Source organism: Athene noctua, chromosome 1 (assembly GCF_965140245.1).
Source record: "Athene noctua chromosome 1, bAthNoc1.hap1.1, whole genome shotgun sequence".
Taxonomy (NCBI): domain Eukaryota; kingdom Metazoa; phylum Chordata; class Aves; order Strigiformes; family Strigidae; genus Athene; species Athene noctua.
Genome location: NC_134037.1, coordinates 55,056,173 through 55,128,261, shown reverse-complemented (window position 1 = coordinate 55,128,261; position 72,089 = coordinate 55,056,173). Strand labels below are relative to the sequence as shown.

At 38.8% G+C, this 72,089-nt stretch overlaps 1 protein-coding gene across 2 annotated transcripts; it reads left to right on the top strand.

Moving 5' to 3' along the window:
• Window positions 1-36,997: 36,997 nt before the first annotated feature.
• HDAC2 (histone deacetylase 2) lies at window positions 36,998-61,551 on the top strand. Of its 2 annotated transcripts, XM_074896181.1 has the most exons (15): window positions 37,086-37,224; window positions 43,604-43,814; window positions 45,242-45,354; window positions 45,812-45,929; window positions 46,845-46,919; window positions 47,220-47,358; window positions 49,382-49,523; window positions 53,207-53,299; window positions 53,407-53,515; window positions 54,955-55,095; window positions 56,903-57,011; window positions 59,014-59,144; window positions 60,022-60,177; window positions 60,903-60,960; window positions 61,170-61,551. In XM_074896181.1, the coding sequence occupies exons 3-15, from the start codon at window positions 45,280-45,282 to the stop codon at window positions 61,198-61,200; spliced, it is 1,377 nt and encodes a 458-aa protein (XP_074752282.1). In that variant the 5' UTR covers window positions 37,086-37,224; window positions 43,604-43,814; window positions 45,242-45,279; the 3' UTR covers window positions 61,201-61,551. The 2 variants fall into 2 exon arrangements, with proteins under 2 accessions (XP_074752283.1, XP_074752282.1); XM_074896182.1 differs by lacking the exon at window positions 43,604-43,814 and having other exon boundaries at window positions 36,998-37,224.
• The last annotated feature ends 10,538 nt before the right edge of the window (window positions 61,552-72,089 follow it).

Here is a 72,089-nt window from a genome sequence, read left to right as displayed (position 1 = left end):
GCCTGCCAAACTGGGTTTATAATTAGGTCACTTTAAACTGTTACAAAGGCAGGTAGTCCTAATTCAGAAGAAGTAATACAGCTGTAATTCTAATAATAATAACAAGAACAACAGTAGACATAATAATGAGAATGTAAGACCTGGATTATCCAACAGAGCCAGTAGAGAGACCTCTCTGCTTATTGCTCAGAACCAGAGATGTTAGTTTTCTATTCAGAGGCCAGAGTCATAACTAAGATGAAAATCCATAAGCAACAGGACAAGCTATGGAGTGAGACAGTATAACTCACAAAACAAAAAATAAAAACCGTTAAGACTTCAGACTATGATCTTATCTTCAAACTCCACTACAGAAATGCACTGTAATGCTCTAGGATAGAGAGGAACTTTTTTTGACCCATTACCTGCTACAGAGCTTCAGATCATTCCTTGTCATACAAACTTGAATATTTTGAAAGTTAGAATTTCAGTTAGCAACATAAATACTAATAATAGTAGCTGCAATGGGGCACTGCTGTGTATCTGCTTCAAGCCACCAAATCTACCTAGATAAAATGATGGATGTCTCCTTAAAAATCTGTTCAAAAATTATAAGGCAAAGTAGCACCACAGCTCATGATTCTGGCCAAGGGCATTTCTCCTGGAAAGCTCAACAAATTGAGCATAACTTCTGTGGTGCATTTTTTTAATATGATATTTTAAATACAGTATTATTTAATAATTACATTTTTAAACACAGAAAGTTCAATGGATCCATGATACTTAATATTTTACCAACATCAATGAGCACAAATGTCTTTCCCCAACCATTTCCAGTTAACATAAAAATTGGTGAGATAATAAATAATCAGGAAGTCAGCTACTGTTACCCAATGATTGTATTTTATTGTCATTTTGACCAAAAATACATCACTAGTTTATTGAACCTGACCAAAAAAAAAAAAAAAAATTAAGATCAGTTTCTATGCAGAATTTTTCCATCATTGTCAAGACCATTTACATTATGTCTCCTTCAGTATAACTCTCCCTCCTTCCAATTTTGTTATCTGATACTGAGCAAGTCCCTTTTGTGTCATCTGCAGGATGAGTTATCAGGATGAAAGGTAGTTTTCATAGCTGTCTGGGGGTTACTATATTTCTGTTCTTTTGCAAATATCTTCAGCATATGAGGTATCTCCACTGTGCACATCAGTTACACTGACAAACATCTCCAAACATTTCCAAACATCTGGTGGCTCAACTGGCTTAGGCACAACAGCTCCACCTGGCATGCTGGATATCCCAAAACCCCAACCCAATGACTAGGACCGTTAAATCATGGCTGGGTCAAAATTGCTTGTACTGGGTTGAAATTTCTAGGCCAAAAAATAGTGCACATGCTCTAGGAGAATAGCAATTTCATCTCTTTCATGAAGAAGCCTCAGAACTTATCCCACAGAGCACATGAAAAAGGTTCCTTTGACAGCTGGGTTGACTGAAAGCTGCTGTGAATAGGACCAAATAACCAAGAGCAGTGTGAATTTCTCTATAGTTACCAGTAAGTGGAAGACAAAGCAGGACAAGAAGAGAGACTGATCTAGTCTTCATGCCCCTTTCAGTCCTTTGCTTTTCAGCTGATTCATGTAACAGGGTCTCCTGTTCATAGAAAATAAGACTTTAGATTCTCAAACATTTTATTTCAGTAAAATGAGCCAGGAAAAAGGGCATAAGATGTCATAGTCAAGGTTTTTAAAGGTAACAGTAGTTATTAACTGGTGAAATTTTGTGGTATTTTTTTAAAAAAGATCACTGAATAAAAGTTCAACAGAGACCCCTGAAGACTGAAAATTGACCAGTTTAAGGTCATAATTAAGACAAAATCCTGTGAGTATTCCAGAGATTATAGAACAGTTAGTCTAACTTCTTTTTCAGTAAAGCATTAGGTACCATTTTTTTAGAGATCAGATGGGAACACTTTAAAAAAAGGAAAATGTCTTGATTTAAGGGTAGGCAGACTTTCTGAAGAGAAGCATAATCATGTTTCATTTAGAAAGGTAATAAGAGGCAGTTGACTCCCATTAATCCTGAGTAGATCAAAAAGATACAGATAGCATAATTAAAATTTCAGCAAATGCATAATGAAGTTTCACAGTGGTTGTGAAGGCTAAGAGTTGTGAGAAAAATGGAAGAAATTTGTCTGGTATTAATATACTACAGGCTTTTGGCAACAATGATACTTCTGTGAATATCTGTACAAGTTTGCCTATTTAAAGCTAGAAAACAAACAGTTCCACAAGATTGATATTAGTGTCAGTTTCTAAATTGCAAACGAAAACATAGGAAGACTATTTTTATAGAATATATTTTAAAACTTAGAGAAAACATCAACAAAAATCTCAAAACAAGCAGCAAGTCAGCAGCTGAAGAAGCAGCTGAACAGCAAGATATTTATGAAAGTACACACAAATACAGATTTATGTTTCTAACCTTAGGCACTGAAGATAGAAATTATTGGCTTCTAAGAAACATATATGATCTGATAAAAATGAAGGCTCATCTTACTATTAACTCTCTGCCTGAAAATGCACGCACTATGGGTTGAATTTCTGTCTCTGTCTCACCCGTCCTGTATGACCTTTGGCAGGTCACTTGTGTATCAGTTTCTTCTCAACAAAGTGGGAATCATATTTCTATGCTGTGCAGAGGTTATACCAGGTAAATTCACTAACATCTGAGGCTGACTATGCACAACAATAAGGAGCAATAAATTAAACAAGTATCAGAGAAGTCAGTGGCTACAAAAATCTGTTAGTGTAACAGGAAAACAATTTCACAAATAGGATTTATAATTTTTTTCCTTGATATTTAGAGTTGATGGACTTTTACCAAACTGCAAAACATCTTCAAGCTTCAGTAGCTTAGCTTCAGCCTGATAAGTTAGCAGATGCCACTTGAGAGAAGGCACCTGTTCTGCACCCTCGTTGCATTAGGTTAGGTAATTATGTGCAAAACAAGTTAGATATACAATCGCTGAAAGTCAAACCATTACCTTTATCAACATCTTCAGCTACTCATGGAGGCAGTTAGAGTGTGTTGAACAAATTTACAGTGAACTATAACTCCTCGATAAAATTTGTGTGTGTCTACAAGTGTGTGTGCATCTGTTTCTGTGTGAATCTATAGATTTATAGATAGATTTTTTTTTCCCTCAAGAAACTGGTGGATAAAGCAGTAACAGAAAGCTCATGTTTGTGTAAATAATTTGGAGCCAGATGGTGAAATATTATGAACTGAAAGTTCATAAGGTCAAACAGACATATGGTTGAAATGCCAAAATGTCACATAGGTCAGAAAGTGTCACCACAAAAAGAAATACACAGGAGTATTTCTGCTACTTTGCAAAAGGGATAGGAGAAAGATAATGGTCCGTCACTGATACCTTCTGCTTTCTGTTCTTACAGGTCCCAAATTACAACTGGCTCTAGTCAATAGCATTGATTTAGCTAGGGGGCGTGTGACTGACTGGAACAGTTCATACCTCAGAACAGAGATAACACTTTAATTTTTTAGCTGAGAATTCACACTCCTGATAAATTTGTAGTAATCTCAACTTTCTTTCTCATCAGCTTGTTTTACCAATGTCAACCCTTCAGTCACTTGTCTATCAAACACATCTGGCTTCCCCAAGGTAGAATGCCATAAGCTACACAAGTGTCATGATCCCCTCTGCATGTTGTTCTACTTCAAGAATTTAGGAACACATCCTTGTATTCTCAGTCACAGTAGTCAGTGTTTTAGAAGAATCAGATTTGAAGAGTATCAGGGTCAAGAGAGACTCCATCAGTGCTTAAGGCTTTCTTTCCCATCAGGCTTCTTTTCCATGTGTAATTGCAAATGCAATAGAGTTTCTATAATAACTCTGCCACCACATTTGTAGTTGGGGACAATAAAGAACAAGAATATAAAGTTTTTGTGTTTGCAACTAAGCACTTGAAAATTCTTTGGGATGCCAAAGGCTTTATGGCTCCTCCCAAGCAAAGATGGTTTGGTCATTATTGTGTCATCTAAAGCAGATAACTTGAAACAAAGAAATGATCAAGGTGATATCTAAAATAACCCCACATGAGTGCAGGGAAATTTGGAAAACAAAATATAATTATTAGCAAAGGAACATGCAGAATATTAAGTATTGCTCTGATACAGCAATAACATTTTAGCAGTTGCAGTTGTGTTATCTATCCTTGTATTTTCTTTCTTAGTGATAGGATGAAGGAAAATATCTGGAGAACATTCTGCAGACCAAACTGTGGGAAATATAAGAGTAAAGGTACAAATTTCTGGATAAAATGATACCAAAGACAAATGTTGATAAAAATCAACAGTAGAACTGGCAAAAATGTTTTATTCAAAAAAAAAAAAAAAAAGGATTTGTCAGATTTACATTTAAGAAAACCCACAGCAGCAAAAAGTCCAAAAGTCCAACCAGAAGTGTTCTAGCTTGAACTATAATGTAAATAATCTCTGCAGAGAGGGTCTGGGAAGAAGTAACTAACATATACTATCAAGGAAGTTACACATATATACTGAAAAATAAGTGATTTTTTATTGAATGAATCCTGTATGAATATACAGACATCACCTACCTCAACCCCAATACCATATCCAGAACTATCAGGAAAATCAAGTTAATTTTCTGCTTATCTTTGAATGCTAACAGCTAAATCTGAAGACTGGCAGCAGTCATAACACATGGAAAAAAAGCTCAAATATTTTTAGAAGTCTTGTGCGATGTGACCAGTGTATATTTTCATGAGGAAAGTACTAATCCGCAGAAAGAATATATGTTTATACTGAAAGTAAAAGCAAAGAAATACTTACATTTTTCATATTTGCACATTTAAATCTAATTTGTACAGTATGCCTAATAAACCATACATCTGCAGAGAAAAGGAACAATTCAGCTCTGCAGCTGCCTTTTGTTTCCATTTGATTTATGTATGTTTGTTTGTAAGTGATACTAGACTCTCAATCGCTAGGTTTATTGTTTATTGATTTTTGCTGTTATTGGGCTCTACATAAATACAGGAATTCATAGTCCAGATATTTTTACTAACTGTGCAGTGACAACTGTATACAGGGACCTTTTTCATCAGTCAGTGAAATAGCAAGGAGGTAGGGCCAGATCCTAGGTATGCCCAGCACTCTGGGAATGAAGGTGCTCAAAGGTCTCAAAGGTGAGATTATCAAGCTGTAATTATACAGAACCATGGCAATGAAGCTGAAATCTTGTCCGTGTTGCATATGTACCACAGGATAAAAGCTCACAGATTTCTGAACGCGGTAGCCAGCCCTACTAGTGTGAGCACTTAGTCAGCATTAACATGCTATTTTATCTTCCAGCCTCCACCACAGTCAGGACAAGACTAGGTCTGGCTTTGCATTACAAGAACTGTAATGATGTCATCACAGAATCATTTCATGCTTTTACTTATAGAAAGTTGTAGGAAAGTTTTCCATTCTGTTATACCTGTGGAGACAAATATCCTAGGCCTATAAAATGTATTGCCATTATAACTGCTCTGAAGGGCATGGTTATCAAGATCTTTCACTAAAACTTGATATTTTTAATGGAGCTCATGTTACTGTTCCAATAACCTGCACAAAAGACATTCAGAATTTTGAGGCTGGAGAAGACTAACTTGCCATTTTTTTACAGCCTAGTAGTCAAATGAAAAGTCTCAGAGAGGTTCATGGGTGAGGAACATGAAAATGTTTAGATTACTGATAATAAAGTCTCCAAGAGTTAGATCACACAGCTACTTAAGAAGATAGTTATAGAGCAAGCTAGACAAGTAATTTAAAGACGTTCATTAAGGAATAACTGATGCCAGGAAATACTCACAAATGTGGAGGAGCACCAGGTTCAACAAGATACATCCTTTAAAGGCAACATCCTATCCTTATGTGATGTAAAGGGCAGAAGTCAGAAAAGGTCATATAGGAAAAGGTGACAAACTACCAATACAGATGAAGTACCATTTAAATACAGTTTAAGGGGATAATAAACCGTTATACATTTATACTTAATTTTATTTAGATTCTATAAATCTAAGAATAAGACTGGGGAAACAGAATGCCTCATTTAAATGAGGGTAATGATAGAGTAATAGGTGTATCAAGAATTCATTAGAAGGAAAACGACCTGTTGAGCACTGTGGCTACATCTTTATCAGTAAATGAATCCGGGTCATGTCTTAGTCTAGAGCACTGCCTCACCATGGTCTGTATTGCTAGCACTCCTCATGGCAAGGCAGTGGTTTGTGGTAACAAGCACTCTGCAGACATTTATTAATATATATGTAGACTGTAATACCAGGGTATGGAAGCATACAGAAAAGCTAGAATACACTTAAGTGAAGATGTATGTCACATATACAAATAAGGACATTCTCAGCCTTTTTTCTCAGGTGTAAGTCAAATGGATTCTCCCTCCACTTTTGCCAACTGCAACTTTGCCACTTTACATTCCCTAACAGATGACGTAGAGAGGTATCAGCCTTCTCCCACACCCCAGACACAAGAGTCTGTTTGCCATACCAAAAGGGAACACCAGAAGCTTCTTTATAATTAAAAGTAGTTCAACATAAAACAGATGGCAGAGCTAATGGAAGGAGCTGCTTTGGAGATGGAAAAACAAGAATCCTTTGGTGGAACCATCCTGTGCTGAAAAAGAAGGATAAGTAGCAATAAGTCTACCTTCATTCAACACCAGGCATATTCACAGACCTGTGTGAGCCACTTCATGCCAGCTCATGTTCAGTGAGACACAATTAAAGCCTAGAAACATGCTGCTATTTATTATTCAGTGCAAAACATCAAGCTCAGACAGCTACAGATCAGTCTGGGACTATGAAGTCTACACAAAGCCGTCTTCAAGGTTTTCATGTCAATTAACACAGTGCTATCCCTCTTCCTGTCAACACTGGCGATATCCACCACACTTGGAGCGTATGTTATCCTTTAGCTGCATGGGTACAACTAACAGCATTTGACTATCACCAAGCTCACCTTTAGAAAGGAAACAGCTGCATTCAAAGCACTTGCAGGACCTTGTCAGTGACCACTGTCACCACTGCAGCAAGCAGCTGCTGATGATCTGTTCCCCTTCAGGCAGTGGCTTCTGCTCCCGCTGAGCTTGGTTGGGAGGGAGCTACAGCATTGACCAGAGGGGAAATTATTGCTGTAGCAGGATGCAGCTTGCTCCATGATGAACTTCATGAATCCAGCAGGAGCTGGGAACTGCTACCCCAGCTATACATAGTGCCTGTGAAAGGCTGCCATTGAGCAGGTGGGTGGCTTTTGATTCGTGCATAGGCAAATAAGCATTTTGCTTTTCCTTTGCTTCTCATTTTGGGTACACTTGCCTGAGAAGCAAGATTCATTATGTTCGGTAGTCCTGTAAATTTGGCCTGTTTTGGCCCAGCAACCTTCCTCTGCCCCTTGTGATAAAGCCTTCCTCGTGACAGTGAACCACTGTGGTTTTGCCTTTATGCTCCTCAACAGGAGAATGGTGGTAAAACGCATCTTTAGACTAATGACTGACTTATCACTGCACAACTCCCTTATGTTTGTGTGTGGAAAGCAAATGAAAATGGATAAAAGTGTAATACAGCATATTCAGGCTGTTTTAAGGTAAATTAATCTTTTTGCTTGTATTCACATACGAATAGGTATATCTTAAAGAAATAGATTCCTTTTCTTCCAGATTTACTGAAGTTCATTGATGACTAAAGCCTGTCCAAAACAGTATTATAGCAACCATGTGACTAACAAAGGCCACAAAAGTATTTAAATACTTGCTGTCTCTGCAAGAGGGTGTAAAGGCAACTCAGTGGTATGATGGTTCATGGCTTTCTTATCCAAATACTAGAATTTTTTGCTATTTTGAAATACAGGATAACAAGGATGGGGATCCTTGAGGTCTCAGTTTTCAGCAAATTAGCCTGTTCCTGAGTATAAAAGGCAAATTTGATGCCCAGGCACACCTGTGAGGGTAAACTATTTCAATTTCAAAGTTAGTAAGGTTTTTTCAAATAATCTTGGATATCAATAATTTTTTAGTGGTTAACTCTTAGAGTGTAATTATAATTTCATGTTAAAATGAACCCTGAAGTAGAAAAAAAAAAAAAAAAAAAGGGGGGGGGGGCAGGAGGAAATCTCTCTCAGTAGAAGATACTGTTCCAGGAAGAAAAATTACAGCTGGGAGATTTTACCTTACTATAAGAACCTCTAAACCTGCATCTTAAAGTACTACATTCAAAAATACCAGGATTAGGATTGCACAGAGAATTTGTAGCACATTGGTATCTTTTTCTGAAAGGCTAAGACAAATAACATTCCTTAAAATATAAAAATTTAACCGATTTCTCTTTGTGTGTCATAAATTAATTATAGGGGTTTTTTTTAAATTTAATGTACTGGAAACTTTTATTCCCTGTAGAGTAGCTGGGAGCTCACCAAAAAGTAATATATTCGCTCTGGGCTGGGAGAGGCTCATAAATTCTGTGCACACAAGGAGCACGAGCTGAGAGTTCAGGAGACAGTTTGACCACCGTGCTTCCCTGAAGATGACACAGAAATCCTTGTTACAAAACTTTTACTGTGTACTAATCGAAGGGAGACAGCTGGAAAAGCAGTGTATCAGCTAGAAAATTAAGATTGTTACATATGAGTGAGAGATTTGTTCCATCAATTGGCTTATTAGCATCTCTAGAAAATATTCCTTTACTTTGTAGGTTTTTTCTTCAGTGAATTTCACCGAGTCATTTTCATTAACTGGAGCTCCCCCTCAAGGAATACAATGGGAAACTAGTTTTGCAATAAAAGACAGATTTCTCATTTTGACTAAAACAATCCTGATATCCTAACCTACAAAATCTTAGAGATTTCCTTCAGTGTATTCCCTCGCTTACACATGATATATAGTTTGCTAAGCAATTTCATGTAGAAGTGAGGCTGTTCTTAAGTAAAGAAACCTAGGCCAGAAAAGATTAGAACATTGATCTGAGTGACTTTGGGGACTTAAGTATGATTTTACTCAAACCACAATTCTTGTACCATAAAATGGCTGATACCCACACTCTGCTGTAATACAAAAAGCCTATGTTTTGACTTAGCCCTTTACTTCCCACTTCAGCAAATCTTAAATGAGACCTGCTAGATGGGTCACTGCATGCAGCTCTTAGGAGAGCACCTCTCCAACAGCCCCACTGCCAACTGTGTGCCAAGGCAGCACATGCAGACGAGATGATGGGCCAGAAAATAGCCAGTGGCAAAAAGGGAGGACACAGGAGGACAAACCGCCCACACTTTGTCAGGAAACTCTAGGCCATGGTGTCCAGATATGTTCTCTAGGTTTCGTCAAAACTGTGGAAGGAATTTTTCCCAACACATGAAGACCCTCATAAAGCTTACAGCCTTAAGTTTTGCATTTCTTCAGCCTTGACATTTTGCAGTGTAGGTAAAGAAACCCAAATCCTATCAAAACAACTATATATATCAAGCAAAACACAGCACATCATGATTATTTTTTATGTGTGGCAGTTTGGACACTCAGGCTCTTGGCTAAGAGTGGCAAATCAAGGAGACAGCAGAAGCTATACTACTCCACAACTGATAAACTTTTCCTGCCCACCCATACTTTTCTGAGAAAAAATCAACATTGCCAATCTTTTCTCAGTGCTATGGCCTCTAGGGTATGGCCTGAGAAGTCCAAATACTTCAATCTGTGCAAAGAGAGATGGAGGGAATGCTCAGCAGCAGGCATGTCTCTACTCAAAGCCACATGAAGTCATACTTCACACTTGGAAAGCAGTGCCATTGCAGTAGGAATTTTTTTTATATGTAGATTAAATCCCTCACGTAAAGGCATCCATGTCTGGCCTTAAAACAGTAGAAATAGCCTATATACAGCAACACTAAATAGATATATACTTATTTTCTAGAGAATGTTTGCTCAGGTTCTTCTTACTCTCTTCCTGTTAGCTAACTAAAATCTTTTCTTCCTCACCTACAGCTTTACTCCCATGGACATGCAACATGCAGACTTTGCAAACAATTCAGTTACACTATCATTATATTTATACCCCATCTCCTCATTACCGCTAGCCTCTGATTTGTCACAAACAATGTACAACTAAGCAAATGCAAGATTGTAAAAGCCAGGCTGCATCACAAATTTTCATTCACGCAAGAAGAAATAATTCTGTGCCCTGTGTCAGCTGGCTTTGTGGTTTGCAAAGGCTGTAGTATCACGGGCTGGTTAGAGAAGAAAGGAAGAATGCAGAAAATGCAGTTGGTTTTGCTACTGATACCCCCACCAAAGCGAGCACTTTTCATTTGTCTCTGTAATGAGAGGGAGCCTTCCTCAGCACCAGATACATTTAGAAAGAATGTGTGCATGGGGAGTCCCCACTGTGAGGTTATCCTAATGTTTTCAGGACTCTTCAGATGGCTCACTCTGAATTAGATGCATAAAGGAAGAGCTAATCCTGCTGAATCAGGAAATGAGACAATGGGGATATTCCATATTATTCCCATTACCTTTATATTATAGTCTGCAAAGGCTACAGCTCTGAATATATGTTACTTGTCTAATTCTCACTAAATTCAATGTGAGTTTGGGGTACAAGTTCAAACAAACTTCATGGGGAATGCAGAGGACCCTGGTGACCAGAAAAAGAACATTTTCTGAACATTTACAACCTTGTTCTCTAACATGCTTCTGGTGGTGTACCATTAAAATTAAGAAACACAAGGAAAAAGTTCCATTATAGAGCAACAAAGTTCATTTTAACTGCAGACCATATGTTCCAATATCACCTATCTTTCCATATTGTTAACTAAACTACTGGCATCAGCTTGATTTGTTGAATACATAGATAAATTAATCTAAGAGAGACATGGTATGCATCCCCATTATCTTCCATTCTGTGCCCCAAAAAGAACAATCATGATGTGCACTTACATTAAATTTTGTCAGTAAAATATGCTTGCTTGATATTGTAGGCATTTGCATTTTATATACTTCAGTTACCATCTGCTAATGGTAATTTAATCATTCAATAAATAACACTAAAGAGAGCAACATTAATGAAGACTGGATAATTTTTTAATATAATGAATAATTTTTGGTTTATTTCTGAGAACTGCAACTGCAGCCAGCAATAAAAAGGATAATCCATTAAAACTAGAGCACAATAATGAAAGCTGTTGTTATGGTTCTGGCATAGTGGACGACCAAAGGGGATTGTAAATTCCCAGAGTGATGACTTTCCCTACCCTTTACGAAGGAATAATGTGTGAATCATTATGCTATAGACAGATGGCACTACTCCAGAGAGTCTCTGATTGTATGCTAGCCTAGCAGACGTTCCAGGAGGCATTCGTAGCTTGGGTAAGCACAATGTCTCCAGCAGGGCAGGAGGAACCTGGGTATGACCAAACTCTTTTAAAGAGTGCAGGCTTTAGATGCCAGCTCAAGAAAGAATGTCTCTTGGGGAGGGCACTTCAGGCCTGCTGAACAGTTAAGTCAGCTTGATTAAAAAATAGGTTTAAATATAAGCATTCATTTATAGTCTTTTCTTAATAAATGTATGCTGAGATATGCTTTTAGGTATTTCTTTGCTACCCAATATTTTCATTTGATTTTTAGCTCAACACATCGAAGCATGAAAAAACTTTTGCAAAGTTTTAAATGTACATCGAATTTGATCCTGTTTCCTGAGGTAGACCCTGAATTTCTTCTTAACTGAGATTGTAAACTATTCTCTCAATGAAATGGAAGCAGGCTTAATCCCAAAATACAGTGCTCCAATGTCCCCCAGTAAAATCCAATCCATTAGAGCCTGTATCTCCATGCACATATCTTCTGTGCTGAACATAATTTGTAACTGTAGATGTGATTAATTCATATTGTAGCTCTTTATTGCATAGGCCCCCTCCATTTCTATATTCAAACAGCATATACGTAACTTTCTGGCAGATCCATATCTGAGTACACTGGTAATCAGCAGAAGCCCACAGTGAAGTACCTTGGATACTTTGGTGTGATATCAGATGAGTCCATGATTCAAAATCATCCTCAGAGTCATAACCAATACTATTTCCAAGGCACTAGCAGAGTGAAGTAAGTGGTAGTTATTCAATGCAAGGAGAGGCTGGTTTTAAAAATAAACAAACAGCTCTGTTACCATGAGACCAAAGACAGCACAGGTGAATGCAGCAGCTCTCCTTTTTCTGTGACAAATTTCATTGTGTACTCAATATAGTCTGATTTGTCAAGCTTTTTAAGACATTTGGGTCTAGTTTTCAACAGAGGTTTCTGGGAAAAACAGCAAAGATGGGAAACAGAAGGATCAAAGGACTTCAGACAGGTTATATGAGTGGAAGGATTACAGTGAAATATTCAGGAAATGTATCAGAACCACAGCAGCAGTAGTGTTGCAGCCAAGAAATAATAAGAAGGATTAATGATAAAAAAAAACACATGTCCTGTGGATCAGACCAACTGCTCATTTGCCAAGTATTTTTCCTTTGGCTATGTCAATAGGAGGTGCTACTTAGGAAGACATCATGAACATAGTGTTATCCACTACTCCCTTTGTCCACCTCCAGCATCCATAACCATCAGGGATGTTAGAGGGCACATCCCTGGCTGTTTCCTTACTATTTGTTTATGGACATACCTGCAATGGATTTGTTTAATCCTTTTTCGAATTTGCTGATATGGTCCACATCCCTCAACCTCTTCAGCAAGAAATTCCAGAACTGCATACTTCTCAATAATCACAGTTTATTGCAGGTTGGTCGGGATCTCTGGAGGTCACCTAGTCCAACATGCTGCTCATTGTAGGGTTAACTTCAATGTTAAATGAAGTTGCTCAGGCCCTTGTTCACCTGAGCTTTGGAAATCCCCAGTGATGGAGATTCTGCAGCCTCTCTGGGCAATGTATTCCTGGATTTAACCATGCTCATTGTGAAAAATATTTTCCTAACTGGAATTTCTCTTGTTTCCCTTTCCTCAGTCCAGTTTGTCAACATTCCTCTTGTATTTTTTCTATCCACTATGTAAAAACTACTTCCTTTATTTGTTTTAAAGCAATCTCCTCCTAATTTTAGAGATTGCCCCCTAGTTATAGTATTGTCATGTGGCGAGAGAGCTGCCATTAATCTTTTTTTTACATTATGAGTGAAATTTCCACAAAAGTGAGAGGATTTTACTCCTTTAATGAATGTTAAATGCAGTGAAGTGGTCTTTGTTTCCATTGAGCTGGAAATGTATATCAGCCTTCGGATTATCTATGGTCCAAGATGCACTATGTCAGTAAAATTAAATATGTAATCAGTGATTTATTCTTAATTGAATGTAAATGATTACTGCTAAATAATTTATTCAAAATCAAGTTTGCAGATTGAGCAATGTCTGCAGCTACAGTATTATGTAGTAAACACTTTGTATGAATGTCCTTCTTTTGTACAATTTCTGAACAACCTGTGGTTGTAGCAAGTACAGAATACTTAAAAATTACTTTGGATCTGGTTGGTATGTGGTACAGTACCTGATGGTCAGCTGTCCCGGCAAGAGACAGTTGAGTCTAGCTCAGCATCCTACCTATGCCAGTCACATCTGCTTTATTTTGCTTGAAATGTTTTTATATGAATGAGCTTTCACCAGGGGAAGAAATTTCCTGTTATCTTTTCTCACTCACCCTGTAACTTTTTGTCTTTTAGTCAAAGACCTACTAAGTAATTGCTTGTCAATGAAATTACTTTTTCCCATTGATTGATGCTGTCCTACTATAAACCCAGAAAATGATCTCTCATCTATTCTGGAATCTTCAGAGGTAAATAATTTCCTGCATCAAGTGCTGCACTAAATAATCTATGGTTTATGAGCTTCCAGCACCTCTGGACTCAGGCACCATTTCTTCATTATAATTTTAAAATAAAACAAAATAAAACATTTTATCATTGTCTTCAGTAAACGATGACCTGTCAGGCATGTGTTTCTGAGACACAGCAGAGAAAAGATGAAATACAGATAATAAATACAGACAATTGTAGGTAGCTGAGAGTGCAATAATAATGCAAAATGCTGTTGAAGAGAAACTTACCATTCTTTCCAGTGGCAAAGACCAAAGAAAGAAAGAAAGAGAGATGGAATTATGTGCTGCAGGAAGCGTGCTTAGATTTTGGCTCACATGTCAGACCAGAGGTGGACAAGGATAGAAGAGTAATGACAGTTATGGCCAAGAAATCTGCCTGGGTGCCTGTAGCATGAGCAGGTGCCTGAAGGCCTGGGGATACTTAGAATTACTGTGTCTGTGGTGGGTGAAGGTGGTGTGTTGAGGGAGGAGCAGCTGCAGCAATTGCAGCTCTCCAGGGGCCGTTGGTCTCTTAAGCACCAGCACAACTCCTCACTGCAGTCTGTCCTGGCAAAGTCCAAGTCCAACCCAGACTGGGCTGAACAGACATATGATGGCTGTGGTGACTTCTTAAGGCTCATTGCCATGGTGTTCCTGCTTTCACCCCCATGATCCCTGCTGTAGCTGTAGTGCTGGCTTTTCCTTGGCTTCTGGTGTTGTTCAGTACCTCACACCTAAAGCCTCCTGCTCTAGTGTATAGACCACTGACCAGTTCAGAGGGTCCTGTTGAACCTGCAGACCTCCAGCCTTGTTCTGATACCCCTTTCCTTTGCATGTCTCAGCTTGCAGTCTGGCTGTTGTGCATGTGGATTTGTCGCACTAGCGTACATGGGATGAACACACGCATCTCCATCCAGTGCACTTTGTCTCCTGTGCTAGCATCCAGGTGAATCCAGAGGGCTGCACTCCAGATATCCTGCACTTACTTCTTCTGAATTCAGGCCAGAGGCATTCTGGGGGCAAAAAGAGCTTCACAAGACAATGCCTCCCTCATCATTTGTTAGCCTATTTCCCAGTCCTTTAGCCCCCACAGAACTACTCTGGCAGTGAATGGCCTCTGCGATTTTCACTACTTTTAAACAAAAGAGATTTAAAGTTTTTTCCAGTAGCCTGAAGGGAAGAAGGCTGTTGCCCTCAACAGGCTAATTTGCTTGAACCCAGTTGAAGGGTGAAGCCAGCTATTCATACATAGGTGAAAAGGAATAGAGACAGCTCCACTCTTTCTTACAGTCCATTTTAGTGAATTTAGTTCCAATTGGAGGCGTGAAAGTAGATGACAGCAGCTACAGCCTGCTTTGTTCTGATTATTTCTGGCTTCCTTTAAAGTAATTTACTATAGAATAACCTGCGTTATAAGCTGTGGTTCTGCAATTTTACACAAAGCAAGTATAGCCTGAGCATCCTTCTTACGTTGTCCTGACAAAGAGTCCTCTCCCATGTTGAGAGAGTGTTTTGCTCTCCCTGTTCCTCCAGCACCTGATCTGTCTGCTAAAACAGCCAATGAGGTTGCCACTGGTAACAGTGTTTTATTTTGGATAAAGAATGGTATTTTTTTTCTAGGTCTAAATGTCTGGAAAGCTATTAATTGTGCCTGTTCCAGCAAGAAGTTGCAGAGATGTAACTGTAACACTTTACATCCAAATAATCCTTCATCTAAAAAAAAATCAAAAAATCGGTTTTAAATTTAGCATTAGAATTGTGCTTAGTTCTTTCAAATCCATTAGACTGGAGTATTGATAGAATGAGAAAATGCAATTTGGAGCTACACAGACAGCTTCAAGGTAACGTAAGTATTGGACAGTTTGTCGCTTTACCGTTATTTTACTAAAATCAAAGAGGCTGTGTCAGTTAAGGATGAGTCAAAGATTTGCCTCATTGCTCTATTAGAATGCCAAGCCATAAACCAAGTAGGAAAGTATTGGTGCTTGTCTGAGATAACCAAAAAGCCACGTGAAGGCTGAAGTCACCCAAAATAATCCAACAGGCTCCCTTAGACCTGTGTAGCTGAATTCAGCCACCTCAAGCAGAATCCCAATGGTGCTGGAAGGTTAATCTATGCATAAACTGTCCACACCACTTACCAGGAAGAGGGAAGGAGATATTATATTATACCTACTTCAGGGGTTCATTTGGATGGTGAACAATCCTTGGAGAGTCAAGAGTGAACAAGCAGAAATAAATGCATAACCTGAACAGCCTAAGGGACTATGTATTTGAAATTCTGAGGATAAGGTGCATACTGTTGGGTGGATCTCTTCACTCTTTGAATTAAACTCTGAGACATTTTAACAGGCGGATGCATTCCTTACATTCCCAAGAGAGACAGCAAACATTTATTCCTTATGCTCTCTTCATTGCAAACTGTACAAACAATTGCAGCAGGTCCCCACCACAGAGTCAGCTGAACCAAAATATCATAAAAAGCAATTTTTCTAGACATTCATTCAGACACCCAGGAGTTATCCTGCTGGCGAAAATAGCGATGTGTGGTATTTGGACTCTGCCAAGCTCATGCCCTGTGAAAAACAACAGGCAACAAACTGGGAGCTTGTGAACAATAAGGAGGCAAAGGCAAGAAAATACCACCCACTGCCATCCTCAAAAGCTGGGGAGGAAGTGTTGCCTTTACCATTTTTGCTGTCTGCATGTCATGGTTTAAACTCAGCCAGTAGCCAAGCACCACACAGCTGCTCACTCACCCTCCCCTGTCCAGGGCATGGGGGAGAGAATTGGGGGGTAAACGTAAAGAGACTCATAGGTTGAGATAAAAACAATTTAATACTTGAAAATAAAATAGTAATAATAGAAAATGCAAATGAGCAACGCTCAGTGTAATTACTCACCACCTGCTGACAGATGCCCAGACTGTTCCTGGCTAGCAGTCCCAGAGAAAAGATCCCAAAACTGCAATCTTGGAAGCAAGAGAGTGAGCTTCCCAGCCAACCCTCACTTATATACTGAGCATTATGTTATATGATACAGAATATTCCATTGGCTAGCTTGAGTCCATTGCACTGGCTATGCTCCTTCCCACCTTCTTGCATACCTATGCACTATCAGCACATGGAAAGTTGAAAAGTCCTTGATTTCTTAGCAACAACTAAAAACATTAGTGTATTATCAACATTATTCTCCTATCAAATCCCTTACTGAATCCAAAACATAGCACTATTGAAGAAAAATTAGCTCTAGCTGAGCCAAAACCAGGACAGCATCCACCCCTTATTCCATATAATTTATGTTATGCTCAGGTTCCATGTTTTCTAACACATTTTAATGAATCACTAGCCCTTTTACAGGTTTTTAATGTATGCATGCAAATATCATTACCTTAGTCTATGGGACATCCCTCCAAAATGTGTAGTGAGTTCACTTAGTCCATAACTATGGGCTCTATCTGTCATGACAGTCTTTCAAGGCAGGAGGGATGATGCAGAATTGGCTCGCTCAGTGGAGTGGGTGACACTGGATGCAGTAGGAGGATGGCATGTAGTTTCTGCTGCATTTGGAGATTGTAGCTGATTTATCTGGCACAGTCCATGCTCGTGGTCTGCAGGCTGAAGATGTCGAGCACAAATAAATTGCTGGGTGACTGTTGTTCAAATTAATCTTGAATTCATCTGTTGTGGTAAGGTATTTGCTGTCTTTTTCTACCTGCCAATCCACGGAAATGTGGTGTTCAGATCACAGCTAACCCTTGCAGGAGGTTAAAACCTTTGCGGGAACAAAAGCACAAACGCCAATATGGTGGCTGCTATTTGCTCGATTTATTAACTGTACAATTGTTTTATATACGCCTTTCCGTACATCGTGAGATCTCTAGTTCCCTGTTTTTTCCGTACATCGTGAGATCTTCCAAGTGCCTCTCCCTACACTCATCAAAGTTCATTTTTCATTAACCTGGGTGATTCTTAATATGATGTCATCAGTATAATATATATCATGCATAGCAATGATGACATGCAGTGACAGCAACTAGCATCACACAATTTAATTCACCCGCTATTTTAACCCAAAATAAAATCCCCTTGAGGTTCCCCATCTTTCTGCATTAACCCAGGTGAACCCAAGTCCTTGGGCAAAAGTGATCCCACAAATGGGTTTACCTATATGCGAGGCAGGAATAACTGAGACTGTCTTCCCCAGCATATTTTGATATGCACTACAGGGGCTTTAGACCAATCTACAGTACATAGAAAGTTCGATTAAGCAGGATCAGCTTGATTGGCAGATCCTCTAGTGTTTAACCAGGTGGATTTTGCTGAATCTGTAACCCAGTGTTTGAAAGTTCCACCACGCATTGCTCTCAGTGTAGTTTTTAGCAGCCATTGTACTGCTCCATTTTCCCAGAGGTTGGTACATGATAGAGGAAGTAATATACCGACTCAGTGCCATGGTCTGTGGCCCAGGTGTCTATGAGATTATTTCAGAAATAAGTCCCACTATCCAACTCAGTTATTCTAGGATCCTATGCTGCCACAAGACTTGCTTTTCAAGGCTGAAAACCGTGTTCCAGACAGTGGCATGGGGCACAGCATACGTTTCCAACTACTTGGTGGCTGCTTTCATCATTGTGAGCACATAGCGTTTGCCATGTCAGGTTTGTGGAAGTGTGATATAATCAATCTGCCAGGCCTCCCCATATCTCTATTTCAACCACTGTCCTCTATACTAAAGGGGTTTTAACTATTTGGCTTGCTTGATCACAGTGTATGTTTCACATTCATGGATAACTTGTGCAGTAGTGTCCATGGATAAAGTCCACCCCTCGATCACGAGTCCATCTATATGTTGCATTTCGTCCTTGATGACCTGAGGAGTCATAAATTTTTCCCCTCTATGTTGTCAGTCCAGATCCACTTGAGCCACATTAATCTTAGCAGCTTGATTTACCTGTTGATTGTTTTGATGTTCTTCAGTGGCCAAACTCTTGGGTGCATGAGCATTTACATGATGTACTTTCACAACCAGGTTCTCTACCTGCGCAGCAATATCTTGCCGTAATTGAGCAGCTCAGATGCATTTGCCTCTGTGTTGCTCTGTTTCCATTGCTGTGACCACCCCCACAACGCATTTGCCAACACCCATGAGTTGATATAGAGATAGAGCATTGGCCACTTTTCTCGCTCAGCAATATCTAAGGCCAGCTGGATGGCTTCTGCTTCTGGAAACTGACTCAATTCACCTTCTCCTTCAGCAGTTTCTAGGACTTGTCATGTGGGACTCCACATAGCAGCCTTCCACCATCGATGTTTTCCTACAACTTGGCAGGACTCATCAGTAAACAGGGCATAATACTTCTCATTATATGGTAGTTCATTATACAGAGGGGCCTCTTCAGTGTGCATTATCTCTTCTTCTGGTGACATTCTGAAATCTTTGCCAGTTTGGGTCCATTGCTCTGGTTATGCTCCTTCCCAGCTTCTTGTGCACCTGCACACTAGCAGGACATGGGAAGTTGAAAAGTCCTTGATTTCTTAAAAACAACTAAAAAATCAGTGTATTATCAACATTCTTCTCATATCGAATCCCATACTGAATCCAAAACAGAGCACTATTCTAGTTACTAAGAAGAAAAATTAGCCAAAGACAGGACACTGCAATTTATGCTATCAAGAGTTTTTTGTTACTGAGTAATATAAATGCAGGGTAAGCCTAGATGGGGAAAAATGTTAGGCTTAGGATTGCTGTCTCAGCCAGTGTGAATCAAATACTTGTTTCATCTTCCGAGAATAAAGTGATAGTATGTAGCGACAGGGAACCTTTTAGGGGGCAAATACAGAAATAAAGAGAGCTGCTGCATTTATTAGTGCTGCAAAAGATATAAAAAAAAGTCATCAAAAATAGTCATCATATAAAAAAAAGTCATCAACTCAGACCAAGCATTTTATGTATACCTTTCATAGAAAGAAAAGGATTCAAGTATGATCAGATTAGGTTTATTACCAAGTAATGACATATTTCTGCTATGGAATTCGCTGATTATGGATATTCAGTAATCTATCCTGTTTGTTCAAGCTTTGACTCTGACAAAACTCAATTCTCATGATGGCCAACATTTCACCTTAATGCAAGCCATGTTAATTCTATTTTCCTGGCTTTACAAATGGCAACTATGTATTGTAGCATATTCATGCATTAAGGAACAGAAAATTCCTAAGAGGCCTGGGGTTTTCTTTGTTTGTTTGACTGGGAGGTTGTGCTTGAAGAAATTCACAGCAAAGTCACAGGTAAGAAGAAATGACACGTCTCTTGGGAAGCATGCAGGTAAACTGAAATGCTACCCCAGTTTCCTTCATAGAAAGTCTGTTAAAATGTCATTTTATGTTTTGTAATTATCCCAAATGCTACTGGATAGGATGGCCTTTGAACGTCATCATCTCTGAAGTGTATTAATTTGACCTCCCACCCAGGAGGACTGATAACTGCAACTGTGCATAGCAGTTATCCCAGTGAATAGCTGGGTGATGATGGAAGAACATTGCACCTGAGTCACAGTCACACAACATCAGCTCATGAAGCTGAAAAGTACTAATCTAAGGACTACATCCAAACTCTCAGGATTAAGGAACATACTTGAATCCTTTTCATCCAAGATGTATGTAAAGCGCTTAGTCTGAGTTGAGGAATTACTGTTATATCTTTTAAAGCACTAATAAATATATATACTAGTAAATACATTGGTATCAGGGGGTGTCAAAATGCCTCAGCCTACTTTCTCCCCTCCATACAGTTCTCACAGGAAAAAAGCCTGGACACACAGACCTCTGATACCTGGGATCATGCTGCTGGCTACCATGAGGGGAGATGTGCCAGCGGTCTGTGCCATGCACCCACTTCTTAGGCAAAATGCAGTCACAGTGATCCCTCAGCTTCTGGTGTCCCTTCCTTCACTAAAAGCTTGAGCTATTTCTATTTCTTACTGAAATAACTCCAGTGAGGCTCACCTTTCGGTAAAAAATTGTGTATGGGAATAAAAAGTCCAAAGTTGACATTAAGTCAGTGAAATTTCTGCAGACGTAGTTCGATGTAAGTGGGAGTGGAAATTGGGCTATAATAATTTGAAAACATTTTGAGGGTATCATTTTCCCTAGAACTCCTTTATCAGTGTCACTTGGTGTGTTATTTATTCACCACACATTACACTGCAGTTTCCTGACCAGACTGTGACATTTTCCAACATCCTTTCAGCATTATTGTCAAAATTGTCTAAACTAAAAGCTAAAACTTTAAAATGATCAATTTTGCCAGTTTGTTTTAGTCCTATCTTTGCCTCTGGAATCTTTCCAAAATCTATAAGAGACTGAAATCCATCCAAACTGCCCTCTCTGAATTCCAAAAGAAAGGGAGAAGAAAAGTTTTTGGGAGAAAGCTTAGCAATTCAGTTAAAAGAAGTACAATCTAAAGGAGTGGTTGTATGGTCTAGGGAAAAAAATCATTAGCACAGTCTTATGGAAGACATTGACTTTAAAGTCAGAATTGACACTAAGGAGAAGAGAATAAAAAGTAATGAAATAATATTTCTTCTTCCTAATGAAACAAAGGACAGCTTTAGCATTTTTGGTTTTGAATGGCTTTCAAAATACACCACTTCGTGCCCCACTGGCATGAAACTTTTTGCTTGTGTTGTCAAGACAATTAAAAAATATCCCTTGTAATGCATGGGCCAGAAACATAATAAAGTTTCAGTGTGACTCTTCCGAAACAAAACCTGCAAAGAGATAGACTTTATGCATGAGGGACCTTTATTTAGGCTTGGTTCTGTCCACATTAAGCACTAACACTAAGCATTAACATAGGAAGCCCAAAATACAATCAATTCTTTTCCTGTGTCTCTGCTAGTAAGTTAATCAAACCCCAGACAGCTCTGTGGTGTTGAAGTCAACTGGAACAGTACAGCCCACATTCAGAACATAAAATTACCTTACCCTTCAAAACCGGATGGTTTCATCCAAACTGCCTATTGGAAATGGTCTATAACCATACTAACTTCTGCCCCATGCCCAAGGCCTATGTTTGGATGACTGATGACCAGTCTGGATCAAAACCAGCGACCACTGGCAGCTGTACAGCACAGACACTTGAGATGCAGTGTCTGGGAACACACCCTAGAACTGTTTTGTTTCCTGCTGTAGACACAGACTTTGCAGACATTGATCCTACAGCAATTTGCTTGCCATGCAGTCTTGGTGAGTTTACAACACAGCTCAGAAGATCAAAAAAGGTTCTGAAAACCAGAACCTTGAGTAAGACTTCCTTCACTGTGAGTCAAGGAAATAAGGTAGCTGGGACTGGGATAAATATCAGGTTGTATGGTGAATGAGGACTGTCTGAAGGAAACCAGCTTGATGGGAAGCCACCTACAGCCAGCTAATAAGAAACACCAAGGAGAGAGCTTTGTCTGAAATATGACCTTATGCTCAGAAGGATCTCCAAAGAAGTGCCTCTCTCTGGTTGGAACCCACAGCTTTCTCTTGAAAGCTGGTGCTGACTGTAGTTTCTCCTGAACCTTTTCTCTAAGGCATGTCTGGAACTGCTTTTCTCCATCTGTATGATAGCTTAGCAGGTAGAACGCTTACAGGGGAGCAAATTTCTAATGGCAATGGAAATGCAAGCAGCTCTTGTCCCTGATTGCTTGTCCTACAATGCTCCCTGACAGAGTTAAGCTTTGTGATTTCTTCTTTCATCCTAGAAGTGGTGAAATTAAAAACAGATTCTGCAGAAGTCGGTTATGTTTGGTGGTGAACTGTGCCACAGGGTATTAATCTCCTCGCTGGGAAGCTATAATTCACTGCATGTGGACAGGCAGAGAAGGCTCTAATGACACCAAAAATCACTGAAGAGGGTGCCTGGCTCAAATCCTGAGACATAAAACTTTTCCGATGCAAGACAGTTATACAGGTGTGTGACCAGTCCTGAAAACTGTAAAGGTAAGGGAGCACTTGGGATACTGGACACACTGAGAGTGAAGGCAGTAAAATCACATCTCTGGTGATCCTGATGGTCTCACTTGTGGTGACCTGCTTAGCAGCACTAACAGCTGCCTGTCTCCAGGTCTCATGGCCTCTCCTCCTCTGCCCTCCTCTTCCCTCCTTCTCTATCCCCTGATCTTCTCCATTACTCTGTTCTCAGGCTACCTGACCATGCTTCTCCCCCATTCCCAGGCACATGGCATGAGCCCATCTTTTGTGTCAATTCTGCTGCACACAGGATTCTTCTATGAGTGAATTCAATTCACATATCCAATACAAAATTACCTGCTGCCTTTGCAAGCTTTCTTTTCTGCTGAGTGATTTGAATCAGCTTGTGGAGGAGTCCAGTGGGAGCTGAAGACAATCAGCAGGTCCTGAGGCTGCAAGGAGAAGGTGGCAGCTGCAGCCTTTGGTAGGGGTGATCTGACTTTGGAACTGCACCTGTAGGAAGCAGAGGTTCCCTTCCTCTTCCTCAGACACTTTCCCACGTCTTCCTAGACACCAGAAGCCACCTAAATTATAGACACAGGAAGGGTCTGAAGGAGAGCGAAGCAACATTGTTCAAGTCTTTTGTTGTGGCTCTGCAGAAAAGGGACTTGGGATTTCCCGAACCTGAAAGAGCAAGTATAAGGAGGAGCCCTATGCTGTGCCTACTCCTGTCTCTGTAGTCCAACCTTCCTTTTTTAGATTTAATTGCTTGTCTTCTTGGTGTGCATACCTTGCTTTAAAGGAAATAAACAGGGAGGTATTGCTCAGTGTATAACTATGAAATAAGTGTACCTTTCCCCAGATTCTCCTTTATCATGTCTATCCTCCTGACCCCTAACAGAGTTTCTTGGGGACTTTTATAACAGAATCCTTGATATTTGGCACTTAAATAACTGTCTGTAAACACTGTGCTGGTTTTATTCCATTGGCTGCAACACAGAATTTATTCCATTGGGATTTACTGTAGTATCAATGCTACAAAACAGAGAACTTGTGGAGCCATTGAAAATTATTGCCTTGATAAATCAACAGCAGCAACAGAACTTAAATATTATTTTAAACTATGATTCACAGCTCTTAGGTCCTAATTCTATATGTTCCAAGTATGTGAAGATGAGAACAATGCTACTAATAGATATATAGAAATATTTCAAAGTCATGAAAACTAATTCAACATGGTTAACAAATATATATTAAAAATGGTTGAATCACTTCTACAAAATAAATAACAAAGCACACATAACATTTCTTGTTATGAATGACCTATAACTATTCCGTAATTGCAAGAAATGCTGTTTCTTACTTGTTTTACTGCTTGTTTCCTTTGTTACTCTCTTTGTGAAACTGGCTATATAAGCCATGTAATGCATTTTGTCCCTGATGTTTCTCACGCAGGAGAAAAGCTATTTCCTTAGATTCCTAGCTTGCTCAGCCACATTGTTGTTGGCACACACATTTTTAGCCATTTACCCAAAATTTATTAAAATAAGTTTCTCCTGCATCACATGTGTAAATATTAATAGTTAACATATGCACAGTTTAGATTTGGCAAGTAAGCTGTAAGATATATTGGCATCTTCTAAATGTTATTTCTTTGTTCTCCAGATCCTAAAGGCTTGGGAGGTGAGGAGAAATATCTGTGTTTGTTGCTATTTCCCTCAGAATAAAATCTCCAGCTAGTGTGGTTGGAGAGATGCACTCAAACATGAGAAGAGGATGTAACAGATGTAGTGGCATCTGCTTGCACTTTCAGAACCTTAACTAAAAATGTTCTGAGGAACAATTTCCTGCATCTTTCTCAGTGAGTGCCAACTTAGCTACCCATTGATAATGCTTTAAATGTCAACACTATTCTATCACTGCTTATCAGAGACAAAGAGGAATGACTGCAATATATCATCAAATTTCCCCAACCTGCAGTCCAAAAAGAACCTTAAAAAACTTAGCAACGATATTCCACCTTTGCAAGCTGAGGTTGAGCCAAGGACACATGAAGCTCAAACAGGACTGGGCTCATGAACCCCAATATTAATTTGGAGGGTGGGAGACATATTCATGAGACTATACATGTGTCATTCACATGCTTGGTCATCTAACCATATCACACTACTGTGTCTTGGGAAATACTTTTTATGAAAGGTTTTTTTACGTCATAAATAACAAATGCTATCAATTATTAACATAGCTACTTCTCACATAAGGACAAATTGTCTTAAGCAGAGCTGTGGAATCAAATATTTAGCAACTATTGTTATGGGTGGAAGAAAAAATACTGACATTTGGGGGTTTTTTATTATAACTATTTTTTAATTTTGGGCTATTTCCTACTTTCCTTCCTTTTTGCCTCCTTCTTTCTCTCTCTCTCAGAACCAGGAATCCAATAAATTTGCAACCTCAGGATTTGTATGAAATACAAACAGAAGTCCATTGTTTCTATTCTACATGTCTGTTAACAGATAAAGTACTGCCAGAAGTGTACTTCAAAGACTCTCTTCCAATAACTTCTTTCAGAGCTTTTCCTTCCTACTCCAAGGACATTATCTAAATCAAGAAACTATGTTAGACAGGGGAGTTGTGGTGGTTAACCTAGTGATGAATTAGTTCTGTAAATTTTCCCTTATGATGGCTTCAAGACTAAATACCTAACCTCTGGAAATCTATTTAGGAATATCATAAAGTGGCTCTTTTTCATTATCTTTATTATCTGTTTATTATCTGCAGAGAGATCTTGATGGTCACCAAGTCCTCACAATGGTTTCAGAAACCCCTAGATACATTCTGAAAGCGCAGTCTTCTCCAGAAAGGGATCAAATTCACTATTATACATCTCACAAGGCACTGTAATATGGTCACTGCATCTTTACACCAAGCTCCACTGAAAGCATAAGCCATTGTTCTTAAAAAACCCCACAGCTCACTTGATATTGAGCCACATGTGCAGGAAGCCTTCAGCCTGCTACTCAGACTAAAATGCTCTAACAAGAGCCTCTTTCTAGAGGAGATTTTTGTGAGGCCCTAGCTTTGCCAAGGTAGACCTGAGTTGGTTCATTCCTAAGTTTACTGATGCATACCCAGTCAGGTATACTTTAGTACTGCTCATAGAACAATAAAAAGGCTGTAAAGAGACTAAGGACAAAAATAACTGCTCAGGGTAAGGAAGCTTCCCTACTTTAGATGAAGCATTTCAAGAGATCCACAGCAGAGGGCAATTTGTGCAGTCTCTGGGCCAGCATGGGAGCAGGGAAGAAAAAAAAAATAAAAGACAGTTATAAACTCTGAGCTGGGTGGCAGAGAAAATAATTTAGAGTATCCACAAAGTAGTTATCATCCACTCTAAACTTGTGCAGCAGGGACCTTGTGTAGCCATGACCTTGACCACAGAAACCCTAAGATCACAACAGGGAGGAAGCAGTTAGATCCCTTTCCCCAGAGAGTCCAATCCTCCAAGCTATTCTCCACAAGAGTCAGCAGGCAACACTGCCTCCTGCCACCAGCTGTCCTCCACCATCTCCTCTCACTCACTTACCAGCCAGGCTCCATCACTTAGCAGTGAGTCACCACCATTTGGAAATTAACTCTTGTTGGTCATTACATAACAAGTACTACCAGGAATGTCAAAGATGGTGAACCAAGTCTTCACAGCAAGGACTTGATTATACTCTTGTTATGTCAAAGCAGCTGACCTGAGATTATGACTGGCATCTGACAGGGTGACATGGACCTTAAAATGAGCTTAAGTAGTTTTGGTGTGAGCATACTGTTCCCTCCTTTGAGGGTTTTGAAATATTTTGTTCCTTTCTCATCTTTCCCACCATCATGTGCTATGACATATATCATATTGGTGTGCTTGCTAGAAGATATTGATGCATTGAGATTGGAGTAGGTGCTGAGGAGCTGCATGAGAGGGTGGCATTGCATAGAGGGGTTACAGAGCATACATGGTAAAAGAAAAAAAGGGCTGAGGAAAGTCTTTCCAGACACACTGATGGAGCTCCTCTCTCAGAATACCCTGTACACTAAGTTACCTACCCATAAATTGTTTTATATCATCCCTTGGAGCTAGAGCAGGGACACAACCAAGGTTTTATGGCCTGTAGCCCCCTCATTTGGACACACCCCAGAAGCAATTCAGCAAAGCAGTCCAAATGTGTCAGCACTTTATTCGCTCATGATGTTATGGTATTAAGTAAAAGGAAACATAATTTGTAACGACCATATCACAACTACCCCTTTTTACTCATCAGCACAGTAAGGTAGGGATTTGAAAAAATTAATTAATTCACATGGTTCCTTGGGAAAATTCCAACACTAAATAGAATTTTCCAAATCTCCCTAAATAGAAAGAGGAAGGTTAGTGGAGTGGATAATCATCATTAAACTTACTGGATTTTCATCCTATCTTCTGACTCTGAGAAACTATAATAGTTTCTACCAGTAGTTCCCTTCTCTCTGATTTTTCAGCTGCAGACTTGGGGGGAACATCTATCGAATCTGGTTAGTACCATCCAACTGGTGACTGCATTTTCTCTTTTTCTGGAATATTACTCAGCTACTTGTCTGTACTGTTGCAAAAGTCAGCAGGGACAGAAGTACAGTGAGTTCTTCCTGTACTCCAGAATGCACACTGAACACTGAAACAGTCTTTGCCATGGCTAAAACCAGCACAATATTTAAAAAACCCCAAGACTTCCCACCAAAAAAGCTTCAATCATATATATCCACTTGCTGTGAAATATAGTCCCCTGAGAAAGTCACTTCAAAGCTTAGAGTAACAGCTTAAAATAAGGCTGGACTTGTCTTCAGATGCAATGGAAGTCAATATTTTCTTCTAAAAAAGCACTGAGAAATGTGACTTGATGTTTTTCTTCTCTTGAAAAACGTCATGTTTTGGCATAAGTCTTTACCAGTCTTTGGAAACTCCTTGAACATTAGACACTATAGAGAATTTGCCAGTTGTCCAAAACACAGCAACTGCATTGGGTGGATTCTCCTAATTTGTAAATTCACTATCTCCTCTTTTTAAGTGCTGAATCTGAAAATAATTTTTTCCTTAGCTTTTTGCTAAACAAATCTGTAGCTACTTCCTTCCCGCTCCTGGAATAGAAGGTAGGGAGATACAGCTTCATATGTTTACCCTATGGTTCAAAAACATAGTACACAACATTGTGAAGGCTGCATATCAACACCTCAGGATGTTTAATCATTGCCACTTAAAAATCTGAATTAATGGACAGTATTAAATCCTGCTCTGCTTCAGAACTCCATAAAGAATAAAGTAGTGAAGAATTAGGCCATCAGGTTATGACACAGTAACCTCAAGTTTTCATATGGTCCATGACAGATTATTAAATGCCTGAGCTGAAAGAAAGATAGGAGATTTAGTTCTGTTATTTGCTTTTCATGTCAGAACTAGAGCTTTTGGTTTCTACTATATTTTGCTTTTAAAACCTAGGTCTCTTGGGATACTGAAGATATATTTAGAACTGTTAAAACTTTTGACATAAATACAGTAGCGGAAATAAGTGCTCTCAAAATAGGCTCAGCTATTTAAGTAAACTGCAGTGAAAGTAGGTAGTTTGGGAGTCACTCAGTTGGTATAATTAGCTTAGGTGCTAAACCAGCTGTTTGCATAGGCATTTAAGCTTAAGTAAATCACAGTTGAAGAGAAGAAGAAAAAAGAGCTTGATAGAAGCTTGCTAAAGCTTAAAGAACTCATTCTCCGGCCCTGAAACAGCTTTCTCTCTCTGCATCTCTCATCAAATCAATGCATCTTTTTGATTCGCCTCATCTCTTCAGGCAGGAAGTATCATGGAAAACCTAAAATACAGAAGTAAATGCCTACCAGGAGACTTCAGGATATGTGATGCTGGGAATAGTGAGAGACCCCACTTGGAGTTGGGGATATGAAAGAATTGGGCTACATTTAGAGTTGAGGTATATGTCAAACAATTAGTCACAGCCTCTCAGCTATGATCTTGCTAAAGCAGACTGCTTCCTTGTCATTCCTTCTGGTCATTTTAGAGGGTGACCCTTCTATTATACAGTCTTATGCCATTATATTTAATATTTCTCTCTTTCTTAGCTTTCAGCCTAATGGACACTACATATCATTGTAATATCATATAAATACTCAGCTGATTTGACTATCGTATTGCTCTTCTCTTTGGAGAACAATGGTCTCCACTGTCTCCTCACTGGTGAAGCTCCCTGCAGCACTTCCTATGCACCATCTGATATTTGCCCATCTGATATTTGCCCAGAATTGCATTCTGATGGATGTGCCAAGGGACCTACTGACCTGCACAGAAACCGAGGAAAGGAGTGAGGAGATGAGGATGGTGCACAAAGGAGACACTTTTCTTGGTCCAGTTGGCCTGCTGTTGGGGTGCACAGCCAAATCTGAAAACAGGAAAGTGCTATAAGGCCAGTAAGACAGATACGGCCATGCCAGCCCTCAGGCAGGCTTCTATGTCTGTTATTTAACCCTCATATAGAATATGTCATGGGCTAAAACTAATTAAAAAGCAAACAAAACATCATGGACAATTTAATGGGGAATAAAACTGTAATTTTCTCTTTTTTTTTTTTTTCTTCTGCAAGAGCCTCAAATCTCTGCTTTAGTTTGCTCCTTGATCACTTCTGTGCCAAGAAACATGCTTCAGCCTGACTTTCAAATGTTTTGATCTTCCGGATACCACCTGCATGAATGTGATATTCCTGAAGAAAACTGCTTATCAAGTGGGGTGAGGTGAGGAAACAGGAATCTTGGCAGAGAAGTGAGCGTACAGCCAGCACATCAGCATCAGTGGCTACAGGAAAAATGATGTCAGAAAGGTGTATAAAACTTGCTTCCTTTACTGAAGTCAGTATTGCTAGTAAAAGGACAAAACATGCACAGCATATACAATGCAGTATTTTCATCTAAGTACAATGTGATACATTATTACAGACAGCTACCAATAAATTACAGGTCCTAAAATGTGAAATTAATATGATTTCTAGAATGTAATATTAAGCCACGTCAGTGGGGTAGAATGAGTATTCTGGCATTTGGGACAGATAACGATTTTCTTTTTTAGTGACCTTCCTGAAAAAATTCATAGTTGTTTAAAAACTTCTAAATGATGAACTTTTTTGACTAGATTTATGAGAAGTAACAAGAAAATATTTTTTGGGACCCATTTTGTAAATATGTTTTTGCTCACCTTTGCTTCTGTTCTTTGATGCTGAGGTTTGCTGTGCTGCAAAGAAATGTTGTGGTACATTGCACCTGTGATATATCCACACTAAGAACAGATGAGGAGAGAAGGAACATTCATGACTTTGCAATAATGAGATTGCTGATCCACAGCCTGCTGGTAGTTCCTGCCCAGTGGAAATAAAGCCAAAGAGAATTGCCAAGGATCTCATTTGCATGCTGACAACTGCACATCTCCTCAGACACATCCATTCTCAGGTCACACTTCTTGTTTTTTAACCTTGCACTGGTATGCCTAACCAAGTGGTAAGCATTCTTGTCCTCCAAGCAGTGAACTGTCTACAGACTCCAGAATTCCATCTATCTTGTCTGGTTTTATTCATTGGCAATTTATTCATTGCCAAGACTCAATCAGATAGGAAATTGAAACTGATAGGTGCCAGTTATAAGAGAAGTTTACCTTAAATTGTTTTATAATTGATACAAATAACTATGTGGATGCTGCTTTGTATCAGATTAGTCTCCAAAGATTAGAATCAGTTGAAATTGAAGCTACCCTGCCACAGTCAAATTGAGATAGTGTTTATACAGAGCCTCACTACAGTATAAATTGGTTTTAAACATGATTGAAGACAAATTGGTGCATTTTCCTTATGCAGATACCGCTTTATTTTAATAACACTTCACATGGTACACCTGATATGCAAAAACTAGCACTGACAGGGTGTTTGCGTAGATGGCTACTGGCTCACTGTTTTTGTTTGCTTGAGATATCAAGGCTTAATCAAGGAATTGGGAAGGAGAGTGAATCATGGAAGGACCAGAATACCTTATCAGCTGTGACCTGAATCAGAGTTGCTCAGCCTCTGAGACAGAGAATAAATAAGGAAGTTAATTATACGTTAAAGCAGTTCAGGACTTGCTCTTCAGGAGCTGCTGGAGAACAGTGGTACTCTGCACACTGCTCATCTGTGTCCTGATATGTTCCTCCTCTGGGGATTTTCTACCAGCAGACTTTTTCCCACTGTCAGGGTAAAAGTTTCCTACTACTTACTGAAACAAAAACTTGACTGTGTTTGTCCATACCAATTTCTGTAAATTAGACTGCTGCTAAGAACAGAAACATTTAACCCTAGCAATTTGTAAGCATACAGAGCTCTTAAAACACAATTTATAGGTTGAGGAGACGTGTCTGCCACATTACACAAGTTTACCTTCCACCCAACTTCAATACTTAGCTCAGAAGTAGATAAGATAAAGCAAAGTACACCAGACACCTCTAAGTCACAAGTACTGTGCTTGATAGAGGGAGGTCTGTGGCTCTGCGAAATATACTGTGATGCATGGTTATTTTTTTCACTATATTTTTTGAATGTCGTAACTCTTTGTCAGATTTCTTTTAAAAAGTTGTCTATCTTTCTTTTCTCAGACTTTACCAGATACAGAGAATATCATTCAGTCATCTCACCGGACGCTAGCATAATTTGAACTGGTCTCTCTTTGCAAACAATGAACACTGGAAGACTGTATATTCTGGGCACTCAGCAGTCACCAAGAAACAGTATTTTAATTGCAAAAGCTAGTGAAAGCCATCTAATTTCTTACAAAGGTGAATATAAATCATTTTCTTTAGATCTGTCAAAGTTTTCAATACAAATAGGAAAGATTAATTACATTAGTCTCATTATACTATACGCAGCATTGCAGATTTCTTCCAATCTACCTTCCTACTCCTAACAACTTCTAAACAATAGGTTTTTAAAAGAAAATATTTGAATATTGATGATTATGTGCTTTAAAAACATTGTGTAGCCATTTTTTTTAAGACAAGCATTAGAGCTATTGCATTATATCATGCCACTTTGCATAAAAACTGCACCTCTGTTTACGTGCTGCCCACCAAAGATAGACTTTTCCTGACCACTGGACTGCCAGGCACGAAACTGGACAGGAATAGTTTCAGGCAGAGAGATTTAACGGGCGGGTACAGCTGCCCTAGGCAGAATATACTACTGATGTATTATGTTTACACACATCACATAGAGGTGAAGACACCATACAGAGAAATGACAGGCATGTAAGAGAATATACTGGCCTACCACTGAAACTGAAATCATTGCCATGTTTTACTATTTACATGAGCATTCAAGGGCAGGGCAAGTTCCCTTAGCTCCCAGACTGACAGTATCAACTATTGTATAGCATTAATACAAAACTACTATGAGTCTTAGCACTTTCCAGCAATGATTAAGGAAGAATATTCAGCAGTCTACCCTTTTGAAATTCAAAAGCAATTAGTAGATAGCAATATTGCCAGTGCTTATTGCACAAATAAGAAAGGGAGAAAATCTGAACCTCACAATTAATTTTTTATTTAGTTTTCTTTATCTATTTGTTCTTTAATGACTTTGCATAAAGTGTTTACATTAGCAACATATCTGCACGATGAAGCCTGTTTCATTTTCAGGAAAGCAGCCCCAAAGCCTTATTTACTCTTATGCTTTCTAGAACTCTTATAAGGTCTATGAATGTCTTGAGAAAACTATTTGTCCATGTCAACTCTCTTCTGTGCTGTCAAGAGATTGCTAGCATTACTAGACAATAGGACAAGTCAGTAGCATCATCTGTGACTTTCTCCTTACATTTATGTATGTGTGATTACAAGTTTTCAGCTGTGAATCCTGCTAATAGGTAGCACATGAAAATGCTTACTTTCACAGATTATAAAAGGGGGGAGGCAGAGAAATAAGAAGTGTGAGTATGGTTAGAAAAAAAAAAAAAGGATCTGCGGTGGGGAATCGGTTTGTACATAAAGGTATAAGGGGCAAATAATCTATGAGAAGGTAAATTAATGAATAGAATTTTTTTAGATCTCTAGGTTAAATTAGTTAGGTTCTTTTGAGTGTATGGTCTGGAATGAGATAACTTAAAAAGCTCTTTCTGGCTCTTGATAATGAGGATGCTCATTAATTGTTACATAAACAGCCTCCTTTTCTCTTTAAAAGCTTTTCTGGTTGTGGTTTTCACCTTTTTTTTTTGTTAACTTGATTAGTTATTGAATTCTGCTAAAGTGAACTGAGGTGGCCGCATGTACGTGAGCGTGTATAGGGTTGCACAGTTTGGGCAACTAATGAGCTAGCTGATGGCAAACTTTCTAGCTGTATCTTTCTGCTTCTAATTATGCAAGGAGAGAGAAGGTAATCTGGTCATAATTTCTGTGTTATACGAATAATTCCAGTTTTCTATTACAACTGATAGGAGGAAAAAAATAGGTGCTACAAAGACTTCATTTGAGTCTTCTGATTTAAAATACCTGAAGTCTGCTTGGCTTTTACCAGCAGGGTCCTCTGGATTTGAGAATGTTATCTTGATCTTTTTGGTAAGAAAAATAAAGGTTTAAACTTTTACCTACAGAGGATCTCTCATTTACTCTTTGTACTATAAGTATTCACTGATCTTTCACAATAGATGTGTTTTAGGAGGGATAAGAAATAGTAATACTTTCCATTGCAATGCTGGCTGCAAATGCTGAAGCTGAAAGTTATTCTTCTGCTTAGATCCTTATTGCTACTTTTTTTCATGTCACTTACTGAATAAATACTACATAAGGTACAACATAAATACAGTATGAAAACACAAGCTAATCATTGTATAATGATGTGGAGAAAAGGTGAAATACAGCTAAAAGTTGTCCAGTAACAGCAACAAGAAATTATAGGAAGGTATAAAAATATGTCTGTATATAGCTATGTATTAAAATGGAATAGTTGCTTTTCCTACAGATGCTTTGTTATTTTTTTCTGTCTTGGAATCAGCCTGGGACTCTAGTAGCTGATATTTGTGTGTGCTTACCATGGGGAATGACTGCTCCAGTTTCTTCCATGTCATTAGCTTTTGCATAGCATGGCTGCCACGTTGCTTCCTTAAAAAGCAGCTTTACATGTATCTGCAGAACTTGCATTTCTAGAAGTGAGACTGGGCTAGGAATTAACCCTTGTATACATACCTTTGAAACTTAATATTTAAGCTTTATCGTCCTGTTAAATCTAATAGTGTCCTTACTGTAATACTGAATTCAGTGAATGAATTCTCATCTCTTGAGCTAAAGGATAACTTCACATGCTTGCTTGATTCAGGTACGAGTTACTATTCTAAGAGTTTCTCTAAACAAGAGCTACACTTACATAAATTGAGGTGCTAGAAGAAAATGTATAGTCATTTTTACCCTGAAAGCAAAGCATCTTTTGATTTAGCCAGTGTCATTTCTGCTGGCGCAGAAGTTCTGGACATAACTTATACGATCAATGTGATCAAGTTAATGCCACTTCATTAAAGGATACACAGCAATTTATAGACTACCATAAAGCACACACAGCTACTTGATTGCTAATAGGCTAAAACTACTCGACCACGCACCCTTATGCCCTCTATGATTGGTCCCGGTGTGGTGTCCATTCGCAGTTCTTTTGTTAGGCAAGCATCTTGTTTTCCACATTCCTGCTTTCTTATCTTTTTGCAGTTTCTCAGCCCCTTGGCCTTGCAGGTGTTCTTCACAACAGCTATAGCCTGATTACAGTGGGGCCACTCAGTCTGGATTGCTCATAACATGTCTGTTGTTTTCCAGCCATTCCACACATTTCACTTTCACTTGAACCAAAATAAGCTGTTTCTATATGAGGTTGAGTACCCATCTGAAACTAATCATGTAACTCATCAATGTAATTATTAACTTTTTTTCTTTAGGTAAAGTCCTGAAGATGAACTTTGACAATACGTCAGTCCTTGTGTTGAATTCCCTTCATGATGCAAGTAAAAGTGTTCATCACGCTGAGATGGCTGATTTGTGCTGTTACATTGTTTGGATGTGAATATTTATCAGGCAACTACAAACCACTGAGTAACTTCACAAACACATTGAATTTCAATGGTTAAAGTGTATAATACTTTATTTTGTATTAGGTAGCCAATGTATGGAGCTTCTGGAGTCTGAACAAAGTCTGTCCAAGCAGCAACAGCACTAAGCAGGCTAAGACTGAAAGTAAGTTAGTGGTAAGTGAATAATATCATGCCTACCATAGTTTATAATGTCATGTGGGTATTTTGCTGCAGTTTGCAGCAAATATCTTACAGCACATATCAGCTGTAAGATAAGCTGTAGAAAAATTTTGTATGTTATTTCTGAGAGAAATTTCCAAATGGAATACAGCAAATGCTTTTTAAATATGCTACACCATTTGGCTACATGACAAAATAGTATCCTTTTGTTACAACATGAAGAGGAGAAAATCCAGAACCCATTTTTATTTCAGCATGTCCTAGGTTTATCCTCAGGGTGTTGTGTGCATATATGTGGTTAATGTAAACTTATTTTACAGTTGGTTCTCTCTAACAATGTAAAGACAATTTTTATCAGGTACAAGGACCCAGCTTCCTGCTAGGTATCTCTAGGAGTGAAAATAACTTAGTTCTGGGAACAAAGATCTAACCTGTGTTTGGGCATGTACTGGTTTTGATGAGTGACATTGATAATACGTAGGCACTTATAGTCCAATATAAAGGTATGTTGCAACATTCAGGGTTTCTAGGTACTTTTAGACTCCAATATATCAAGGAACCTTGGTCAAGACTTCTACAATGAGTGTTAATTCCCTAAATATTGGTTTTTCATGTGAGTTGAAAAAACAGTAATCTTTTGTGTAACTGATGCACATCCATCAGACCTCAAGTTCTAACAAGTGTGAACCCCTATATAAATGAAATGCAAGAAAGCTGTTGTTACTGTCTAAGTATGAACGTGATCATGTTAACTTTCTGTACTTCTGTTTGTAGCTGAGCTGCAGCAGCCAGAGGAAACTGCTGGTAGATCTCAAACTAAAACTTGATTTGGCTGTCAAGCCCTTCATATAAAGCTACAATTACTTTCATCCTGCATAGCATGCCCTAATTTTGGAAGTAATTGCTATGTGTCCTGTGAACCATACTTATAACTCCTTCTAGAAGATGGACACTGAGCAGCAACAGGTCAGTAGGGCCCTTGCCCCATCAGGAGACTCCTGTACTGCATCAGCCTGGACCGTGCTCCAGTCATCTCTTGCCTCTGGTACCTGGTGGATGGGCAAGTGGGGCAGCAGATGAGTTCTTCTCAAACAAGGGTAAAAAAGTCTTCCTTCAGGCCTTTATTACCTAATAAAAGAAAAAACAAAAAGTTGTACGTAACTCCAGCACTAACAAAAATCCCCAACCGTTTTTGTTGTGGAAAACGGACTGCGTGACTTCTCACTCAAGGGGGCCACAGGAACGGAGACCTCCGAGCACGCACTGCTGTCGCGGGGAGACGGGCCTAGGGTGAGGTACCGGCCCCAAGGCAGAGGGATGCGCTTCCCCGGGGCCGGGCGGGGCAGCCCCACGGCCCCGGCCGGTCCCCGGGGGGCGGCTGAGGGGAGTCGCCGTGACTGTCAGCACCGGGCAGGGGAGGGCCCGCTGTTCTCCGGGCACGGGGGGTCAGCCGGGGAAGGGGGGTGGCTCCTCCTCGCTGCCGCGGCCGCCATTCAGAGCCGGGCCCGCACGGCGCCGGAGGGGCGGCCACTCCGCGCATGCGCCAGAGGGCGCCGCTGAGGGGCGGGGACGGAGCCCGACGCCCGCCGGCGGACTGTACCACTGCGCGGCGTGGGGGTGAGCGAGGGAAGCGCTTCCTCCAAGAATTCTCTTGCGAGGCCTCCCCGCTGGCTCCTTCCCTGCCTGTGTGTGTGACCAAGGGCCGAGCCCAGGGATAAGCCGGCGACAGACGGTGCTCGCTCCGACGCGTCCCCTCCGCCGCCTCCTCTCCATCGCCTCCCCCGCGGCGGCGGATTGGGCGCGCCCCGGTTGCTTCCCCCCTCCCGCTGCCGATGGTCGGGCCCGCTCGCTCTGCCCGTGGCCCGGCGTCGGGAGTTCCCGCTCTCCCGCGTCCGTCTTCTCCCGCCCCCTCCCTCCCTCCGTGCCGGCTCGGCGCTCGCCTCGGCCTCCCGCTCCCTCCCCCCGGCCCCGGCTCGGCCCCGGCGCGGCGGCCCTATGGCGTACAGTCAGGGCGGCGGCAAGAAGAAAGTCTGCTACTATTATGACGGTGAGCGGGGCCGGCGCGGGAGCGTGCGCGTGTCTGAGAGCGGGGGGAGCCCCTCCGACGGCCGTCTGGGGCGGCCTGACCCCGTCCCCCGCCATTATGGGCGCCCCCTCCCCCGCGGAACCAGCCCCCCCTCCCGGCTCCATGGCGGCCCCGGCCGGGGGTCCCCGCCGCCTCCACCTGCGCCGCCGCGCCCCGCTCCCGCCATCGGCCCTGCGCACCCGCGCCCCGCTGCGGGGCCGAGCCCCGAGGGCTGCCGGGCGAAGGGGAAGGGGCGGCGGGAGCCGGGGGTGCGGTGGTGGTGGGGAGTTGGAGCCGGGCGAGGTGCGGGTCGGGAAGTTGCCTGGCCTGCCGCGGAGCTGCTGCCGGGCCCGGCGGTGAATGCTGGGGCTATTGTTTGCCGCCCCCCCCCCCCCCCCCAATACTCCCCCCTCCCCCCCTCAAAAAAAAAGAAGAAAAGTTGAGACACTCCCCTTCATCCGCTAAGCACAGGGGCGTTGAAGTCGGTGCCGTGTATAGCTCCTCCCCTGCAAAAAAAAGTCTAGGCCATGTGTGGCTTCGGCACCTGGTGGTTCTTGCGCTGGGGCCTTCCCCTTCCTCTGGCTTTCCTGCGGAGGTCTGGTGTGGGGAGGGGGCAGGGAGGCTCAGCCCCCCCAAACGGACACGCATCCCAGCGGGGGTTTGGCTTCCACGAGCCTCTCTCCTAGCAAAACACGAAAGTTGCGTGCGTAGGTGTTTAATAATAGTGAAATTTGAGTTGCTCGCAGGCCTCCTAAGTTTGCACGCTTGTCTGATGGTAACTTGTGATCTGCATTGTCGGGCACGTCGAAAAAGTACACGAAGCTTGTGCTTAGTTTCACGTATTTGTAGCAACTTGTTTGTGGTTCTCTCTGGCCATAGCGGGGAGAACTTCTCGTTTTCTTCTTGAGTTTGCATGTGTTTTCCCTTTTTTTGTACTGGGAGGATAAACTCGGCAGTCAGATTAGTTAAGAGATTTGCTTTTTTTTAAAAAAAAAATGCCTCCCGTTGGAACAATCCTTTAAGTTGGCATCTGACACTGGTAGTGATAGTAGCCAGGAGACAGAGGTTGAGGCTCTTTGGCCGTAGCGCTTTGGTGTTTTCACCATTTTGGAAACGAAGATGAATGGCAAAACCCACTAAGGTATCAAAGGTGTCTGTTGCCGTAGCAAATCTGCCATTCTTTAGAAATGGCAGATCTTGTGGGGCTTGTCTTGGTTTTTTTACCACACTAAAGGAGGCAGAGTGGTGGTTGCCGCCCCCTTCTCTTTGTTGCTAGCTCTGGTTCTTTGTTCAGCCTAAAGGGGAAAGGAGGCCCCTGTTAGGGATAATTTTGGTGAGGCAGGGATCTTACTTTTCCTAGGGAAGAGGAATAACTTTTCGCCTTGTTGAAAGGAACACTGCGGTGATAGTTTAGAAGTTTTCTCTCTGCAAATGTTTGCATGGTTTCATTTTTTTTAATCAATATGTGTGGGTGGTTTTTTTTTAAATTAAGTCAGGTGACTGTAGTTTACTAGATATTGATATCTTCAGTTTTTCTGTGATGCCTGGTTCAGTGCTTGTATCAGACTCCTTTTACAGCCAAAAAGCTATTCTATTGAAGAGGGGGGACAAACTGGAGAAGAAAGAAGTTCGGAGGTGACAGGATAATGGCGACTTAAAAGGAGTTATAGCTCATATCTTGCTTAAATTTGTAGACTAGGGTAAATGCAGTTAACAATAATGTAGAGAAAGGACTATCCTTTGTAAAAGTGATTTAAAAAATGCTTCTGTGACAGTAATGAACAGATTTGGTATGTTTTTGATGTCTTTTTTTTTTTTAATGCCAGAGCCAACAGTTATTTTACACTTCTGAAAATAGAGTTATTAGAAGAAATTTTAGGGTTCATACCTGCAGTAAATATTTCTAATGCTAATTTGTGGTTCATTTGGCAATTCTGAGTATTTTGTAACTGTTCTACCAGCAAAGTCTTGAATCAAAGCAAGGGGAGTGTTCAAAGCCTTAAATAACCCAAAACCAAAAAATGCCAAGATATTTCATCCGAGGTAGTGGTATATCTCCAAGGATATTATAACTGAAGTTAATGACCATTTTTTGTCATAACTGTCCCTCCACAAAGACTTTCACTCCGTTTCTCTAAAACTATACACTAAAAAGTTAAAAAGTACTAGAAGCATATATGTGTATCTTCAGAGATGCATTAAATTTCTACATGTTTTTTATGAAACTCAGTGTGATTGTCATCTAAAGTTGCTTTTTTTCATTAGCCTGTCACCAAGGTTTCTCAGAGTGTACTGCTGTTAACATTTTCTGATAATTAATAGTTTTAATAGCCTTCACACTGTACTCAAAACCAATGACTTTGGATAGACGAAGCTTGATTTAATTTTCTGCAGTTTGTTCAGAATAGACTGTCAGCCACATCCAGTTTGCCAAATTTGCGTTGCTTGTGATAGTGCTCACATCGGAATTTTGTTTAAAATTTGAGCCAGTATACCATGGCAAGCATAAAACCATACAAATTAAAATACTTTAGTCATCTTAATCTGAAATATTTTTAAGAAATGCTTCTAATCTTAATATATATATATATATATATATGGCCATAGCTTAGTGAAAACTGTTCCTATACTGCTATCCATTATAGATATGAAAGGATATTGTAGCTTTTATTTTAGCCTCTTGACATGGGTCTTCAGGTTGTTGCAACGGTCTTGCAGCGTGTTGCTCAGGTAGTTCAGTGGCCTCCTCCAAAATAGGTATGTGTTGTACAGTTGCCCATAGCAATGAGGACAGGACCCAGATGGTCTTTCAAACTCTGTCCCTGTACAGCAAAGCACAGTTCTAGAGAATCACGCAGCAACTAGCATGGTTACAGTTAATAAGTGTATTTATTCCATGCCGGTGCGCTAGCGGTATTGTTTAGATTGCTGCTTGTGCGTAATTTAATGTGGGTGTTCAAAAGGCTCTACCTTCATGAAAAATTGGAGAGATCTGTGTCAGAATGTGGTTGGTTCCACCCATAGAGACGAGAATAAACCTGTTTTAATAAGGCAGTGTGCTACTATATTCAGACATTAAGTACATTGGCACTTCTAGTTTAAGTTCATCTTATCTGCAGATGTAAGCTTTAACTGAAGTATTTAATGGAAATTCATCAGTGCTTTGCACAGTGGCTTCCCAATGTGGTGGTGGTGACCAACCACTGCTCGGGGCTGGAAAGTCATAACTTGGCTGGTTTTCTGCTGTCTGGTTAATATTTAAAATCAGAACAAAGCCCCCAACCCTTCAGATGCCAGTGCAGTAATTTTAGGCCTGTTTGGATAGCTGTTTGTTGGACTGATCAGGCATTGTTGATCTTTTTTACATTCATCTTTACATAAGTTCACCCATTAGTATTGTAGAAGTCAATCTAATGTAACTACCACTGTGAAGGTTTTTTTTTTTTCCATGTGGTTTCCATTGTAGTGGTTAGATTTCTGCATTGTCTGCAGTTCTGAAATATCCCACGATTTCATGGTAACTGTACTTAAAATAAGGAGAGATGCAATCAGTGTAGATAAGAATTTCTCTATATCAGTTACATAATGGAATTTATAAGTTACAAAGTATCAAAAAATATAAGTAAATGTCATCTCTTGCAGAGCTCTATGTTCAGGCTGTTAAGACTTTTTAAAGGGTTTAATTTAAAGCTGTTATTTTTCTATATATTAGTAACTAAAGAGACTAATGTACTTTTTGGGAGACATAGCAGGTTTTGTTGGTTGTGTGTTTGTCAGACAGAACTGAAGTTCCTTTAGGGCATGTAGCCTCTTACGTATTTCTATATATTAGAATATTTAACATCCGTAGACCTTGCTCAAGTGTCAGAGAGAAGTGAGTGTCTAAAACTTATGTTCATCAAAAGAATCATGGGTTTATTTTTGATAGCTCTTCAGAATTTAGGCGAGTAGCTTCTATGAATTGAGAAGTAATAGGAGTTTTTTATGTATATTTGAACCTAGAACGTGACAGTGTATGTAACAATTTTCAGGTGGTGTGTTTCTGGTTGTGTGTTGGTATCACATTTTGTATTGTGTGGTGAACAGCGCAGGACAGTAAACTCATGCTAGCATTAAATTGGTGCTTGGTTCATCTCTTTTTAGCTAAGGATTCAACTTTTCATTGATTATGTTGTTACTTCTCAATGAGAGCCATTTAGGTGATACTTTTACTGGTGTAAAACAGTAAACTTCAGTCTTTGAAGCCTTGCTGTGAAAGATTAGTAATTTGCTAACTTTCTGCATATACTACTTTGCATTTTCTCTCCGCTTCCTCTTTCAGTTATGTTCTTTTCTTCTACACTTTCCATGTGCAGCCACACTGGTGAGTGATCTAAAATATGCTCATAAAACTTCTGTATGATTTTTACCTTTGTATTGACAAGTTAAGGATCAAGTACTTATACTACTGCAATGCTAGTCTTGTGCAGTTGACCTCGCTGTACCCATTTCTCATATGTATACACATACTCTACTCCGAGTTAGTCTGGCACTGTGTGCAGAGCATTTTAGCTCCGTCAGTGAGGGAGGTGTCCCATCCTCACACACACTAGCTCTTGGTACACCTTGCTTTTCTTTCCAGAGTACTCCAGTAAGACTGTGATATATGAAGAGATATATAGGCTTCAGGATCAGTGGATGAAGTATTTGTACCAGGAAGGGCACCTTTTCTTTCAGTGAGTAAAGGAGGAGACACTTTTGATACCTTTGTCTTCACCACAAGATGATGTCTTGAAGGTGGGTCCCTTTTGTGATGTGATGCTGGCTGGAAATCAAGGTGCTAATGAAGAAAGAGGAACATCTTGCGTACCTTTTCCTTCCCCACCCCTGCCAACGTACACATCTCAACAGTCCCTTGAAACTTAATGGTCTTTTTGCCCATATGTTTGAATTTATTTTTTTATGAGGCTAATGCTAAACACTCTTTTTTGTTAGTGGCGCTAAGACCTGAAAGATGTAAATTATATAGTCTGTTGCTAAAGCGTATTGATATGTATTGTTAGTCATTACTGCTGACCTCTAATATTGAAGGATCAATATGCTTCTGCCAGATACTCACCCACAGATCTTCTGTTTGATTAAATAAGCTCCCATTAAATTTACCAACTTGTCAGTTCTTTTAAAAGTTCTCCTTTCTCGTCAAAAAGAAAAAGTTAAAAGGTATGCTTAATTGATTGGTTGAATTTTTTAAAAAAAAGTGTACACTGCAGTGTATGGTATGTAGAATATGCTTTAATTTTGGATGTTTAATAGATTAATTGCAATACATCAAAGGATATGTTGTAAGTATATTTGGGAAGCTTGTTAATGTGTTTTTTTTCTCTTTCTTCATAAGGGAAAATAACAGATCTTACATTTTACATGAGATAGAAAGTCATTATTAATTGTCTGCTTCCTCATCCATCAGCTTTCTGAGTAAAATGTCAGTGATGACTGTACAAGCTTAAGTAGTTACAATGGAAATGACCTGTTAAAAAAAAAAAAAAAAAAAAAAGAGGTATGAAATACATACATGTTCTTTAAGCCACAAATGCATTTGGAATGAAGTTTCCTCAAAAGCTATGGAAAGTCACTATTGTCTTAATGTAAAAATTTTAAGTTCTTCCTAGCTTCGAACTTTGTAAATCTGGGACTTAATGTTAAGATCACAAAACAAAATAGGTAATAAATGGTTGGTTTCCATCTTCTAGTCATTAGTTTCAAAGAGCTGTGATAGATCTTTCCTAAACACCAAATTTGTAAGGTAAAACACTTGGAAATGGTTTTGCTGTGGAGAAGGAGTATGGTTATACTCTCTTAATACCTTTTGCTCTAGATCTGCATGTGACCAAAACTGTGCAGGCTGGCAGTAAGTGTCTGCAAGACTCCAGGTCTTAGTAACTGACAAGAAATACTAATCTTCCATTTAAACACCTAAATTAGGAGTAGGTCCAAGTTCTTCAAAGCTTTTAACGCTAAAACTTGGTATTTCCACAATTACGGGATGACTAAGAGCTAGGTGTTGAGCAGCTGTTTTTCTAGATAACTTCATCTTGCATCGCATCAGGACATACCTGTTTTCCTAAGTGTCCTTACTCTCCTTGTCACTTTGAAAACTGAAAGCTGGATTTTAGAATGCTTTGAGACTTAGAATCTTACTGTAATGCTTGCTTTTCTTGGTAGTTGAGGTTGCTACTGCAAGCTGAACTTTTCCCTTCCTCCTGAGCTGAATCTCGTGTTGAAAAGGTGAAACTGTTTTGAAGTGCTGCTGCTTCTTGCCTCTGACTAACAAAATTTGTAAAATAGTATAACATTGTGAAAATAGTGTTTCTTTCGTTCCCAGTGGGCAAGGCAGAACATATTGGAGGATGTGAAAGAAAAGTAAAAATTTCAAGAAGGTAAATCCTACAAGGAAATTTGGTCAAAAAGAAAAGAGGTGCTATTGCGAAGAGTTGTTATGGAATTCTCCAACTGAAGGCCACTGACAACTGGACATACCTTTTAGGCTTGTCTTCATTTCCGGAAACATATGGACTTCTAGTTCTTTTAAAATGGTTTGTGTCTTGGGAATGTCAGTGTTCAAAGTGGAGGCGTGTATGTTCTAACTTTACTCAAGCTGCGGGGAAAACTTACTAGGCCGTGAGAGCAGCCATTATTTTCTTGGAAATGAGTGTCAAATTTGTTATTTTAATCATGTGTCTAGTTGCTCTCCCAGTTTGACAGAGTTGGGCTAATCTGGATTACATGGTTCTGTTGAAGTACTGTGGATCTCTAGCAGCAGGTGTCTGGGCAATGTTTGCACATGTGGTTGCAGCAGTGAATCTGGAGCTAATTTACGGAATGTAACTGCTAGTGTCAGTAGTTAAGGACAATCTGAGGATGGTATTTTAAAATTAGCTTCTGCAAAATGGTAGGTTTTACTGCAGCCTCTGTTGTGGCATGTGACTATGTCATGTTCTACTCCCCTCTTAATTCCAGTTCTGTTTCCCGTTATTTTTTCTTCAGTTCCAGCCCACGATTTTCTTGACTCTTGATTTGAAACCACATCTTGTAGGCATCTTTGCTACCCCACTATTGTCTGTTTGTAGTAAAGGTGTTCAATTTGTCCTTCTTTTTGCCCCCTGCTTCTAACATATGATCTTTTATGGGCAGTTTTTCTGATACAGAGAAATGACCACTTTCCTTGCAAATTATTTACTTACAGCAACATATGATGATTTCTGAACATTGCCTAAGAATCCCGCTTGTCCAGACTGTTTTGTGGATTCAGTGTAGTTTACCAGATAGCTTTCGGATTGACTATGATAAGAAAGTAGCAGGTAGCCCTGGGGTATGAATAAAAAGGATAACTCACTGATAGCAGACTCAAAGCCCTCAATGGGCACTTAGGTAAACTTAAACTTGAACAAAAGGACTCAGAGATGTTATCTAGGGAGGGTGGTCTTGCTGATTTAGGAAGAAGACACATGGACTTTGCTTCACAGCGCATGCCCTGGAAAGAGCCGGTACCGTGAAGAAGACCACATACTTCTCTCTCCGCTTGACCACCTAAGACACTCATCCTGTTCCTACTATGCTTGCTCAGACTATGCAAATGACTTCTGAGAAATAATTATAATCACACCTATTCCCCAAACTAATTGTCATAACCTGGCCTTTCCTAATGAATATGTGTGCTTTGATGTAATAAATATTTGGCTACTTGCCAGAGACGGTGTGCAAGCTTTGTGGAGAAATCCCCTTGCACCCCTGCTGGAATAAACATACCTGCTTTATAACTCTGTCGGAGTTGTAGAGTTTGTTTCCGCGCGTCATTTCCTCATGGCCTTTTTGAAATAGACAGTAGGCCCTTTATTGTTTTTTTGTTTGTTTTTTTCTGGAATCATACGGGCTTGCTTGTTTTCTAAGACTGATTCTTTTAAGTAGCAATGAAAAGTCGGTTTGTATTATGATTGGCTATTCATTTGTGTAATATTAACAGGTGATATCGGAAACTATTACTATGGACAAGGGCATCCGATGAAACCTCATAGGATCCGAATGACCCACAACTTGCTGCTAAATTATGGCTTATACAGAAAAATGGAAATTTATGTGAGTATAAGCAATAGAATGTCCGCTGAAGCATTTTAAGGTATTTTTAAAGGGCTTCAAGTTTTCTCACACAAATGAACGGAGAGAAGTGGAAACAGAAAATACTTAAATAGTGTTTTCAGAGCTCTCAGAAGTGAAGCAGTATTTAATGACTGGTGAGGATTACAGAATGTTGTCCATGTCTGAAAGAAGTGAGGTAGAACTCCAGTAGAGAATTTTCACCAGTATTTTTATGACTGGGGGTGTGAGCTGTTGGAGGGACGTTGGGGTAACTGCAAAGAATTAATCGAGTTGTATAGTAACAACAGAAAATAGACCTTGCTCTATATAAAACAGCTCTACTATCAGTTTAACTGTTCTCCCTTCAAAGTAGATTAGATTTCGAGTTGTCTTAGCAAATGGTTAGCTGATTTTGCAGAGCACTCTGATTATTTCTATAACTTGTTTTTGTTATCAGCGACCCCACAAAGCTACTGCAGAGGAAATGACCAAGTACCATAGTGATGAATACATCAAATTTCTCCGATCAATAAGGCCTGACAATATGTCTGAGTACAGCAAGCAAATGCAGAGATGTAAGTGTCAACATTAGGCTAAATCTGTGTGTATGTGCTTTGATGGTTAGCATCAGAGGTATGAACATGGCTTAATGATGTGGGTGGGTTAGAGAAGTACTGTTAACAAGAGTGACATATGCCTGCCTTTAGCTACACTAATTTTGAGACTTTTCTATTAAAAACAGCCATCTTGGCAAAAATTCTTTTATGGAAGGATTTTTGCCTCCCCTTTCACAGGGTGTGTTCTCTTTGTGAAATAATGCTTTCTGTAGGCTTAATGCACAGATTAAACTTCACTTGTGAGTTGTTTGCAAAAATCTCTTAAAATCTGTTCTAATGCAAAATCTTTCTGACAAAGAATGTCTTTTAGAATAAAAGAGAAGTAAAAATATGTGAAAATGTGTTTAAGTCAAGAAAGGGAGTTACTCATTCCTGTTGGAGATATTAAAAATTGTACATTATTCACAGGTCATTCTTTCTGTTAATTTTTTTCTTTAATTATAAGAATAGGCTCAAACTGCTGCTAAGAATGCAGTTTGACAACTATTATATCAATTTAAAAGGCAGTATTTTAGCCTCTTTATGATGCTTCATTCTCAGCAAGTTATTTTTCCAGGTAATTGTGCATTTCTTAACATGACCTATGTTAATCAGCGCTTCTTCCAAAAATCTATAAGTTATCTAACTTCTTGTTAACAAGGAGGCAAAGCTTCCTGTGGAAACTAAAAAGAAAAAAAAAAAAAAGATAGTTGGAGTCATCTTGGATTGTAAAGACTTTACATTGTTTTCAGTGTTTAAAGTTTAGCCTGATAAAAATGGGGTGGGGGGAGTAGTTAAAATGCTGAATGAACTATGCATTGCATCTGTGTTATCCATGCATATGCCAGTGCTGTTGGAATGGTGTTTTTGAAAAGTAATACATTTCTTACACAGTTAATGTTGGAGAAGATTGTCCTGTATTTGATGGCCTGTTTGAGTTTTGTCAGCTGTCGACTGGAGGCTCTGTTGGTAAGTATAGGTTGTTTGCCAGCTATTTTGTAGCTTCATTATGTTTCTGTCAGCAACTTAAAACTTTGATAGTATATTTAAAACTGAAGCAAATATAAGTTGTTTTTATATAAAGAAATAATCAAATATCAGTTACTTGTTATAGCTCATATTTGACAGCCATATTTCTCAGTATTGGTAAGAGATCAGATCTAGGATCAACTTATTTAAAAAATAGTATCCTATTGCATGTGACAGATTTAAAAGGCCTTGAAATTTCTGATTGCACTTCCTTTAATTTTTGTGTATGTCTTTTTACAGCTGGGGCAGTAAAATTGAACAGACAGCAAACAGACATGGCTGTTAATTGGGCTGGAGGACTTCACCATGCCAAGAAATCAGAGGCATCTGGTTTCTGTTATGTCAATGATATTGTGCTTGCCATCCTTGAGTTACTGAAGTAAGTTTATTATGGGAACAAGATAAAATTACAGAAAGTGTCAAGTTCAATTATTTAAGTGTTTGAAAATATGGATTGCAATTATTATTTCAGTGACTTGTTTAGTTTCGATTAAGAAAACTCCAAGCTCTGACCAGTTTGACTTCAGCAATAAATTTAAAGTAAAATACAGGCAAGCTAGTAAGGTAACTTATAGGAGGTAGGTTTAAAACAGGTATTTAGAAGTATTTCTTTACACAGAGGATAGTGAACTTTTGGAACTTGCTGCTACAGAAAGCTGAAGGAAGAAGATGGCAACAGTAGATTCCAAAAGGAGATTAGACATAATCACGAACAAGAGATCTGTGAACGGATGTTAAAGATCCTAGCAACGATGCACAATCCATACGCTGTAATTCTAGATGGTGGGGAAGTACTAGGGTAGTAGACTTCAGAAAATGCACAGGCTTACATACTTTCGGTAAATGGTAATCTCCTGTTGCTACTCATGGGGACAGAATAGTGGGCTAGATGGATCACTGCCCTGACCCCCTTAGGGCAGTCATGCTCACAATCATACACCCATTTGGCTTCTCAATATGCCTGCTTGTTTCCTATCATTTGAGTCTATACTAAACTAAACAGGCATATTCAGGGGAGATCATGCACTGAGCTTTTTTGGATTGTTACATGAATTACTGTGGCTGACAGGAATAAATAATGAAATAACAGCTGTGCTGCTGTGACTGCAAAATAAAAAATGAGAGGGCTGCTGAAAAAGTGATCATATAATTAACTTCAAGCAGTAACGCTTCACTAAAATTTAAAATCCTGAGTGTTACTTGTACTGTTTTAGGGGACTCCGTCCTTTTTAATAACAAAAATCTCATTTTTTACAAAAAATATTTTAGGTATTTGACTCTTGCGAATGGAGCATCTGAGTCTGCTGGTGAGGGATGGGGAAAGCAGCTGTAATCTAGAAGTGTTATTTAAAGATGGAAAAAGTTTCTAAAGACACTAACAAATAGTTAATATTAACATTAAGACATTCATTTTAATGTACAGCATGTATTCAGAATCTGTCTCTGCAGTCTTAAGAAAAGTGGTATGAATTTCTGTGGTCCAGTCTTTATGCATATGAAGGAAGGCAACTTTCAAATAGTTATGGGGCATGTAACCATAGGAAACTGTTCCATTCAGTGTCTTGTTAAGGTAAAAGTTTTAGCCCACCTGAAATTATGGCTGCTCAGACTCATATTCTTTAGCACTATGCAAAGCATGATGAAAATGCATCTCCTATTGTTGATAGACTTTGTTCTTTACTGAACAACATAGAATTTAAGGGATACTTACTGTTGTTTCTAATGCTCTGAGGCTTCAAACAAACAGGTTTCTTTATCCATCTCAAAGATAGAGTGATCTAAAACTTACAGTATTTAAGGAAATAGTAAGCAGTAGTGTAATAATTTCATGCTAATAGTAAGTGTGATACACTTGGAAACAAGAACGTGCCTATCTTTACAAGTTGCAGAGGTAAAGAAGAAAAGTTGGTGGAAAATAAGTATTTAAACTTATTTTTTGTGGGCTTATGAAACATGGATTATTCCTGCTGTTTGTAGTGTGCACTAAGAGATGTTTTAGTGCAGACTGTGTTGATAATTACTGAGAAGGCAGAAAGAAAGGCTCTGTGAAAGGAGCGAATTCAGCAGATGTGAACAACAGAAAGTGTGAACAGAAACACAAGGTATAGCTTCGACAAAGGGATACAACTTGGGGTAAATTCTAAATACACTACATAAGTTACTTATTTTGATGAAGATAAACTTATTTTCATTATTATGCAAACTGTATTGAAAACTAAGAGAGTATGGTTATTTCATCCAAAATCATCAAAATGGTCATAATACTGGATTTTAGTGTTTCGGGGTTTTTGGTTAGGTGTTTAGTGGTTAGGGGTTTTTTGTTAGGTTTTTCCTTGTTGAGTATCGGTATATTATGAACATAACAGATAATGATGATTTCTCATACATTATTTTCTTTCTAGATATCACCAAAGAGTGTTGTATATTGATATTGATATCCATCATGGTGATGGCGTTGAAGAAGCATTTTATACCACAGATCGTGTCATGACAGTATCATTCCATAAATATGGTGAATATTTTCCGGGCACAGGGGACCTTAGGGTAAGGTCAAACATGAAATTTCATTAGGGGATAAATTCCCTTTTACTGTCTTCCTTGTGGATACTGTTTTAGTACTAGGTTACAATAACTACGTCTATAGTTACATGTCTATAAGCAGTAAGTTTTCAGAAAATATGTTGATCTAGACTGATTTGTTGAACCACCTTAGGAAAAAAAATGCAGGATATTGAGGAAGTAAATTATTCACTTCTACACAAAATCAATACCTTTACCTCTCGATAAATTTTCTGATTTTTAGGTCAAATATATGATTAGTTCACTCAGATTTTGGAAATGTCCCTAGGACGACAGTGTGGTATATTTATTGTGGTATATGATTATCTGTACGTTTCAATTCTGCACATACGGTGAAAAGTAGCTGTTTCAAGGTCACATGGCTTCAAAACTTACTTCAGATCTTAGGATAACTTTGTGCCAGAGCTTTATAGTCACAAAGCTTCACTTGCAACTTAAATTTACAGTGTTCTATTTGCCTAGTAATACAGTTGGCTCAGTTTTAGAGTATTTCTTGTGTCATAAAGCGTGTTTTCGAGTTCTCATAATGCTCACTGCAAGAACTTTAGCATGCCCCACAGGCAGTTGTGTACTAAGCCTTATAGCCAGTTTGAGGGAGGGAGCATTGGCCTGTGAAGAATTATCATTTAAGCTGTTGTAGACTGGCAAAGCTGAGAATGGAAATCAATTTTCCTGGCCCTTCATATTAAGTTAGTCATTCCTCATGTTAGCCTCTTGTCTGTTAGCACAGGAAATTGTTTCACTTTACAATTTGGAAGAGTAGTTCCAGTATTAGGATTAATATATTCCTAGCTTCAAACTCTTAAATTAAACATCTTTTTATTGGAGGCACTTCTAGGATAAGTCACTCCTCCGGTATTAACAACTTTAAACATTAGTTTGTACTTACGGTTAGTAATTTTTTAAAAAATTTAAACACTTTGAAGAAGTTGACCTACAAAAATGCTGCTTGAGAAATAATTCAGTATTATCCTACTGTCTTTAAATTGGTTCAAGAGGTGCAGGTATTTGTGTTTCTGCTAATATTCCCGGAATTTGTGCTCCCTGGTGTGCTGATGATACCCAGAGGACACAGAAGTAGATGTAAGTTGAGCTTTAAATCAGTAAAGTGCTAAGTGTTCATTTCAGTGTTGTTGGAGCTGAATGCTATTACAGTTGTTAAATTGTGTTCTAAATTGATTTAGGTAGAAATCAAATTAGGCATTGTTTTTTATCCATGTGGTTTAACTCGACTGGCCACAAGGTGGTAGTGGTGCTTCAAACAAAAAGCAAGTCAGACCAGAATGTTTTATCATGACAAGCTGTTGTTGCTGAATTTGGCTAGAAATTTTTTTTGAAGGGTTAGATATCTTGGCTTTTTAGAAACAGCACTTCTTATTGACAGAGAAGTCTATGGACTCTTCACCTCACCACACCCAGGACAAAGAATTTAAATATAATGCAGTTGAAATAAATAGCAGAATATTGTATGTTACTGGGTTGGGTTTTTTTAGCAGTGTCGGTGACAAACTACCTCAGGCATGGTAACTTTTATTCTGTGCTTTTAGCTAGTATTTTGAAATGAGCATTGTGTGCATACAGACTTCAGTAGACTTTATGGCAATTTTTACATCCCCACAGGAAAAACCCACTAGACTTTTCCTATCCCCAGAGCTTGCAAAGCTAAGTGAGCTAATGGGAGAACTAATTCTCCGAAAAGTCAGTGTTCCTTCTGGAGGCCAGTATTGTGCTGCTTGCTTCCACTCAACTTGATCTGCCATTGCTGGTTATTTACATCAAATTTAACAGCCAAATCTTATCTTGGTTTTTGTCAGTGGGCTCCATTCAGGCTTTGTTTCTGTAATTCTTTAGTTAGTTGTCTAGTTTGCTGATCAGATTACGCTTATTTGATGCAGGAACAAATCATGCATCAGCTGATGATTTTGTGGTTGCAGCTCCATCAGCGTAGCTGAATCTCATGGAGGTTACGTAGTTCAGTTCCATTCATCCATTTTATGCTTGAAGCTATTAGGCAGTCTGAACTTCCAGTGTCCTTAGTAAGTTATTTTGCTTTCTACACATCTTAGATGATAGCACTCACCTTACATATACATCAGTAGATCAGTTGAGACTGCAGTGCTACTTCGAGGCCCAGGTTCTGTGAAGAAATTTGATCTGTTGATGAATGGGCAACTACCAGAATACTATATTGTTTCTTTAGTGTTTATAACCAATGCAAGTATCAGTTAGGAAAAACATCCATTGAGTAGCTCAGGCTAAAAGTAATTACCCTGTTAAGTGGGAAATAATGTAACATTTGGTTTTGCTATATTTTAGGATTAAATCAACTTAATGATTGATTTTTCTTTTTCCTTTAAATCTGGAAAGCAGTGCATTGTCACCTCAGAAAAATCAGCATCTCAAAGCCAAGGTGGTTCACTTTGGGAGATTTTGGATAACTGTCATGCTCCAAATCAGCCAGAGCTGAGTTCAGCAGGGGACTTCAGTGTCACTAATCTTGCAAAACTGTGAGATGTCGTTAATGTGCTGGAAGTGGGGGAAAAAAGTCAACTTTTACCACTGTGCCAATGCTGCATTGGCCATTCATCCCTGTCCCCATGTCTGTCTGTTCCCTCTCCTCCCCTCAAAAAAGATAGTTACTGGAAGTGACACATTACTGTTGCATTCTCTGCTAAGGAGACTTTGTTTGGGAAAAGGAAAAAGTCCATGACTTTCTGTAGCTAGTGTCAAGAAGTTTAGTGTTTGTATTGCTGAGCCATCCTACTGGTGACTTGCAGTTTTTCAAGCGTGCTGGACCTGAAGTGTGCTCTTTTGGCAGAACTGCTGCTTGATAATAGTTTACAACCAAACTGAACAGGTTAAATATTCTTGTCTTCCCCACTGCACCTTTATTAGTGTCAGAGAACTGCTCTGTAAACTGGATCAGTTTCTGTGTGTCTTGGTGATGAGCTAACGGGAGGAAATTGGAATGTGTGGCAAGTAGGAATCTTTAGGTTTTAAGCTGATCATCAAAACAGAAGTGGATGGATTCAGGGTTTATTCACTTGATTTTCTTACAAAAAGTTTTTTCTTTTAATACATATGTTGTCTAGGAAAGCTGGTAAGAGAGACTACTACAGTTCCTGCCTTGTCACCTGATGGAACTGAGAATAATCTGCAGTGTTTTTTCTTTAAAAAGTAAATTTCTTCAAGGGCACCTATAAATAGTCTCTGTTTGATTTTCTTCTCTCCCTTGTTCTGCAGCTAGTTCTTCATCCTATGTTTGGAGCATAGAATACACTTTTAAAAACATTAAGTCCACATCTTCTATACAGCAATGAAAACATGCATATCACCTTGCTCTTTTTGGTTTTCTTGCTTATTTTTGCCTAACTTTTTACTGGGGTAAAGTGATCAGTTATGTTTTGTCTTTTTGCCTTAAATCTTCGAATTAAAAGTCAAGTGTGCTTACTGCAAACTTAGTGTACAATTCTTACACTTCAAAGTTATTTTATGAGAGAATGGGAACCAACTAAGGTACTTCACCTCTTTTCTCTCGCATACATGAATATGGTAAAAAATAGCTCAGGAGACTTGTAGACTTTTTTCCATGATACTGTTATGTGTTTCTATGTTTGTAATAAAGCATTTGTCATCTTTGCTTATAGGACATTGGTGCTGGAAAAGGCAAATACTATGCTGTCAACTTTCCAATGAGGGATGGTATAGACGATGAATCATATGGACAGATATTCAAACCAGTGAGTACTTTTTTTTTTTTTAAGCTCCCTGGAAAGATGATAGTTTCATTATGTGAATTTTGTTTCATAACATGTATTAATGACTTGCTGTTTTATATTGATTACAGATTATATCCAAAGTAATGGAGATGTACCAGCCCAGTGCTGTGGTATTACAGTGTGGAGCAGATTCACTGTCTGGTGACAGGCTGGGATGCTTTAATCTTACTGTTAAAGGTAAACATAAAAGCGTGTGTTTGTTGTCTGTAACTTTTTATTTAGTAGAAACCTATACCCTTCATACTATTTTTCAAGACACTTGCATGATGAGGACTGGAGTCAGAAAGGTTTTGTTCATTACTATGATTAATCACATCTTTCTTTGCTGTACAGGGATGTCTAAAAGAAACCCAGAAGTTGCCTCTTTCTTTCAGTCCATCTAAAAACGTTGAGAAGTTTGGTTTTCCGTGTTCCTCCTAGCCACTCAAGTCATTCCCTTTCTTCTATGCATAGATTTCCATAGCTTTAAAGCAACATCTGGAATGACAGGAGTTGTCCTACTGCAATGCTTACTATCATGGGCAAATAACAAAACTAGTGGTTCACTTAGTAGGACTACAGATACTAAACATCAAACACCTTGTTGGGTGTAAAATAGGTACTACTGAAATGAGAATACTTACTGCATCATTAAATTTATAGTGTTGTTTGTTATACTGAACCTTATGTTAACACTTATTAACATTATAGAATTAATTTATTTTAATAATACATTTTTACCCAAAAGCGTGATTGTCAAAATTAGGATGAGATGTTGTTAGCAAACAACAGAAATATCACTATTATTATTAATAATAAAAATAAATAATAACAATTTTAAATTAATAATTATTATTTAAGTGATAAAATGTCAAAGGTATGTTGAACTTCTGCTAAACCTTGAATCCAACCTGTTTGAGTCATTCACTTTCTGGGTTTTCTTGGCTTTGTGTTTTCTTAATGAGGCAATTAGAGTTCTGTAGGCAACAAAATGCAGTATAGTATCTGTCGGGTCTGCAGTGTTTCAGGGTTCTTTTCTTGATTTGCACCAGGTGGCAAAGCTACTTCAGTTGCCCATACAGCTCAGATTTTTTTCCATCTTACATATCTTGGAAACCAAGAGAGCTGCTGCCTCCTACAGATGCCTCTCAGTATGCTGTATCTCCCTGGAGTGTCTGGGCACCAGTTCACTCTGTAAGCAAGACTTAGCAACCTCTAATACAGGTTCAAATTTAGAAATAGAAAGGACCAAGTACTGTTTAGCTGTTTTCCCTTCTTCCCCCATTGCGTTGACTGAGAAATTGTCCCTAGATTTGTCACTGTATATTGACATTGTTTATGAAAAGTCAAAATGCTAAGCATTCTAAGAGAATTTCAGAACAGCAGCAATAGATCATCATGCAAAGTCTCTGAATACTGGGGGTGGATAATGTATTTTGTATATGTCTTATCTGTAGGTCTTGACTTCTCGTGAGGTTGTGCTTAGCTCTAGGGGGAGGCAGTTCTGTTTTTGCTTGAATCAATTCAGTTCTTACTTGATAAGTGTGACTGCATATGTCTGATTAAATAGTTCATTATATATTTTTTTGTTTAATAGATATTTTGCATATATTGTCAACTCATTTTGTGTTTGACAGGTCATGCTAAATGTGTGGAAGTTGTAAAGACTTTTAACTTGCCATTGCTGATGTTAGGAGGAGGAGGATATACGATTCGTAACGTTGCTCGATGCTGGACATATGAAACTGCTGTTGCCTTAGATTGTGAAATTCCTAATGGTAAATATTAATACTCAAAGCTAATATTAAATAATCATGGGTGGGTTTAAGTAAACAGATATCAAATATTTCTATCACTAACTGTAATGCATCAGTTTAGAATAAGCTGTGTAGAAAGCTATTGTTAGGATGTAGCCAATACATTTTCAGTAGCTTATGCACTAAATAAACTTAATCTTTCGTACCTTAGCAGAAGCTTTAAATGCTTGAATCATTTTTGGAAAATTCAAAACATGTAAAACTTACAGAACCTTACTTACAATGATTTGTAATATGCACATCATCAGTATGATGGAATATATACTGTGTTTCAATTGTAACAGTGTAGACCTGTGTAAGTTGGGCACCACGGACATAGTATTCTCAAGGAATTAATGAGTATGCAAGTTTCTTCGTTGTATCTGTGACTTAAAAGTAACTGTGAAAGTATATCGACTTGACGCTTCCATTTGACTCAATCTTGGCTATACAAGCTATCTTAAAAAAAAATTTAAAATCAAAAAAAGCAATAATAGACTTCTTTTGAATAATTGGATAGTGAAGTAATTTCTCTGAGGAAGATCCCCAAAGATCCTTCACTCCCTTTACTTCTGGCCAAATATGCTTCTGGACATGTTTTTGGAATGCCTTTTTATGAAATTATTTGGATTGTTTTGTTGCAGATTGGTCCCTGGCAGTTTTCTTGTTGGACTGCAATTTTGCTGATAACCTTTTGCTATTCATGTATCCCTTGCCAGATTTATAGTGTTTCGGTCTGACTTCAGTAGAATGCTGTGGTCAGTGAGAAAAGAATATTTGGACAGTATCTTTCAAGATTTATATTTTCCATTTTGCACGTCAATATATATTCTTTGTCAGACAAAGCTTTTGAAGAGACAGTAGTATTTCCTTATCTTGGAACTCTTTTTCCATCAGCGTGTCCCATTCAGTGGTTATATATAAATTTTTTGGGATTTTTTTTTTTATATTCCTCATAACTTTGTGTGTGTCTGTCATCTTTAATCTGTTCAGAGAAATAACAGTGCATTTCTAAATGTTGCAATAGCAACTTAATCTTCCTGTCTCCTTTCTATCCACCTAACAAGATCGCTCATCTTGTAGTAATCATAAAAAGACAAAGGGGTCAATTAGAAGTGGATTTCGGTTTATTTCTTCAGAGTTCTATGGGTTTTAGATTTCTGTTATTTTATCTGGGAAGATACAGTCCTATTCAATATAAAATGCTACCATTTTCCTGGATATGAAGTCTTCATCGACTTCACTTTGGTGATGAGATGTTCCAGTCAGGGAACCACCATTTGTGAAGATACAAAAAGCAGGGGAAAGGGAAGGGGAAACGAAAAGATGTTGGCATCACTGAACCACTGTACAGCGCTTACCATGGATATTGAACTTGCTGTGATCTTCAGCCTAGTAATACATATTATATGTTTTATTGAAGGAATATTTTGAATGGCTCACTTAAACCTTTCAAACTGGACTAACTTTGAAAACAGCTATTCTAAATAATCAGCTGATCTTTTCTGCAGAAGTAGGATTTTTTATTATTATATCACATTTGTTACTTATGTTGTTCCAGTGTATGTCCTAACATGATTACAGTAGAACTTGCTCTTGCTCTTTGTATTTTGCCAACAAATTTAAGTTTGTCTATTGAATAATTTAGAGGAAAAACACTGAAAAGTTCAGGCAGTACTTATTGCTTACCTAAATGTTTAACTAAAATCTTGTCAAAAGTAGTGATGTATTTAAAATGTTTAAAATCTTTTCTGGGTCACAAAGTTGTCTTTTGTGTTTTGGTTTATAGAGTTGCCGTACAATGACTACTTTGAGTATTTTGGACCAGACTTCAAGCTTCATATTAGTCCTTCAAATATGACTAATCAGAATACACCAGAATATATGGAAAAGATCAAGTAAGTAGTGATTAACTTTCTATCAAGTAGGTCATGTAGATGACGTTTCTCCAGAGGTTTAATTGTTAGGCAGTTTTGAAAACTGTATGCCTTTCTGTTATACACTAAAGATAAGTACTGGATAGATTTGACATATTTTTCATTTCTGTCAGAAGAGGGACTTTTGAGAAGTCTGTTTCTACCACAGTATGTATGTTTATGAAGTCCTATGACTATAAATACGAAAATTTAAGACTTGAGTTTGGATTTTTACTTTTTCCAGCAACTAAAGAGATTACTGTTTTACTTGGCTTCCCATTCTAATTTTGTAGAAAGTTTATCCTGCCAGGAAAGAAGCTGGTATGCTGTGATGATTAGGATTTCTAATTCTCAGTTCCACGTCTAAACATAAACTGAGATTGTCGTTCTTTGTAGCTGTCAGCTGGAAAAATAAAAAAGTCACATGTGAGCTCGGACATTTACAACTGTGAAAAGATAGCAATATGTGTGCAGGCAATTGACTGTGGTTAAGTGCTCATTGCCAAGCTGTAGCGGGTATGTGTTTTTAGCCTGTGCCTCTTTTGATACTTAGTTTATTCCTCCTCACATCCTGAAGCTTTGATTGTGAACAAATATTTTACTTCAGGGATGGAGTAATGCATACATACAATCAATTCTGTACTCGACTGGTAAGACATAATTGGTTAACCAGAAGCACTCTTTGCTGAAGTGGCTCTTGTCCCTGCTCTGGGTTTAAAAGAGTAAGTCCCCACCCCTGCCCCAAGTTTAATGGGCTGTTAACAGTGCACAGGAATTGGTTTGGTTACTAAAAATAGCCGAATAAAGATGTGAAACTAGCTGTATACATTTGCCAGTACTGCTATAATCTGTAAAAGTGTCAAATTGCAAAAGTCACCAAAGCAGTTAAAATACTAATTTTTGCAGTAGCTGGTGTATAGACAGTGATTGGTGTTTTTAACACAAGTATATAAATCACCCTCAAATGGAAGGGTTTAATTTTGAATAATGTGCAAGGGGGGGCGGGATAAAACACCTATTTTTCATGGATGCAATTCTATCAAATTTCTTGTAGCAGTATAGTGCTCCAGCAGGTGATCTGCCAGGCTGCTTGCTGTATATTGTGTATTGTTGAGTTGTGGTGGTTCGAATAGGCTGCAAAACTTGCTTCCTGTTTAACACATCCTTGGGCACCGATTGTTTGTTTTCTGTTGACAGAGATACAATCTCACATCCTCATATTGGCACCCACAAGAAGAGCAGTGACCCGACATTTCAGAGACTCCTCCTTCAGTTAGTTGTATGCTTTCCCAGAGACCTGGCTTTAGGGGATTCCCTGAATTGGCAAAACTGTTTTGCCAGGTCATGTGATTTGAACAGAGGCAAAGACTGTAAAGATTCCAGAAAAGCACCAGTTGCCCTTTAGCTCTTCAGACTGTGCAGAAAGATGCTAAATTAGTTATTACAAATGCTTGTCAGACCTTTCTCTCTACTTGTACATCTTTGGAATGATGGGTTTGAGTCCCAAGGGAAGCCCAGTGTCCTTCCTGTTCCTGTGCTTGGTGCTTTGGAGTGTGGGATTCATCACATCAGGTTGCTTAGACAGGAGAGAACTTTCCTCTGTTTTCCTTGAAACAGCCAGTAAGGAATTTTATCCAGATGGATCGCTTTAGACCCTGACATCATTGCTGCATGAAGTTGGGAGGGCTTCATGCTTTAAGCGTATGACTTTCTTTCTAAGAAACTAGAGGATAGTTTATTATCTAACTTGATACTCTAGCTTATTACAGAGTAATACTGTCACTTGGAAGTACACTGTGGGTACTGATGATCTGTTAGGGATGGAAAACTTTCTGAACTTGGCACTCCTTTTTTTGGTTTTATCTTTCAAAAATAATGACTCTAAAGGAAAGCAGGTTAACTTTGAGGGCAGAGTGTTCAGAATTTAATACAAAATCCAAGGAAGCGATACTTCTGTGTAGTAATAACTTTCCTTGTCTTGCAGGCAGCGCTTATTTGAAAACTTGCGCATGTTACCTCATGCACCTGGTGTACAGATGCAGGCCATTCCTGAAGATGCTGTTCATGAAGACAGTGGAGATGAGGATGGAGAAGATCCAGACAAACGCATTTCTAGTAAGAAATATCTTTTCATGATGCAGCATGAGTAGAGTCTTTTTTAGATTTTAATTGTTCAGAAACTTGGTCCTAGTAGTGCAGTATTGGAAGACTGGCAGTTTTGTTTCCCGAGTGCAACGTTTTGCCACTGGTCTGCCAGTTTTGCTGTTCTTAAGGTGGAATCTTCACACAATCTGAACCTGTTAGAGACCTAAAGAAGTGCTGAAATAACTTGGGGTTTTGTGTCTTAGGAAACATTCTAGCTATTTGATATCTAAAATAGATACTCCAGAAGTCTCAGGTGAATTTTAACTAAAGGAATACAGGACTTAGCTTCTGACTTTTGCTATATACAAAAAAGTAATGTTCCTCCTTGATGTAAAGTGAGATACTGTGTTTTCAAAAAGATTCTTTTATTTGCTTTTTTTGTTGTGAGAGAGGTTTCCACACTTGCAACACTACCCTTCACTTTATTACCGTTAGCCTTTGTATGCACAATGAGTTGTTCTTCAGCTATAGCTGAGAGTTTCCTGCTTACATTTAACCTTTTTGATGGTGATTGGAGTATTTCTATAACCTTCTATTGGTGCACTGTCCATTTTCTCAACTGTTGAAAGCATAATGTTTTCTTCCATGATTAGTTTTCAATATTTGAAATTTATTTGCTACATGTTAAAATACTCCCACCCTCTCCCTATGTCTCTGTAAAGCCATTTTGGAAGCCACTGTGAGAGTCCCAGAGTATCTTGAAAGATAGTATTTTTATCTATCATTTAGTTCATTGGCATTAATTTATTATTATCTTACTACTCATTCTTGATTTGATAATTCTTCTTGATTAGACTTATTGTAGTTGGTCTTTCAGCTCAGTTAATTTCATAACTCTGAATCCTAGTTCGAGCATCTGATAAGCGCATAGCCTGTGATGAAGAATTTTCAGATTCTGAAGATGAAGGGGAAGGCGGACGACGAAATGTTGCAGATCATAAGAAAGGAGCAAAGAAAGCCAGGATAGAGGAAGACAAAAAAGAGACGGAGGACAAAAAAGCAGGTAGGACTCTGGTGTGATTTCATCCTATATTTTAGAACTGCAAATGTCAGTTCTGTCGGGAGAAAGATGCATTTTTCTGTTAACAGTTAATTAGCTGTTGAGATGATGATTTGTTTTTTCCATCATATTTTAAGCGTTTATTTTAAATTAATACGATTCAAGATAGAGCTGTTCACACTAGAATAGTATTTTCAGCCAAGGGTTATTGTGGCTTCCCCACAAGCTTGAAATCTTAGAGCCAGGGATTTGTATAGCTTAATGAAAATAGGGATAAAAATATGTTAAATGAAGAGTTTGTTCCTATTTGCTTTTGTGGGGTAAGCCACCTAGTTTTCTCTGAAACAGAAGCTGAGTAGGGTTCTGGGGATAGTCTAATTCCAAGGACTTAACTTTTTCAAGAACAGGCTACATTTTAGGGCTGCAAGACTACCACAAGGAGCTCAGGGGAAATCCAGGTCTCATTACTACATGCCATCATTATGGCCAGTGAGAGAGACTTGCCTTGAGGTATTTTGAATCACTTGGCATTGTGCCCAGATCACTCCTTTGAATGGATGTATTTAACACTGTACCTTAATATATAACCAGTGACTTTTAAAAGAAGCTAGTTCCCCCTGGCTAAAAGTATATACAAAAAAATATAACTTGGTCATGCCTTTTTCTTCGGAAGTATTTTAAGGGTTTCTTGAATCTTTTGGTATATTTAAAACCTTGTTATTTTTCAGATGTTAAGGAGGAGGATAAATCCAAGGACAGCAGTGGTGAAAAGACAGATGCCAAAGGGTAAACACTAACTAATGACTAATTAATGTCACCTTTTTGAAGAGTTTATTAAATCAGTACTTTACAATATTTTAAATTCTGTAGAGATCACTTTCAATTCCTCATAATACTAAAAGTATTTTATACTTAATGATAGTAGTAATTCAAAATTACATTTCTAAAACAGTTAATAGAAAAAATGAAATAACTTTATTTTTGCTTTTGTACAGAGCAAAATCAGAGCAGCTCAGCAATCCTTGAACAAAAAATAGCCTCTCATCAGTTGCAGAACATAATACTAGAGTTGGAGAATACCTAAAAGAAGAAAAGTTTTCGTATTGAGAGAGACTGCTGATTTCATTTTGTACTATTTGGCATGGACCGTATTTATTTTCAAACGGCTTTGTTCTGGTTTTTGGCAAGTTGTATTGTGAGTTTTCTAAATATGAGGCAGAAACTCCTTTCTTCACCATGCTTTATGTAATAGTATTTAAAAATGGATGTGAGTTATTATGTTAAATGTCTAAACTGATCTATTAAAGTAATTTGCCTTTCCTGAGCTGATTTTACCTTTTTTGTAATTTTATCTTTATTAAAAAAAAAAGAATCGTACTTGGTTGTCTTTTGTCCATCATTGAACTAGAAAGAAGAACTCCATATAAATTAAGCAGACTTATCTATGAGTAGCTAGTGGATTTAAATGGATAGCTGGCAAATGCACAAGTTGAACTATGTCGCTCTCATCGACTCCACACGTTTCAGTGGCTTCTGCATGGCACCGTGCACCACATGGGGTGCAAACAAATGCCCAGGAATACGAGGGCATGAGATTTGAACAGATTGAATTAATGGGCGAAGAGATTTTGGAATAAAGTGGTTGTATGAACTCATATTTTAATGTAAAGGTTTAAAACTCTGCAATCACATACCTTGTACTGTCCAAGAACCTTTCCCACCATTAGGATCTACCCAAAAGACTTACTCATTTGCTGTTCATGAAATTTGTATATGGTCTTCTTTCAAAGCTTGGAAGTGAAAGTTTGGGTTTAATTTAGAACCCATTCTGATTTTTTGCAACTGTGAGCAACATAAAACTTTGTTCCCCTTAAAATGAAAATGTTTTAGAGCCTGTCTTGTTCTTTGATTCATTTAGTTAGTTCTGGTGCCTGAATTGAAACAGAAACATGAGTGCACGTATTCCATTTTTTTTTTATCTACAACAGTTGTCTTACAGGTTGACATTCGATGAAATGCACAAGCTTTGGTAACAAAATTTCAGAGTAGTGGGCACAGAAGTTTGCTGAACTGCTTTGCTAACCAATCTTTCCTTTTTTAATAAAAATTAATCTTACTAATTTTTTACATATTCTTTCTCCTTTTCATAAAATTCTGGGATTGTGGTCTGTAGCCTAATTAATTTGTGTTAAAATTCCAATCCACTGCTTTGAATTATTTGTGCATTTGTTCCGTCCAAAGGGTATGTGCACTGAAGGCTCTTCTGAAGGCATATCATGTGTTGACTAATGTGGCTTTTTTTTCCAGTCAGAAAGAATAGCTTTCACTAGGACTATTTGAGTACATAGGAGGGGGAAAAGTTCTGTTTTCTTAATGCCTTTTTAGTATATGGTTGGTTTTTAGGTTTTTTCTTTTAATCTTACTTTAATCTTCCTGAACATTTCATCTTGGAGCCTTCTCTTCCATTTGGACTCTTGGGTAAACTTAGTAAGGGTTAGATTCTTAAACGTGCAGGGAGAGATATAGTGGGATTTTTTGACACCTGTGTAGTGCTGTGTTCCTCGTTCCAGGAAAGTACCCGTAAGACTCCCATTAGGGTTTGTATTGAAAAATCAGATTTAATTTTTTTGCTGCAGTTCAGTCGAGCTGACCAGTGCTTCCCTGATATTTGCATAACAATTATTTTGCTATTGAATTTGCCCAGTGATTTAAATATGCTAACTTGTTCCTGTATATGACTGCAGAAAAGCCTTATGATTCAGTTTTACAGAGATTAGTATGAACTCTTAATTGCCTGCTTTCAAGGCTTTGTTACCTTATAGACTGAAGTTTAGCAAGGATATGGTAATTGTAGTTTGATGCTGTTAATTTTTAATAGCTTGTGGATTGATTGCTGATTCTGTTGGGAATGAATACTAAGTATGCACATAGAATCAGTGGACTGAACTACAGTATTTAATGGGATAAAATAGTGAAGCTTTTTTATATGAATTAGGCTGTTGCTGTCAGTGCACTCTTTGACATGTCAGTGTGATTCTGCTAGACTGAGAACCTCTTCACTCCAGTAGTACCTGTGTCATGAAATACAACTTTTTTGGTTTAACTGAGTAGAGATAATTCAGGTACAAATGCTCTAGGACCATGCTCTGGCCAAATGGTCTGTTTGCCCTTCTCCAGTCTTATGTGACCTCTCCCTGAATTGGATCAGCTCACTTTTTTTTTTTCCCCAAAAAAACCCAGAAAAACAAGAAAGCTGTTTCACTTAATATTTCTAACAAGAGCAGGTGGCCCCTCTGCAGCCTTTGTGTGCTGTAAAAGGATCTTGGTCTGCACCTGACTTCTTTGAGGATGGGGGAAGATTATTTGGGGGGGAAGTTATGATTACTGTGACAACTAGTTTAATCTTTCAGTGGATCATATGTGTTCTCTGGACACCGTAGTGCACCTGGAATTTTCGAGATGCTTTTTGTGACCTGAACAGGCATTTTTCTTTTCTTGATTGAACATGGATTTGGAGACGTGTTCTGGGAGCAGGTGTGTGCAGTCTCCCATGTGAATCTAACACCTGCCAGCTCTCTAGGGTGGAGATTAAAAGTTGGATTTGGGGAAGGGGTAGAAAAGTTGTGGTAGGACTGTACCAAGAATGTGGAGAGAGATCAGTGACTCCGTATGTGCACTGATATTTGTAAGGAGCTTGGGACTCTCAATTTTGTTACAGAAGTTGTCACTTCATAGAACTGAAGGTAACATACGTCTATATTTGCAGTGTATATACTACTCGGTATCTTTTTAAAGTTATATACCTTGTTCATGTCTATTACAGGGTTCTTGTTCAAGTAACCTGTAATCTCTGTAGATCAAGAACTATTCATTAGCTTGGATTTGACAGGTAAAGACATTGAAAAGATCATGTCACTTCGGCTCACTTCAGCACAAAGCAGTAAAATGTAGAGACCTTAATAGAGGAATAAAGTCCAGGAATATGTGTGATACTAACCCTCAACTCAAAATAAGCAAAAAGGTTCTCTCTTTTACTTCATCCTCAGTCATTTATTGAAATGACAATGCTACTCATCCTGCTGAGGATTGATTAACATATTTTATTATTAAGGAAGATGTAATATTAAAATACATAACTACGTATGTGGCCTTGCTACTTAGGCAACTTGAATTAACTATGCAAGTTCTCTGGACACAAGTATTTGATTCTCTCTCCCCCCCTATTAAGAAAAGCTGTTGCTCACCCTTGTACAGCTTGTGCAGACTTACTCCTCAAGATTTGACAGTCTCTAGTGTCTTGTGCAAAGTTACTTTATGCTTGGTGATTGTGTCTGGAGGAGGGAACTGGTCTATATTTCAAGCATAATTTTCTTTTGGCTTTACCTATCCAAGAAAATATTTTTTGCTTATTTCAAACACTGACAGTCACCATCCAATTTTTAAAAACCTGAAAGCTAAGAATAACAATAGATTATTTTTTTTAATGTTCATGATGGCAATTTTTTGTTCTTGTATTTCATTTATTATTACCATCTCCATTCTTTAATGAAGGATCTTGTAAAACATTTGATAATTGTTACCACTTCATAAGGAGCTTGTGAATGATTTCTCTTAGGAATTTGCTCAGGATACCAAGCATTTCCAAAATGGAGTGTTTAGATATTTTGCAGGCTGGTTTTTGGTGCAAATAACTACTTTCTGCCCAGGTAGAAATATGAGATATTCCTGTTTCATGAGCTGCAGTACCCGTACCAAGACATTCTTTGAAATTATTTTTGTCTTGTTAATTTCTTTGTACAACAGGAATATAAAAATGAATGAATATCAACAGCTATTTCTTGGGGAGAGAGAAGGTTCAGGGTTTTTTTCTTCTAATTTGGATTCCTTCTTTGGTTCTGTTCCCCAAGTCTGGAACTGGTCTTTCAGGGAGGAGAGAAGTAACCAGAGAGAAGTAGCCCTCTCCTTTTAGCAGAAGAGCTACTTCAAAATGGGCTTGAAATTGTGACCAAAAACTTGAATTTATAAGATGGTTTATATTTATGAATTTGCAAGCCCCACTGAAAATACATTTCATGTACTTGAAGTTTCCCATTCTTTCAGTAAGTAGCGTTTTGGGAACATGTGTTTGTATGTGGGGAGAAAAAAAAAAATCTGAAAGGCAATTCAGAGTCCAGAATTTCTTATGCTCAGAGCCTAGAATTGACTGCTTCAATTCACGTGCAAACCATGCTAGTGGTTTAAGATAGATGATGTGGCTCTTTTTAGCCAAATTTTAAGTGGGATTTAGAAATCTAAATTGAATCACATTAGAAAGGATTATTATATATGGTTAATAGATGTTGCAAACATACAGACTGTAAGATATTGCTCAGAATGTGGCAGCAGAAGTAGTACATATTTTCAATGCAGTTACCAACCATGGGGTGTTTTTTTAAAAAATGTGATCGTTTGAAATAATTACCTATTTGTGAGGTGAAGATGTCAAAAATTGAGACTAATATGTGGCCATATTTGGTCATATTCACTCCAAATAAAAGAAAACTGATTTCAATAAATATATTAAATAAATATATTGTTATTGGGTATGGCTGAAGCACAGGCAAGAATGACGGATTTGCAGAGGGAAGGGATTGGGTAAACTACAGCCATCACCCTTTTACCCTCTACTGCTGTTTTCTCAGCACCGCCAAATAATGTTGTTTGTTCCCAATCCCACATCAAGAGAGTAGCTGTATTCTCTTCCCATCTATGGCTGTATCTTCATTTAACCAGCTCTCTGTTAATCTTTTTTTTTTTTTTTTTTTAGTGAGATAGTTTCGCTTCTGAAAATAGTTCTTTAGCTGACTAAAATTATGAATGGATGCCGCCATTTGAATACATTATCTTCTAAGTGACAGGTTTGCTACTTTTTTGCTAGCAAAAGAATCTTTCAAAATCTTTACCTTTTTTTCTGGTTCACTTGTGTCATTGTGTTTAGTCATATCATTTCTGTAAGAGTAGAGGAAAATGGAACAGGGAATTATATGAGGTTATTTAAAAACAATTTATATACCACAGTCAGCAGTAAATTTAGTGAAGTGTTTAATGCTTTTCAACTTACCTTAGACAATACCGTATCTTTGAAATTACATTCGTTGTAAACAGATGACCTAGCAAAACTAGCTATTGAAGCTGCATAGCAGCAGGCAGAAATAAAGAATAACTTCCTAGGTTAGAAACTTGTATTAATAATAGTCTAGGCCTAATGTTTTCCATGATCATGCTGCCAGAAGTAGGGGAAAAAAAAAAAAAAGCTTGGGCGAGCTTTAAGTAATTCCATGTTGCAGTTGCCAAACCAGCTCCACATGGATAATGCATATGCTGAATTACTCTTTGTTTTTTAAATCTATTTAAAATACTTTATTTATGTGATGCTGCTTTTAACAATATTTGATTCCATAAAATGCCCCAGAGACTTAGCTGGCAGAGGAAAAAATTCTGTATCGTTGCAGATTGTATCATCCTGCTGTATTAAGCCTAGAACAAAATTGACTCAATATTTTAAAATCAATTGCACTTTTTCAGGCTAGCAAGCAATTGAACACAGATAAATCAGCATTTGGGCTTGAAGTGAAGGGAAGATCAGAGTGAGTGAGAAGGGTTATGAGTCAGAAAACCACACTGTTGTGTGGCTGACTGAGACTTCAATTGGTTGGGAAGGTTTTTAAACACAAGAGCAACTTTTTTTAAAGTTTCTACTTAGTACCTTTCAGTGGGAGATTTCTGACAGCTCAGACTGGAAGAAAAAAAGACTTGAACACCACAGACTTTTAAATGGAATCTTTTTCTTTGCTAACAGTCTTCACTTTAACCTTTTCACTATGCAAATGAAGGGGGCATGCTTCCATACTTGCATCACTGTTCAGGGTTTTTGGGTTGTTTCCCTTCCCTCCTTTTTTTTTCCTGTTGTTTGGCAGTGTTTGTTCATTCCATGATCAGTGAGTAGTAACACACTAAAGGAATTCATGAATAAACAGTGCTGCTGTAACTGCAGATACATGTTACCAGTCTAAAAAATTAGACTATGCACCTGAACATCAAAAACCTAGACACACTTTTTTAAGAAAAAAAAACAACCTGGATATTGCTAGAATTGTCCTGCAGAATCTGACATGCTTGTTCCATATAAAGGTGGCCCCTTCTCATCAGACCAGGTGTTGGTCTAAACCATTAGCAACACGGGAATGATATGTAAATACCTGTTCCCTCTACCCACAACCAGCAGGAGCCTGTGACTGTGTGTGCACACAGAGCGTGAGAAAAGTAGTGCCTTGGACACCGGTGCTGAGATCACAGATTTGTGTTTTGCAGAAGTATGTACCTGTGTTGTGTTTGACTTGCAGGATAAGGACAAAGCACCACTATAAGGCTGTGCTGCCCTGCAAACCCTAGTGAAGGTATCTTGTATGTGGTACGTTTAAAAGAGTTTGCTTAGCTTTCAGCAGCAGTTCAAAGGGGGGACAATATGGGTCTCTGTTTAGCCTAATTTAAACTTTGTTTTGTTTACCCCTCACAAGCTGGTGTTTCTTAGCCTGGAATGCATGCAGGGAACAATTCTAAGATTCCCATAAGCCCCTCAACTGATTTTGTTGAAAACCCACTTCATTTTTCGTGCCTCTGCCTAAAGCTATGTTTGCGGTACCAGAGGAAAGCAGGCTTGGAGGAAGAAAAAAATCCAACCTCTAGTATCTGTAAAGTTTGACAAAAGTGTTTTCTTTCTGTTTACATTACTAGATGTTTCCTATTCCCAGATGGATGGTGCCTTAAAATGATGGGTTAAATTTAAGATACAAGCTATTTTGGGTGCCTAATCTGAAAGAGCCATTTGGGATTTGATGTTGAGAGGCAGATAAACAGCAGTTCTGCAAATCAGCACCTCCATACTAAAGTTGCTATGGAGAGCCTGGACATCTTGTAGTTTCTAAATTGATGAACTGAAGTTTTGGAACATGACTTAAGTCTTTCTGTGACAGCAACAATGATTACTTATTGTATACATGCCTTTTCTGGTTTCTCTGTGCGACATGATGACATGAAAAATCCTTTGCAAAATTCTATTTTTAATATTAAAAATATTTCCAGTACTGTTACAAATCCACTTTGGTATGAGTTCATTGTTTCCTTTTCTCAGACTGCTAAATTGTCTTCTGGAAGCAGGCTTGGAGAATTGTAACACAGGTCTTGGCATGTCCCTATTGCGTTCATTGTTCGTGTGTGGTAAGCGTGTTTAGGCATGCTACAAAAGAGCAACAGTGCGTGATACCATGACTGGTTTGGCTCTTTGAAGCCCAGAGTGATACAAACCTTGACAAATGGTTGGGGTATCTCCTGCAGGGACAAGTGTTGAGAGAGATGACAACTAAAGGTGTGTCTCTTTGGCTGACTGGTTTAAAACGACTTTGCTCAGCTTTCCTATCAGTTTTGCCAGCACAGAGTTCAGCTCAGGTTAATTTAAAATGAGGTCTCGGGATAGGTTGAGGTTGTGTATAAATGAAACAATGCTTTTGGGGTGTTGGCAGAATGTATCCCAGCAGTGGGGAGTTGGACTCTAATGTTAAGACTGAAACTAAGATGAGTGATAGGAGATAGATAGATAGAAGGGAAACTTGTTGCACCCTCTAACATGACCAGCAACAACAGGGCTCTGTTAGTCCTGGAGACATTGCTTCACCAGAGCCTCCTTCTCCCTGACAACAGTTTCATCTGTCCTTGTTTAAAGACAAGGAGGTCTTGCCTGTGCAGTCCAAAGCGTGGCATTTCCTACTTGAGCTCTCCAACAAGAGGATATGGGAATTTCCAGGAGTACTGAGCCCTGCGAGAAGGGCCTTTGGGTAAGGTATTTACGGAGTTTCGGATGTTGCGAGGTTAGCTAGGGTGCACGCCTCTGTTCCCTTTCTTTCAGTGGATTACTTCTGTTTGTGGGGCAGCGTGCAGCTTAGTTCTGCATGCACTTCATGTGCTGTCCAAGCTGGTAGGCACGACCAGTCTTCTGTGCCTGACCAGACCCTGGCATCATTTCTGGGAAGCACGAATCTGTGGTTCTGAGGGGGTGGAAGCCAGCAAAAGGGGAACTGGGGGCTCCACCTCTTCCCTTCTCCCTGTGCAGGAAGTTATGTGGGAGTTGTTAGGCTGTCACCCTCCAGGACAAACAGAGGAGGTATGACCTCACTCAGCTCTGCTCCTTGCAATGAAACGCCGTAAACAAGGGCTGCCTGCATGTGATAGTTGTTGTTAGTCTAAACACAGCGAGCACAAAAGATGTGCGAGGCCCTCGAGAAACCGTTCAGCAAAACATCAGAGCCGAAACCCTCATTAGTAAGCACTTAACTAACATGCTTCAGATTCCTTTGAAAAGAAGCTCAAAAAGTACCCAGTGAAATCCTGCAGCCTTTTTCCTGAACTCCTGAATCACTGTTGCCCTGTTTCAGGAATTTGAAGTGTGTTTCTTAAGGCTAAAATGTGTTCAGAGTATCCCCATATCACCCTCGTGGAGTAATTCTCTGAGAGCACTGGATGAGCTTTGCACTACAGTGTCCGCTCAAGCATTGTTTTCTTTACTTCTCCTATTTCTCCTGTCCTCACACCTCCTCAGCCTGTGCCAGTAACCCAGTCAAAGGTGACATAACAGACTGGGTTGGGGAATTGATCTGGGACTTGGAATAACCCAGCAAAAAGGTTCTGAGCTCTGATTCTCTCGAGGGCTGGTACCGCCTAAGTGCAACGGTGACAGTATGTGGGAAAAGGCTGAGGTCACTTAATGTGGTACCAGTACCGGGAGAAAGGCTTATCAGTTTTTCCTTGGTGTTCTTTCTCCTTGATACTTATAGGGCTATTTTTTGGGGGTACAAATTATATCAATTTAAAAGCATTATTATTGAAGTATTCCATATTGAAGGTGCCCAATCTTTTCAGTATTAATGCTCAAGCAGTGAGTAAACTCGTACTTGCTTAATAAGACAACTGGAAAACATTACCTGTTTTTTAAAAGGAGAACAGTTCCCAATTTAAAGCAGCTTTGAGCGTTTGATGCTTAACTCCTCTTGAATTCCTAGGCTGCTGCTCTAGCAAGTACGTCTTGCTAAGTTGCTGATAAAAAGTTGACTACTTTTTCAGGGTAAAACCTTACATGCTACCTTAAAAAAAATAAAGTGAAGTATCTGCAAAATACTTTGTCTTGTTTGATCTTTTCACTGTTTTAGCTCTCTCCTCCTGTCCACGTTTTCCAACCCCAGGTGCTGAGGCCAGTGAAATGCTGGTGCATGTTACCAGTGAAGCACTGAAGCGCTGTCACAAACTGATATGTGGTCCTGCTACTATGCATAATCTTATTTATTGTTTCACTTCTGCCTGAAGTTTTGGATGGAGGGTTTGTTTGTAAATTCCTTTGGAGTTTCTCAGCTTGGTGAGGTCTGTAGGGCTTGGGAGTTCAGTGTGTTATTTCTCTGCCGAAAATACTTGGACGCGTCCTTCAAATGTTCTGTTGTCTTAGGCTTCTTGCAGCTGCTTTATAAATACTTTTTTTTTTTTTTTTACTATCCCTACTTTCACTGCTGAATTTTTTTCTGATTCATCATGAAATCCCAATTTAACAGTCATGGAGACTGTGCAGGATTATTCACTTACCAATGTAAAGTCCCTTCTTGAACTGTTGCTTTATAAAACTTGATGGGATGACCTAGCACTGTGTACTTTTGAGAGCCCTTGTGAGTTAGGTGAGTTCTATTGCTTCCTTCTGTTGATAGAAACAGGGAGGCAACCATTAAGCAAGTCCTAACCCTGGGCAAATTACAGTCTTTTATTGATTTCCTTCCCCCCCCTCCATCTCTAAGTTTTCATACCACCACTGAGTCTCCTTTTTATGGCCTGAAGCAGACAATAGATAAAGATCTTAGTGAAAATAGCTGCGGACATGGCAAATGCCAGATATTGAAAGAGCATGTATAGCGCAGGGCAAAATATTAGCAACTCATACATTCATGTTAACCTTTGTCCTTTAAATGCCTGAATGCTTGAGGTACTTGAAAACAGCATATTTAGAAACAAATCACTTATTAACCGCACCCTCACAAAACAAATAAGGCAGTTGTAGTACACTGTCGCTGTCCTGAAACAGAAGAAAAAGCCCTTGTTATATGCATGGGTAGGAATGCGTTTTGGTGATTTTAAAAGGCCTGGTTTAGACAGTCTGAACCCTTCTTCCCAAGCCCCTAAAATCACTAGTCTTCTGGAAAAGTCCTATTGCAATAGCAGGCCATATGACCTGAAGAGGAATGGCGATCTATTTATGTGGTTTGGATCCATCGTTTTGGAACGCTCTAGTGAAAAATTAATTGCCTTAAAGTTGCATTGATGCTATTAAAAAAAAAAAAAATTTAATTATGTAAACTTTCATCAGGTAAACTTTTTCTCTCTGCTCAGCAGCCAACTCCTCTGAGTAGGGTAGCCAAGGGTTACATGAGTAAATTGGATATAAGTGTTGTGAATTTTAGCATCACTGTACCTAAATTTTGATTGTCTGGAAGAATACAGATTCTTTAGTGTTGTTTCTAAATTTTCTGTGACATAAGTGAGGCAATTACATGGAAAGCCTACTGAACAGATAGCTTCTTAAAGTGGTCCTTAATAAAAGTTGATGTATGTTTTTAAACCACCTCTCAAGCACCTCTTGGTAGATGCACACTGAGAGGTGCTCCATTTCCCTCCATTTTCTCTATTCTGGACCTCCTGAAAATAGGTACCTGAGTGTTGAATTTAAAAAATGGTAAAAAAAAAGTACCTCTCTGCAAATCACAGTTGTTCAAAGGTTAGTGCTTCTTCCCGCACATGTCATTTTGGCTTTGGAGCTGTGATTAAATTATGCTTTCTTTGGGGCTACC

What these genes read in the sequence shown, in the direction of transcription:
- HDAC2 (XM_074896182.1), top strand. Translation starts at nt 37,173, where the DNA reads ATGGCGTACAGTCAGGGCGGCGGCAAGAAGAAAGTCTGCTACTATTAT. An exon ending in GAATATATGGAAAAGATCAA is followed by an intron (nt 57,012 to 59,013) that starts GTAAGTAGTGAT and finishes CTTGTCTTGCAG; the next exon opens with GCAGCGCTTATTTGAAAACT. An exon ending in TCCAGACAAACGCATTTCTA is followed by an intron (nt 59,145 to 60,021) that starts GTAAGAAATATC and finishes TCTGAATCCTAG; the next exon opens with TTCGAGCATCTGATAAGCGC.